At 42.8% G+C, this 67,917-nt stretch overlaps 2 protein-coding genes across 4 annotated transcripts; one reads left to right on the top strand and one right to left on the bottom strand.

Moving 5' to 3' along the window:
- Positions 1-10,799: 10,799 nt before the first annotated feature.
- Positions 10,800-26,806, bottom strand: LOC308187760 (uncharacterized protein; the record flags this gene model as incomplete). The annotated part of the gene is made up of 5 exons (XM_080576066.1): positions 10,800-19,469; positions 22,130-22,354; positions 25,277-25,427; positions 25,784-26,529; positions 26,757-26,806. 5 exons carry the CDS (start codon positions 26,804-26,806, stop codon positions 19,337-19,339), a joined length of 1,305 nt encoding a protein of 434 aa, XP_080432192.1. The 3' UTR covers positions 10,800-19,336.
- Positions 26,599-57,123, top strand: IRS2 (insulin receptor substrate 2). Of its 3 annotated transcripts, none has more exons than XM_080605139.1 (2): positions 26,599-30,363; positions 54,715-57,123. In XM_080605139.1, the coding sequence occupies exons 1-2, from the start codon at positions 26,847-26,849 to the stop codon at positions 54,717-54,719; spliced, it is 3,522 nt and encodes a 1,173-aa protein (XP_080461265.1). In that variant the 5' UTR covers positions 26,599-26,846; the 3' UTR covers positions 54,720-57,123. The 3 variants fall into 3 exon arrangements, with proteins under 3 accessions (XP_080461265.1, XP_080461264.1, XP_080461263.1); XM_080605138.1 differs by lacking the exon at positions 54,715-57,123 and adding an exon at positions 31,726-34,410; XM_080605137.1 differs by lacking the exon at positions 54,715-57,123 and adding an exon at positions 31,016-34,410.
- Positions 57,124-67,917: the final 10,794 nt, after the last annotated feature.

The following is a 67,917-nucleotide window of genomic DNA, read 5'->3' as shown; positions in this document are numbered from 1 at the left end:
TTGTGCCTAGATGAATTATGGTTTTTGAGTGAAAACAGGGTGAAAGACAGCAGCCTTATTTAATTAGATATGGATTTATCCTGAAACAATAAGAAAATGTTCCTGTTTTTGCCATGCTTCCAAACAGAATTATGTGAAATACACTTTCTTTTCCTGTTTTGAATCAAAGTACATTCTGAGTTGCCAAACAGGAGAATCAGCATACAACTAATGTTATTCCAAAGTAGATTTCTGAGTGACATTTTGAATTATGTATTCCCACTATTGTGTCTAACCCCCTTCCAGTCTCTAATTGTGGGTCCCTTTTCATGCATGTTAAGTAGTTTTTCATCTTGACTGAATTCTAATTTTATCTGAACCTTTGCAAGTATGTATGCTAATTGCAGAAAAAAATATTTTGCATTCATTTTGAAACTAGAACATATTTTCAAAAAATATTTCCGTTTCATAAACGTGAAAATGCAACTACTCCCAGCTTTGTCACTCAAAAAGATTTTAAATATTATACTTTCAAATATATTTGAGATACACGTTAAATTTATCATTTATTTTCTGTAGTTTATAGCAGTGACAAGAAACACTTAAAGACAAGAAACACTTAAAACATACATATGTTTATATTTCTAACACAAGATACAGAATAAAGTACAAGACAGGTGAATATAAGGGTTTGGTTTTTTTTTTTTTAAAGGCAATATTCTGGAGTGACTTTAAGGAATCGTGCAAAAATAGTCAGAATTCCTTTTATTAATTTATTGGAGCTATCAAATATAATTCAATTTAATTTTATATATTTAAAATGATCCCACTCTACTTCTGATTACACACATAATAATAGGTATTATTTTAAAATGAAAAGAGCCGCAAAGAAGATAGCCTTCTAATTATTTCCTACCTGGTACTGAAACGGAAGGACAATGAAATACAAATGATCACTTGAAGATTTAAGTGCTTAGATATTAAATGATTGGAAGTATAAAGGAAGTAACTAATTTTAAAGTCGATTTGAAATGTAATTGCCCATTATGCCATCAGTGATCTAGGCATACTATGATTTACCAATGAAAAATTCAGCCTTGTATTAAGAAAGAGAAGGAATGTCATTAGTTGCTACACTTATTTGCATAGGTTTTCAGCAGAGATAAAATGACGCAAGCTGGATGCAGTGCATTGTTTTGAACAATTCACAAGTTGTTTAGCGTTATTACAGAGCTTTAACAGTAAAAAAATAAATAAATCTGTTGCCATATGCGTTATCTTTTGACTTAAGCAAATTTAGGTCCTGCTATTACCACGGTTCTTTCATAACTAAACTTCACCTGAAATTCTCTGGTGACTAGAAGTCATAGTGTTCATAACTATGAAAATACAGATACTCTAATGTCTTCCCAGTGAAATGTTTCACCATTTCATGAAATCAAACGCTTAACAGGAAAAATAAGGCTCTGGAACAATATTTTAATATATATAAGAGGGATTCATAACTTAAACTCTTTTATAAGTAAGAATGCCAGTGTAACACTGGTGACGATGTTACCTGAGTATTGTGATGAGGTTTTAGTGGTGGCAGAGGATCCTGACAAGAAGATGGAGGCAGGTTGTCTGTTTCCATATGTCTATACTGCCAGTTTCTATAGTTGGGAAAATTAACTCAAACATATATACTCAAGTAGACTGCATGTTATAAAAGTTTCCAAGCCACAGTATTGAGTACACAGTGATTAATAGATGAGAATGTGAATGCTGTTCAGACAGTTAAATAGTAATTATAACCTATTTAAACTTCTTCCTTGTGAACTAACAGGTACCTTTGAGCAAATTTTTTTATTTTATTTTTATTTTTTTTTAGATTTAACATATTTTTGACCAACCCTATTCAGGGCCAAAAGGACAAGCCTAACTCCTTAACTGGCTATTCCTGTCATGAAATTCTGATCTATCAGTTTTAAAGATTTACTTTTCTGGCACCAGATATGTGAGACAGTATTTTGAATTGTACAATTAACATAAAGTCAGCATAAAATCATAAAAGTCAGCCTGAACACCTTTTTTTTTCTTTTCTGAGTTATTCAACAGTTACGATCCTGGACCCATGACTGATTCAACTAACATTGCTTTCACTGGGTGATATAATAACAAGAAGCTATATGATTTATGATTGTGCAACCTCATAAATATTCCAAGATTTAGAATATTTAGAATTCCAGAAATTTTTGGAAAAAATCTGAATTTCTAGAACTGTTGTACTAGAAACTGTGGGGCTTATAAACAGCAACTTGGATACATACAGTCTTTTAAAAAAGAATGTTCAAAGGAACTTTTAAGCATAGGCAGACCAGATTTCTTGAATACCAAGTCACTGATCAATCGTTATGTTGGGGTGGTGATCTGAGACTGCACTGTTCACAAAAGTGGTGATTTTGTCCTGACAATGCATTCACTTCTCCTCTGATCCAGCTGAAAAACAACCTTTTATTTTTGGTAAGACCAGTATTTACTGAGATCAACAAACTGATCACCTGTGTGCCAGCATGGGAGGGATGGCAGGCACATGTGGCCAAGGGTGAGAAAGAAGAACTTGACCCATCAGTGGCAGTGACTTTTCAAATTGGCTTAAACTGACTATGATACTGTGACTCTGATGTGGTGGCAGCACGTTTCCCTGACTGTGTGAGATTCAAACTGAGCTTTGATGCATCAGTGAGCCCTTCTCCTGAAAGTAATAGGACTTCTGCTAGCAGGGTCTGTTATTCTCCTTCATAGACTGCCAATCCACTGCACTGAATTGAAAGAAATTAATTGATTAATACTAAGCTGATAGGTTTAAGAAGTTTTTTTCTTTGTTTCTTTATTATTATTTTTTTTGTCTGCCTGCTTTTTAAGGAATGTTGCCAGTGATTTCTCTGAAGCAACACTTGGTAAAGACCCCTACCTAAAAAATTCCCCCTCTCTTAAGTGTGGAGAGAAGTAACGTGATGTTCCTGTCCAGGGAACTAAGGGACAACATTATGTCTGAATAGTAAAAAAGAGAGAAACCACCTGAAACTCAAATGTTAAATAGTTCAGCTCAGAAGTGGCCCCTGTCTAGACAACAGAGTAACCATGGAGGTCTACACAAATGTTTGTTTTTTTTTGTTTGTTTGTTTGTTTTCACAGCAGTGCTCATTTCCCTAGTGTTTCCCAGTCAAAACATGTTGTGTAATGGAAAGAAGGCACACTGTACTTAACATTGTATTGACTGATTTCTTGGGAGGAAGGTATTAATGTGAGCTGTTAGTGAAGACATAGCCTGTGTCTATGTTTCAGACTGCACAGCTCCACATCGCTATATTTACGATGATGGTAGAGTACCAGACCCACCTTCTGGCCTCGTATGGCCACGCAAAGCACCACATTGGTAGCTGTGTTTGCATAGCACTGCTTGGAAAAGGTAAGTGACATCAACCAACAGCGCAAAATGGCAGCAAATAAAAGAATGCTTTAAAACGAACACAGGGCAACTTAGAAAAGTATATTGCTCCTGTTGGCTGCTCTGCTTCTCGGAAAGAAATTTTCACTCCTTTGTCACCTGACAGAACAGGAACTATGCCTGCCCTTCAGCTGCCACAGTCTCACACTTGGTGTACTGCCGTAAATGTCCATCAGTTCCAGTTAAATGTAATGTGCTGGGCCGTGGGCTGGTGCGGCTGAGCAGCAAGCACCCTGGTTGTGCTGTAGGCATGGTAACCTCCCCAGAGAGCTGGAGCAGAGGGCTGGGGGCACTACCTTCTGAAATCACGCCAGCATGAATCACCACGTTTCCTGGTGGTACCCTACTTCAAGGCATGCTTAGGAAGTTGGCTTGCTGTTGCTCACAAGTAAAACAACCTTTTGCTCAACTCTCTTCCAGAGATTTAAGTTAGCATTAAAGAGCCTGTGGCTTGGTCTCCAGCATTTCATGTGGCAAACAAATGGTATGTGTGGTGACCTGGACAATCAAATTGCCTTCACATGGTAGGCGACTCATGCCTCCAGAGATCACATGTATTTTCTTACCCACTCTGTCTTTCTTTTTCTGGGCCTTACTAGGAAAATAGCTCTAATGAATCCTTCTTCTGAGAAGGTTGGCAGGTTTTCATAAGACCAGTGTTGTAAAAGGTCTATTTCTTGGTAAATTGCTGAAAAATAAGAGGCAGAACAAAATTAAAACTGACATTTTCTGAAGGCTTTCATCTAGTTCCTCTTCATTGGCAATTTAATCCATCCTGTTCATATATTACCTTTCCCATTAGGATGTTCTCCCTGAGTTGCCAATTTACTCATAATTTTAGACTACGAATCCATTTTGGCTTGTCTAAAGATACAGTTAGAGCCAAATAGTATACCTGTTAAGCTTGGCAAAATATTCCCTCTTTGTTTCAATGGGTGTCAACACTTAGGCCAAGATTATTCAAACTGGTTTATCTGCACCAGTGTAGGTACAACCTGAAACCCTAAAGCAAAGGTGGAGAGTGGATCTTGCACACCAGCTGTGTAATGGGATTTAGGACCTCTGCACAGTCATGTCATGTCCATTTGGTCCTGTTCTTGCCACTAAATATTTAGAGGGATGACAAGTGAACTGTAATATTACAAAAAGTTATCACCTGTAGCTATTTGGTCCTTCACCTTTCATTTTCTCTCTGACCAAGATGATAACCTGCTCAGGAGAATGGCAGTACAGAACACCCAGACGCTTTGCAGCAGAGTCAAGTATCTTAGTGTCAGTTTTTGATACAGGTGAGCTTAAAATAAACTGTCAGGTTTGGGACTTGACATGGTAACATGTGGAGTTGTATTTGATCCACTTAACTCTTGTCTGGGAGGTGGTTTTCTGTCTGAGCAGTTGTAGCACAGGTCATGACACTGCTTTTAATGGACTTTGTTTTGCAAACAGCAGCACACTGATAATGTTTTAATCTCCTAGATCCTCAGTATCCTTTCAGGAGAGGCACCTCTCTGTTTTCACCCATTCTCCTTTAATCTTTCTTAGGTAAAACTGGCTTGGTTAACATATCCTGCCAATGCATGGCTATGGATGATATTAATTTCTGACACCACAGACAGACTTGGAAGAGGAGACATGTTAACAAACTAAGGTCTTTAACTGGGGAGCAAGGGTGACCAACCTTGGGCAAGATGGAACAATTCCCAGCTACAGTTCTCCTTTCCCACCTTTACTGCGGGGATTGCTAAATTCTGAATGATGTTGCTAATGGCTATGAATTAAAGACCAGGTATCAGTGCTGGGTTATTTTGACAGGTCAAAAACCTTTGTTTGCATGGCTGCTTCCCAAAAGGTCTAGCCCTTTTTGCAGTGGAGATAGTAAACTTGAAAGAGAGGAGAAAGCTAGACCAAAATAGATGACTGTGAGCAGGAAGCATTACAGCCATGCCAGCTTAAGCCATTCCTGCTCCTGAGTCAGAGTCCTGTGTGAGCATGAGTCAAATCCCTTAATTGTTGCAGCACAACCACAGAAGATTTCTAGCTATAGCACCTTACTAAGGCTGCTAAGCAAAGCCTAATACAGGGGGAAAAATATCTGTATTTAAAAATTAAACAGTTGACAGCATTGAACTTTTTTAAACTGGAGTCAAACCACTTTAACATCTTGAAAAACTGCAAACTTCGTACAGCTACTTACTGAGGAAAAATATCTGAAGATATATGTTTAAAAACAGTCACCTTCCTATATGTAACTTTTTTAAAACTTTCCCATGCTTCATGCTGCTGGAACATTCTTAAAGTTCTTTAAAAAAATGCATCCAAATATGCCTGGATGCTGGCTTGTCACTATGATAGCATTCATTTCAGACATACACACACAGAGAGAAAGAGAATTGCATGTATAAAATCCGCTTGAACTAGTAGGATGAGTAGAAAACCGAAAACGAGTGGTGTGAAAAAAAAAAAACGGACAGAAGGAATGTAGTGATTTTAGTAGGCATGCACTGACTGTCTATTTTCTGTAAAGTATGAAGGGGTAATCAGGCATTTTTTGGTGACTTGAGGTCACCTAAACTTGAGTGAGTTTTTCATATTCTCATGATTCTGTTTTCCATATGCAAAACCGAGAGTTCTTGAAATGTGTGTAAACAAGTGTTATGTACAAAGACGGTCCAGCCATAGATGTAATGAATCCAAATAGATTTAGCCTTAGCTCAGTTCAGTGTTATTTTCCAAGCTCCTCTCTTCACATGCAAGAGTCATGCATTTAGAGCAGGCTGCCTGAGGTCATAGACAGGATTTAACGAGTGCAAGCCTGCTTAAGGAGGCCGATTTGAACTGAGTGGATACAGAGCCTTATTTATGACACAAACATAATCTGAATGAAATTGGTTTATGTCTTGTTCATGTTTAAGAGTACTGTGCTACCCTTATGCAATATTTGCATTGGAAAATAAGAGATTTGCATGGGAGTGAATCACTAAAATTATTCACAAGGCATTACAGGGCTTTACAGTGGATCTTTCATAAGTGAATCAGGGATAGATACTGTGGCACTGATTTCAAAATAAAATTTGTGTGCTCTCTGTGAACTTTTGTTAATTTCTTTTAGTAAAAAGACTATCACATTGAACCGAAAATACAAATTCTCTTATCTTTTGCATAATAACTTTTGCACCAGAAAGCTTGCAACCTATCTGCCTACATCACAGTGTCAGTGCAAGCGCTGAACATGAAGAAATGATTTAAGCAGAATGAGAAAGCAACGTTTGGAGCACATAAGGTCATCCCTTGAATAGTAGGATTTTCTGCTAGCAGCTGGCACTGCTGAATCTGACCAGTGACTAGAAGGCATTGTGCCAGGAGCTAGGACTTAAAAAGATCTTCAGTCTGGGGAGCACAAAATTGAAATGGAGAGGAGCTGATCAGCTTTTTTCTAGTTTTAAGGATAGGTCAGGGAGGTGAGTGAGGCAATGCTTGATGGGGTTGGCACTTCTGGGTTTGTCTGTGGGGGAAAGCTGCTCTGAGGTAAATTTAATTAGCTTTGAAGCCACCGTAGTCACTGTAGTGCCTGTCTGTGTTTTGTACCTTTCTGGTATAGGAGGGTGTTTATCATTTTTAACCTGTCAGTAATATATTCAAGATAAATCAGAAAAATCATTCTTACAGTGTCATAGGAGCATATACATGAAAGTTTCCACTGGTTAAAAATCAGAGCCAAATCCACACCAGGAAGGATTTGCCAGAATAGCCTTCCCAGTGAGCTCTCTTAAGACAGGGATAGTCTGTATAAGCAAGTAAAATGCTTTCCCTATGTAACATACACGGGCAAAAGTACAAAATAGTCTGTCCCACTTTCGTGCCGTAATAAGTGGGTTTCCCCTTAGGCTTCCATTGGTATAAGAAGGATGCAAGAGAAAGCACCTCACTGGTCATCTGTATGACTGCCAAGGTTACTTGTTACGCCAGCCTCTGTCTGTTTAAAATATTACAGCTCATTTTATACTGTCACTATCAAGACTAGTCCTACATACAGCTACCACCAGCCACACGACTGTAATGTTGTGTCCATAGGGTGGCTACTGATCATATTCTAGTGCACAGTTAGCACACAGAAGAAAATAGGTAACCCATGGTTTTGCAGAGATACCCTAATGGAGAGGGGCCTATTGATTTGGACTTTTCTCCACCACTAAAAAGATTAACTCATTTATTTTTTTCAACCTCAGAGAAACCAACGTGCGTCAGCTCTCCTGTGGTAAAACCACAGTCAAGATAAGGTGCTTTAATTTTGTACCGAGGTCAATTTTCCAAGGTCAATCCCAGGCAAGAGGACAGGGCTGACCTTGCTGAATGAACCTTGTGGCAAAATTAAAGTATCCAGCATTTGGCTGTATTTCCAGTTTAGCGTATCTATCAGTGATTTAAATGCAAAAATATCATATCTTTTTATTAGCAAAGACTTAGTCTTTAAAATCTGCTTTTCCATTCCCTCAGAAGCAATTCTGTAGCTCATCCTCCGCATAATGCAGAGCACAAGGTTTATCAAAAGGACCTAAATTCTACATGCAATTGAAATTCTCTGTGGACATCTGTATCTACGATAAGTCCTCTGAAACAGGGAGCAGTGTGTCCAGAGGGTTTCGTTATCCTCGGTGATGCAATTTGCGTTTGGAATAGTCATGTCTACACAGTGCTCTGGAATAGCTGTGTCTCCACTGCTGTTACAACACTGCTGCTTTGCATTCTTGGAAGATTCCACAGTTTATTGCTTTGCCCTTCTGTTTTTTTCCATGCTGCTCATTGTGAAAGATCCCACCAGAAGGCAATGGAGTATTTCCCACGATTTCTCTCATTTCATCGCAATGCTAGAAGTGAGCTGCATTTGCATTTTGCTTGCATTTGTTGGGCACTGGGCAAGAAGCGCTGAAGACCACTAGGATGTTCCTGGTGCTATTTGTATATCTTTAGGGACAGGGACACGTGCATAGCTGAAACTGAGCAGAGACATCTGACTAAACTAATGCATGAAATGGTGAGGCTCAATAGTGATGCAGAGCAGGGACAGCCAGCTATTTCAACAGGGTTTGAGGATATTAACTTTCAAGAGCCTTAAATGGAGAAATTGCCCTACAACTCTAAGAGTGGAACATGTCATAAGAATTTCTCTTGGCACAGTGAAATATAATCATCCATTTTCATCTGAAGTCTCACCATTCTCATTTGGTAATCATTTCTGTGGAGATAAATCCACAAGAAAAAAAATGGTCAGGATTACTGTGAAGGAGTTATGTGCAACAACTAAGAAATTATCTGGCTTATATGAGTTGGCAATGCACAGGCATTTATTGATGAATGTCAACATTTGGAATTAGCTAATTATGTTTAGGACATTAATATGACCACTATGGCTATTCTCACTTCAGATCATACCTAACAGAAGGCAGGATTTTTCTATAATGTCGCTAAGACAGATGATCACCGCAGGAGACTTGCTAATATTAGAACGATGTGATGGATATGTCCAAGAAACCTACATTTTTAGAAGCACTGGGCTACTTAATGCCTTTTTTTTTTCTTTTTTTTTTTTTTTTCCCCTTTAAGGGCAAATATAGAAATTGGAAGTGCTGTGATTATTCTTGTCTATCTGATAGACTTAGCATACCCATAGTCCCATCTTTCCCCCGTTTATGAAGCCTTTCACTGGATGCTGAACTAAAGAAAGGCTCAATTATTTGAAACCTACTGTAGACTGTGCATTAACAACACTGAAAAACTTGATCTTGGATTGGCCATGTTTGCTTCACATGAGAACTATTTCCTTTATGTTATGCAGATTTTTTTTTAGAGCAAAGTGAACAGGAAAACACCGAGACATTCTGAATAGTAGAAAAAGTAGTGACAGTGCACTTCTCCATCTGGTCAGGAAGGCAACAGCCAGAGATGCCCTACAATTCAAATATGAAATGAAAGCAGAGTTTTGAATAAAATGCATACCCTCTTGGGGAAGAAGTCAGGACATTTGTATATAGAAAGGGTTTTAATATATCACATAGGAATTTTATTGAGTTCTGCAAAGCTTTTTATGTCGTAGAGCTGTGGTATGAAAATCATTTCAGAAGTTGTAAGGTAGTTAGGGCAAGAGAAAAGGGAGAAATATTCCATGGAACTATAGAAAGAACCTATCTCTGTGAGTAGATAAGTGATCTTATGGTATCTCACACTATGCACAATTTATTTGTTGCTTTGCAATGTGGAATGTGAAAGGACAAACTTGTACCTGCAAACTGGTGTAAAAAGCTGCCATCTCAGATATCTACAGGTTGCCCAGGACCGTGCCCAGGCAGCTTTCGAAGATCTTCAAGGAGGGAGACCCCACAGCCTCTCTGGGCAACCTGTTCCAGTGCTCCATCAGAAGTGCTGCCTGGTGTTCAGAGGGAGCATCCAGTGTACCAGGTTGTGCCCCTTGCCTCTTGTCCTGGCACTGCGCACCTTTTGAAAAAGCCTGGCTCTGTCTCCTCTGTACCCTTCCTTCAGGTATTTACAGATATTGATGGGATTCTACCTGAGCCTCTTCTTCTCCAGGCCGAACAGTCCTACCTATCTTGGCCTTTCCTCACAGGAGAGGTGCTCTAGTGCCTTTATCATATTGTTGGACCTTCACTGGACTCTTTCCAGTATGTCCATGCATTGCTTTTACTGGGGAGCCCAGAACTGGACCTAGTACTGCAGGTGCGGCCTCGCCAACACTGAGTAGAGGGGGAGGATCACCTCTTTTGACTTGAAGGCAACACTTTGGCTATTGCAGCCCGGGAAGCTGTTGACTTTTTTTTGCGATGAGGGCACATAGCTAGCTGATGTTATCCAAAAGGATCCCAAGTTGATCCTTTTCAGCAGAGCTGCTTTCCAGCTGGGTGGCCTCCAGCATGTCCTGGTGCCTGGGGTTGTTCCTCCCCAGGTGCAGGACTCTGCCCTTCCCCTTGTTGAACTTTGTGAGGTTCCTTCAGCTCACTGCGGTAGGTGCATTGTTAGAGAAAGGCTGACCGACACAGAAAGTGGTGGTTAGCCTTTGAAAAAAAAGTGCATTTAGACAGTGCTCTGTCTCTTGCAAAGACTGTTTCTGAAGTCCACAGCCACTTTTCTTCTCCTCTCTCCTCTTAACCATGCTAAATTTAACTTTCTTCCACTTCTCCATCTTTTTATCACTGTTGAGTTGTATACATAAAATCAGTGAACATGCCATCCCTTGATTTCCTTTCCTTCTTGCATAGATTGGACAGGTGTTCATCCAGTGCGGGCATCTGTGGCCACAGTTGCTGCAATGCATGGGTGGGAAAGATGAAAAGGAACAGGTTGTCATTGCCCAAGAAATATCCTCTGTGCCAAGAATAATAAAATATTGCTCGTTCCTTAATTGCTCAATATCCATTCCAAAATAGAGTATTATCTTTGCCGGAAGATTTCTTTTCTAATACCTGTAGGTCAGTATAGTCATCTGCTAAATAAACAGGATTCTGTATTCACCAAAGGTAAAAATTACTTAAAATCTCTGTAGTTATTAAAATGTTTGTGTAGTCAAGAGTTGGGTGGTTTACTTTATGATAACTCAGTCCAAAGCTGAAGCATAATGAAAACGAGACAGGAAATTTATTCCGTCATTTTTTTCTGTCATGTACCTGCTGTTAGAACAAACTTACATTCTACTCATTAGGCCATGCAAGAGTTGCCACATTGGATATGTATGAATCTGAAGTAAACAGTGGAATGGGATATAAAACAACAATGATGAAGAGCTGTTCGGCAGATTTCATCTGAGGGTTGTTTTACATTTACAAGAAGTGGGACCAAGGGGATGCTCACCTCCCTGGTCCTGCTGGCTACACTATTTCTGATACAAGCCAGGATGCCGTTGGCCTTCTTGGCCACCTGGGCACACTGCCAGCTCGTGTTCAATAGTGATGTTAGAAACTGGCCATTCAAGGAGGATGACATTACTATGGAGGCTGTATACACTACAAAGTCAGAGATGGATGGGCGTCTAGCCGTCCATCAGGAGACACAAATAAAAGTGCTGCTTTTAATTTGTGGTGAAAGCTACCCACAGTCAATTTAGTTAGGAATATGTCATTTGGGTCAAAAAACCAGAAACGACCAGACACCATTATGCACATAGCAGCTGTTTGAATGATCCTACCTACAAAAGGTAGGACATCAAGCAAGCCGTTCTCAGCAAAAGAGGCAGCGTGACCATAACCAGGTGAGCACATGAAGGCTGCAACGTAAGTACAGCCGATACTGAGAATCAGGAATCAGCTGCTAGCTACATAAATGGAAGAATTCTGTACTTTATAATTGCACCAACAAACTCTATTAGTCTACACTACTTCGATAGGTGAGGAGCCCTTGGCATTATGCCATGTGCTTCAGAGGAATTCAAGCATTTGACATGGTTGCATAATTTGTAGCAAACGATATGTGTCTCATGGCTTGTTTCCTTCAAGTCCTTGGTTATCAGAGAGACACTCACATCAAGAACCTCTGATGTGCACGATGAAGTCTTTGGGGCATATGCCTGAAGGCCTGCATGCCAGGATTTCCTATCCACAGTGACATGTAGTGAAGAAAAAAGTTTGGGCTGGTTGACAGGTTTTGTTGGTGTAGCTTGCATAAATAGAGAGGAACTGGTCAACACTGCAAATGCCTCACACATAAACTATTTTGTTTGATGGTTTCTCAGTCCCTTAGAGAAGACACGTACTTAACATCAACAACAGGAAAGATATTTTCTAACATTGGATTTTCACTTACATAGAGTTTATTTGTAATGTATTTGTATTTCTAGAGGTCTCCTACCTGATGACCCAATAACTTTGTTCAAATTACAGGGTTAATAACTATATTGATGATTATCAAAAGTATCTTGGAGAACCCAAGAGTGAATTTAAAAAACTTGAGATACAAAAGCCAGTTTCTTTCAAGGATTTCCTGTCTCTTTCATCACTAGAGCAGAATTGTCAAATGCAAAAGAAATTCTTCGCCCACTAGCCAAAGCCTTTTGAAGTGATCTGTGTGCCCAACTCACAATTGCACACTCTCAGAATGCTGAAATCTTTTGCCAAATGGATTGATAGGCTAGACAAGAGTTGTTTGAAATCAGCTTCAATACCTCCTATCCCTTCAGATAGCTCTCTTACAGATTATTCACGTCACTATGGTTTCTTTGTAGAAGAAAAGAAATCCACTTTTTACTTTAAATTTTAAACACATTTTAGAACCTAAAAAACTGTAAAAAATCAAAGCGTAGTAAAAGTAATATTTAAGTAAAGCAAATAAAAATTGAATGAATTTAATTGTTATTTGAAATAGAGAATGCTTTCTTAATTTGTTCAGTATTTTTTTTTAAATACAGTAACTTTAAAGATCAGTAGTATGTATTTATAATCATTACTTAAGTGCAAAGCTGTTTAGTTAAGAACTTTAAGTTCTTTCATAAAATTTAACTAAAATAATAAAAAACTCACAATCCTAGTCCACTTTGTAATTTTTGTAAAGAAAAACAATGGTTTTAAGTAATTTTTGGTAGCTTGAATATGCACAGGTGCAGTTGCTTGTTCCAATTTTCCTCGTGATTATATAACAATATTTTTTTTTCAGTGAGGAAAAAAAAAACAAAACTGCAGTATGGATGATCAAATGTATATGTGTGCAGTTCAAAGAACGAAATCAGAACTAATCATCCTGGTCCCCTTTTATTTTTTTTATTTTTTTTGGGGGGGGGGGGGCAGGGGGAGAAGGCACTTTAAGGCATGATTCATTCCATTCTAATGTAAGCATCCAAAATAGGTCAGATTAATTGAGCTCTAAAATGTCTGTTTTTCTCTATGGACAGAGACGTGGTCACCCTAGGGAATGACTAGTTTAGGTGTGGTTATTTAGTTATCAAGTAAGGTGAGATGATTTCCACCCCATGTAACTGGTGTAATCAAGAACAAATATCTATAAAGAAAGAAATGTTGCCTCTACAAAAAGGTTTCTAATATAATAATATGTGCTAAAGCTCTTGTTCCACATTCCCTACAGTGCCCTAGATATTGTAAAACTTGTAACTTGAAATTTTTGTCTCAAAGAAAAACATGTTGTAATACTGCATTATCCTTCATTCTGACTTACAAAAGCAATTGGACACTAAACCTGAAACTAGCACTTGCCAAGAAGTACATGGCAGTGATCTGATTAAAGATGTGCACACAGAATTCAGTGTTGATTCATATGTGTACGATAATTACTACACAGAACAGCACAGTAGTGTGTGTATATATATATGCATGTACATGTATGTATTTACAATAGAATGGTTGAAAGGCAATTATAGGTAACAACTGTAGTTAAGGAAGCAACTGAAAGCCAGCAGACCCATAAATTAATAAATGTCATACATTAATAAATGCAGTATAGCATTATGCGAACTACATCTACGCAAATGTAGGGATAAAGATAAGAACGTCTGTGCTTCATGTAGGACTATTCAGGACAAAAGAAATCCTAGTGATGACACAGTTCCATTGCTAGCTGTGAAAAAGAAAGACACATTCAGTGAATATTTCTGATTTGTACTTAGAAATGAAAATAGAATCTGTATGGCTGAAATGACATCTATTCTGACATTCCTTTAAGTGGATGGTAAAGAGCATCTATTAACTTTTTGAATTGGCAGGCCTGGATAACTTGATTTAAAGCTTTTAAAAGGAATCTTGTATTGGTGCTTTCTGGCAAAAAGTCTTGGCATACTGGAGAAGTCCAAGGGGCCTAGAATATCTAATGCTATGCAGATATTTCAAAAGTGTAAACAGGGTAAATGTAGATGAGTTAACTTGACCTTGGTTCCGTGTGGAAGAATGGAACAGCTGATATGGGACTCTATCCATAAGGAAACAAGACATGGTAACATAATCACTGCCAGTCAGCATGAATTTATGCAAAACAGGTTAAGTTAAACAAATGGAATAGTATTTTTATGAGGTCAGAATTTTGATTATTTGATTTGTTTAATAAAGGTAAATATGTTGACAAAATAATGGCTTTCAGACTCATGTGAAGCATTGATATTGAATAACATCCTGATTAAAATATTAACATCTGAGCAAAATCAAGAAGATATTTATTAAATGAGATTAAACTGTATAACTTGGACATTCAACATGTAATTTTTAACTAAAACCTACCAAGTATCACCAGTGCAGGGACCAAAAGAGAAATGATGAGGAGAGATTACAAGCAGGAAGTAATATGAGATGACTTTCCAGCTAAGCAGAAACAATATGGATACTAATATTGCCAATTAAAGGCCATATATTTTGGGAGGAGGACATACAGATTGCACTTGCAGGTCTGAGGAGTGTAATGTCTTTGAAAAAAATGGGAGGGCAATGGTTGATAGTCGACTTTTTAGTGTAAAATGACATGGAGTTGGCTAATGTGATTACTCCGGAAGGGGTCAGAGATGTTCTTCTAATGGGACGATGGTCAGACCAAATTAAGCTCTCCGTAGAGAAAGGCAGAAACAATGAAAGCTACCACTCAACAGCCACATTTTACTCTGCTTTGAAATATGTGAACGGAGCAGTTTATTTGGGATACACTGCAAACACAGTGGAAGAAGAAACGGTTAACAGGGCTTATGTACATCTGCATTAGCAAGTCACCGAACAGGAGGGAGTATTTCTTTGCTGTGTTTGGGGAAAGGAGACTTTGGCTACATTATTTGTAAATAAGATTGCACAGCTTTGCTGCCTTTTATGGTGGCTTTTTTTTTTTTGCTTGCTTGCTTGTCTGTTTTAAAGCTTTTTGATATTTAGTAAGCATAAAGCAAGTCTCAGAGGGAATCAATAAGCTCTAGACAGTGCTGAAAGTTTTGAGATATTTAATGGGAGACATGACAATTTCCTGTTCATTTTCCTGTCTCCTGGTCCCCAGAGTTTTGCTGCATGGAGGTGGGACAGTCCCCTGGTCCCTTCCGGGGCAGTCATTGTTGTCATGAGAAGACAGAGCCACCTGTCCACCCTGTCTCCCTTTTCCAGGAGCATCAGAGAAATGCTTTCTCTACTTTCTGCCTTCCTGGAACACTTTGAAAGGGAAAGATGTTAAAGAATCACTCTAAGTCTCACCCCACTTTTTGGTTTGGAAAGGAGAAAGCACATAACAAAGCAGTTTGATGCTAACTTGTGAAGATATGTCACACATTTGCCAGAATGCATGCAGCTGGTCGAGCACCCTCATCTCAATATTGTCCAGTCTCCACAGTCAGGGTTTCAGATGGAAACCAGAGAGCAGGAAAAGTGGCCGCTCAATATTTAGGTCTCATTTCTATATGGAGCCAAACCTGAAGTCCCAGCTTGGGATGCTGAAGGTCCCTGGGATTTGCCAATCTGGTAGTATTAGGTAGGCTACTGTAGGGAAGCAAAAGTGAAGCTGAGGAGAAATAAGTGGGGAGATGCATATCTGTCGGTATTCCTCAGTGCCAGTGGATAAAATAGTAGCGATGTCTGGTAATGTGATGGGGAATCAGAATGGTGCATTGGGTGATGTTAAGAGCCCTCATGCTGCTCTGCAACAGGAACATATACCCCATATGCCTGAGGGTGAAAAGTCACTCACTGCATTATGTTTCTGCAGCCTTTCCTCTCTGACCTGACACGTGATCCTGTATCTGATCAGTAAAATAAGGGGGTTTTCAATCAGTTGCGTCTAGCACATCAATTCATGGAGCAGAGGAGTGTGCAGCAAATCTGTGTGAGATGTGGGCCAAATGGAGACAGGGGTCAGGCAAGAGCAAATGTAGAAATCCCATGGTTAATGCATGAGACAGACTGGGAACAGAGAGGCAAGTATGGGACAGGACTAATATCAGGGCTGGGAGGCAGCAGGAGTCAAAAATCACCTGATCTAATAATCACCAACATTCCTATGATTCCATAGGCATGAAGATCAGTATAGACAAAAATGGACACAAATGGACAGGTTACCTCTGAATAAAGCACCAATGAACCTATGGCTGGAATACCATGCCTGCCCCTCAGCATCTTCACCACTGTACTAAAGACACTTCTGGCTTCTGTTTTTAATCCCCTCCTCTAAACAGCCTGTAATTCTGCCCTTTCTAAAACAATGACCCAACAGTTGGTGCCTTCCTTCTTTCTCTATCATCAACAGTTTGTGAGAAGGGAGAGGGAAAAAACGAAATGTCTTCATTTTGCTCCTCTCTGGCTTCCCTTGCTGGCTAAGCATCTGTCCCACAGCTGTTGCACAGCACTCAGAGAGCAATGAACAACTTTAAAGTACAGATGTCTTCCAGTTTTCTGATTTTCAGCAAAATTGTTAGGGTTTGGCCTCGTAATGCCTAAAATGTTTCCTGAAGTTTTCAGTTTTGTTTCTGATAAATTCCGAACCGGTCACCTTGTATCCATCCATGCAGGCAAGCAAACAAATGTACGTATTTCTCTTAGCCATCTAAAGGGTAGGGAGCACGTGTAAGTTAGTTCTCCAGAGTCCCTTTACAGCCAGCAGAGAGAGACATTTATTTTCTGATGGAAATATGTCATGCCCATTTCAGGCTGTCAGTTTGTGATCATTAATACCAGAGCCGTACACAAATGGACACAAGCAATATAAAGCATATCTTGAACGTTTCTTTTAACATACGTTGAATGCGTTTGTTAAATGAGCAGAGCAGAGTATTGAGTCCACAATGGCGTGAGGGTGTCAAGCTACTTATAGAATCACTGAAGATGCCCAGCCTGGCATAGAGATGAGTGCTGAGAGTGGATGGTATCTGATTAGGCATAAACTTCCTGGTACAAAGTCAGTGTCATAACTCTTTGCAAAATAAGATAAATTAGTAGTTGCAATTGTACAACCAATACCTACATTACGTAGCTATATATTATATCCTCCAATATTAACAGGAATATAAATCCAGACTCGCTATACTGTGAATATACTCACTGTAAGGCTTCAGATCTACCAGTAGAATGGATGAATGACTCTCCATCACTTTTTGAGGAAGTCTAGAGGTTAAAATGCATTAGCTATCCAACTTTTAGATAGCTGAGATGAATTTGACCTCACCAGACATTCAGGAGGATTCAGTCCAGCTGAGCTTATAGCATCTCTTCACTTATGGATATAACATAATGGCCACTTAAGGTCTGCATAGGAAGACTTAAATATTATGCTGTAGTTCAATGACAAGTTGTTTGTGCCATGGAGGACATCAGATCACCGAACCCCCAACAGTTTGCTTTAAAACCCATGTTGCTATAACAGATACAACTTGAATTATGAATATCTATTTATAACTGACTCGTGAGACCTAAGGAGAAAGTATAAAATTTGTTCAAGAAAACCAATGTGCTTGTTGAAAGAAAAGAGGTCGTGTGGACTGTGATGGTTTTCAACAGCTGTAACATCACTTGTGGACATGCAGAGCAGAGCTGCTTCGTTTATGTAAAGTACCCCCAGACTGTACAGCACTAAAAAGTGTGAGCTCCTGAGCCTATTCATAAAAAGGGACAGAAATTAATTTACTGGAGCTAATTAACTTGAGACAAAATATTGTCAGTCCTGTTGGCTTGTTTTCAAAAAGAAGGGAACCTCATCAATTGTGTGTTCCTGAGTCCTACTGAAACAATTAAAAGGGAATGCTTTAAGATTTTTTAAAATTACTGAGTCCAACTGGAGGCAAGATATTTCTTTAAAGTAATATGTAAATTTGATGTGTGTGTGCAGCGTAGTTACAAAGTTGAACCTGCACATGGAAAGAGCAAATCGAAATTAATTATTATTATTATTAAAGACAGCGTTCAGAAGTGAGAAACTCGACAATCTGCTTTTTCCTAACTGAAAGTAAAAAAGTAACTAAAATCAACATGTCATTAAATTGGGTTGCAAAACTATTTCAGTATTATCCGTCTAAAGGATTAGTAATGTAAGGATGTCTGAGCGTGAATGTTTTGGGGATTGCGATTTTCAACTTGCTGGTATTTCTTTAAATGTAGCCAAGGCAGGAGAGTGGCAGACAACTGTTGTTTTTAAACTTGATAATCCTGCAAGAGTATCTAGATCACTTACCCACAGGCATTTTTCAGCAAATGTTCAATTAACAACTTGACAGCCATCCACTGACTTTAAAACTATCTGATCTTTTCACAATCGATACCTCGCGTCTGTGTAATTTATACCACTGCGATGCAGTTAGATGTTTAGCACATTTGCTGTTCTGACGCGTTTCTAAACAAAGAAAAAAGGTCCCGTCGTTACCAAGAGGGACACCACCCCAGGGCAGCGTTACAGAGGAAACTAGGGGGCAGATACATCAGCTGGGAAAGGTAAAACAAAGGCCAAGCTGCAGCACCATCCAAGGACCTTCGGTCAGGTCCGAGTCAGTTGGGACAAAAGAAGTTTTTGTTAGCAAACAAACCCAGAACGCTTTGTACCAGAAATGAAAGGCCCTTTCAGCTCGCTGGAAGGGGTGAGAAAAAGATACCTGGGAGGCTGTGTTTCCGAGGCTTCTGCCAGGTCCTTATACAGCTCCAGCTGTAGGAAGAGTTTTCTTTGCTGGGGTCGCTAGGAGGTGGTGCACCGGGTCTTGGCTGAATGATCCACGTCCATGACAGCTGCTTTTTAGAGACTGCAACATCTGGCTTTGGAGTTATTCACCTTTAAAAAATCTACTTCCGTAGCCTTGAAAGATTTCACAAAGTCAGCAATTCCTTAGCCAAAAAATGATTACAGTTCCCATCGTGTCACAGAAATAAGTGAATTTCTAAACTCAGATGTATCTTGAACTTCCTATATGCAGCTTACCTCTCCTTATTAGATGATCTGAATAGACGGAAGAGTAATCAAATGGACATTTCCCATTCCCTGTGGGTTTGGGGGAAAATATTCCAAACCTCCTTTACTGATGTAAGACACTTGGAAGAAAATAACACAGCGAGGAATAGAACTGAAAGACAAAAACAGAAAAAAACGGAAGCATGTAGGAATGCAGTGGGGCACCCAGAAATATTCTCTTATTGTATGATTAAATACAAGAGATGAAATTAAAAACATGTTCATTTGCTGTGATTACCTCATACTCTCCTGTTATTAATGCTGTCTAACGTTCCTTTGCAAAATCAGCAGTTTAACTGAAAGCACATTCTTTACTTGTATTTGATTTTGCGGTCTCCCACTTCACTAATGAAAATATAATGTTCACATGAATATTTTATTATCATAAAGTGACCATTTTGTTCTGTGTCCATGAGCACTCAACAGACCACGCATGACATCTTTTTTTTTTTTTTTTGGAAATTACTTGACACCAATTACTGTAGCAACTTATTATTATTTAGACATATAAATTGCGCCCAAGCATGGCAGTGCTTGCTGCTACAAGGATCTTGGAGATACCCACTCCTCTTTGTCCTGCCCCACCATCCAGCCATCCATGACAGAGTCTGTAACAGCGGCTGGGGTATTCAAGCCATCAAGCCCACTGACTGGGAGAAGGTTTTATTCAACCTCTAGTGTAGGCACAGGAAACTGCATACATTTCTAGTGTCAATAGTTTCGTACTTGTTTTGTTCGGGTGCTTAATCTTTCTGAAATTAATATCTGCCTCTCCACTGCATAGCTGAGAAAATATGGGAAAAAAGTGATTGAAAAAGATATTCCACCTCTTCCTTCAGCACACGTGCTGCCTTTTGTGCTTTCTTCATGCATCTGAGCACACCAAAATTTGTAAGGTTGGCACTTTTCAGTTCTTCTTTAAACCCTGAGCATGCCTGCAGCGTCCATCAGTTAGGCAACTGGCAGGCTGAAGCTTCTCCTTGTCAGCCATACCGTTTATGGGGCTGCAGAATCGCCTTTCCCATTTGACTCCCCACGTCGGCAATCTTCCTCAATTCATTGTATACATACAATATATACATTAAACAAAACAGAAGGAGGCCCACCATTAATTACTCATCTACACAATGTCTAACACAATGGGAGCCTGGGGCTCCAGTGAGTTTCCCAGAGCTGTCTAAATAATGCAGATAGATGATAACACTCCTTGAAAGCAGCCAGTCCATTCCGAGGGCAAGCCTTCCTCATTTTATTCACATAAAACTTCCACTGAAGGGGTACACTGAAAGAAGCAGGCAAGATTTTGTAGTGACAAAATGTCTCTGCAAATGTCTCTTTATCTCCCTGGCGCTCGTGTGTGCACAAATTAAGCCAGCAAATGCTCTGCATGAGTAAGAATTGCATCGATAGCATATTCCAAACAGTAAGGGTAAGGGGACAATTCATAATCACAATAACTCATAGTTTTATGCTCTTTATTTTGCACCATCAAATAAGTAGGCAGAAAAAGAAAAAACATACAAAAAAGAGAGAAGGCTGTTTTTTCCCTTTTAGCAGTAATAAACTTGGGGCTATTTATAAGGTGTATATATCATAGAAATCCAATAAAACAGGACTGGGAGTAAACATGAGATCATCTAGACTATCCCACTGCCCTGAGTCAGGACAACTGTACTTGTGTCACTCCCGATAAATATTTGCGTAGCTTAAAATGCTCCAGTGATGGGGACTCTATAAAAATCCCTTGACAATCTACCCCAGGACTGCATTACCCCTGCTGCTAGGAAAATTATCCTCGTGTTAAGATAAATGACTGAGGAAGTTAGGCTCCCTTCTGAAGTTAAAAGCAAATCAACAAAAAAAAAAAAAAAGAGGAAAAAAGAGTTACTACCTAAAGCAGATGCAAAGGCCATCTGAAACAAAGACAAATAGCCAACTGAATTGTAGGGCAGAGGGGAAAGCTGAATGCCTGGGATTGTTTTGCTGGGGAACAGCCTCCCGAAGCTGTAGGAAACAAACAGACAGAGGCCGGAGTAACCTGCCTTGGGAAGGAAGCAAATGAACGGATTTTCAAACAGAAGCTACCTAGAAAGAAAGAGTTTGAAAAAGCAGACCAGAAACCAAACCAAACCGAACCAAACAAAAACTATTCTGCTGGAGTCCCATTGTGTTTGAGTGAATTTTCTGTAAATAGTGCATGAAGGAAATATTGAATTCTATGATCAGGCTCTTCTCGAACAGAAATACCTTGAAAGACCCTAGATCCTGGCTATCCCTGCAGCTCAGGAGAGTACACAGAAAATCTCTTGGGAAAAAAAAAAAAAAAAAAAAAAGGAAAAGAAAAAAAAAAGGGCACTGTTTCCAATGAATTTTAGATATGTGTATGTTCTTCTCCTGTGCAAGAGTGGTATAGGCTTCAACTACTGTTTGCAAATATTTGCTTCTATTGCTTCACGAATGTTCTTCCTAAAACATGATCGGTGATATTCTATCAAGCTTTTTTCTTAAATAATAATAATAATAATAACAAAACAGCATTGTTTAGACTCCAGGTAGCTCCAGAAGGCAGGCAGGCAGCATTCCCCCCCCCGGAGCATCTCCTCCACCGGCGGGGTGCCCGCCCCGCAGCCCCGCCGCAGCCAGCGGGGGGCAGCACGCACCCACGGCGGGCCCCGGCCCCCCCCCCCCCGGTCCCGGGACACCGCCGGGAGCCCCCCCGGGACCCGCCGGTGAAGCGGTGGGTGCTCCCTGAGAGGCCTTTTTTGGGTGCACCTGTCGCGGGAAGAAGAACGGTCTCCGTGCTCGCAGCACCGGGACCTCGCTCGCTGCTTGCTCGGAAACACGGCTGCTCCGGACTTTCCGCTGGCAAGACGAGCGTTGAGATGGGAGAGATCTACGCGCGGGAGAACACCCAACGCTGCACTTGTCGAAAAGTAATAAACTGGAAATAAGGCGTGCTCCGGATTCCCCTCCGTTTTCTTTTTTTCCCCTCCCATGCTAGAATGGACGAGCAAACATTTACGTTGTTTCAGTGTGTATTTAATACAATTAACACAAGTCTCGGTATTACTGAATATGCACAAAGTTGTGTAACCGTAAGCCCGATTTATTTAACCTGGAATTGTCTGGAAATCTGCTGGCACAATATTCACTCAGACGAGTAATCCATGCTCAAGAAAGAACCATTTTCAGACCGTACGGTTGCTGACTCTCTCCGCCTCATGTGCAAAGCCACCCGTAACCGTTTTCATAGGAAAAAGAAACAAGAAAAAAAAAAATTGGCAGCCCCAATCTCAGGGGGTGGATCCCTCAGAGCTGCTCTTGCTACAGAGGCGTAACACGCCGGTAGCTGCTGCTAGTGAATGCGTAGCATCAACAAACAGATGTATAAAACTGCCCGGAGAGATGGCCTCTCCTCCTGGCCAAGTAACACAGGCTTCACAACTGGGTAGTAGCTCGGTCATGGTACATTAGCCCTCAAAGGAGCTGAGAAAGGTTAGAGAGAAAGACGTTGATGGGAGTTCATGTCCTCTCACAGTAAGGTTATGAAATGTATAACCAGAATGACACTGTATCAGAAGTATGCAAACAAATGTACAAGGGAATAAACTGACTTCACCTGTTTATGTAGAAGTTCAAGGACATCAAAATATAAATCACTCTATTTTGTTGGAACAGATAACTGTACTCCAGATAGCACAAGAAAGTGTTGCTGACGCACATAATCTTTCTCTACACTTTTCCCATGGCTTGACTACCATCAGCTTTGTGATCCTGGCAACAGGTAGGAGGCAAGAGCCAAGCCAAACATCGAGCACATCCCTTTCAACTCTTGCTCCTTATCCTCAAACGGAAAGATATTTCAAAATGAGATTTAGACTAAGAACAAACAAAAATGAAGCACAGGACAAATTCTGGAATTCAACCGACTCCTGCATCCTGCTTCTCAGAAGGTTTTGAGTAACCTGGCTGCGATCTGGAGCAATATTTAAATATACCTACATATTCATAGCGCCCGGTGCTCACAAAAAATGGATCCTGCATGTGCTGGGCTTGTAGAATCAAGCTTCCCCACGTACCTAAAAACAGCTGCACATCCCTAGAGGTAATACTTTTATCTGACCAGGTGCAGGCAACATTTAACTACTGTTCCAGCAAACAGCCTGCCCAAGCAAAATTCACTCACAGCTTGCGAAGTTCATTGCCTGCAAATCACAGTGTTGCTGGCCACTGTTTATCATCTGTCCATATAGTTTAGTAACCAAAACACAGTCTAAACACATTTATAAATAAATTAAATGATCACCTGTCTTCTTTTGACATATAAGGACCCCAGATACTCAAGGAGTGGAAGCATGACATCAGTAGGGCTGCGTGCTGGCAAAACTGTATTTGGTATATCTAAAGACAGCTTCATAAGTAAGGTTGGTGTAGTCCTTTCTTGGCATGTCCCTGCCAGTTGAGGGTGGAAGGAGTAACATGTTATGACTGACATAACTGTGAGCAAATGCCCCTAACACAGATAGTCCATTTTGATAAGTCTGACCATTACCTAACACAGCTTATTTTTCTTGGAGGAAAAAAAAAGAGATGGCTGGAACACGGTATGCTGGCAAAAGCACAGTTTAGCAGGCATGAAAGTTGTTAATATGAGCACTGTTTTGTTGGTCTACTTCATATATTGGCAAAGCATTCCCAGAAGAGACTTCAAGCTAGAAGATAAATGTGTTGAAACAGAGATGGGGCAGGGTGATATGACAGAAGAAAAGGAATGGGAGAGGTAAAAGAAAATTGTTTTTTCTTTCATCATGATGGAATTATTCTTTGGAGATGATTTAAGCAAACATCCTCTGGCAAATCTACTGCAGTTACTGAAGATGCCGCTGTCCCTATTTGCCCACCCCTGTGTTCTTCCTGAGATGGCTCAGTGGAACAAGAGAACAAGTGCTATGCTTCAGCCACCCAGATTCATAGCCTGCCTCATTGAAAGCCCGCAGAAATTAAAGCTAGTATGCTACACGACACATGGAAATAGCTGAAGTATAAGACATGCCAGCCTGTAGGAACAGTGAACTGTGGCCGAGAGGTGGGATGGAGCAGTGGTGCTAGTCCGTTTGTTTCAATTAAATGCCCCTGTAATTACACTGAAATGACTGGGAAAATTTTCCAGAAGGGGATACAGTTTTGAAAAACAATTCAGAGGAGTTCAAACTCTGAATGAGGAAGACCACCTATGTAAACTAGAGTCATTCATTCAAGAGGGTTGGTCATGCAACAATAGTTGTGTTTTTGTTGTTGTTGTTGTTTACCTGAAGTTTATGCACACCTGAGAACCACTTCCTGTGCTTTGTACCAGTTATACACGAAAAACAAAAGAAAACCAACCAAACAAAATAGGGGAAAAAAAGCTTGTTATGCATCAGCCACTGCTAAAATTAAATGATACAGATACTCTTTATATCAATGTCAATATAGAAATCAATCCTGAATGCTAGTCTATCTCAATGCCTGTCATACAAATTGTTTGCTTAGTTCTGCAGCTAGTCATTACATCAAAACGTTTATTGAACGCGTTGTAATGACTTACATATATGTAAATACCATTTAGACAAATGAATATTCATCTTCTTTAGCATGTCAGATGTAAGAATGCGTGCGTAAGGTCACCGAGTGTATTTCATAAACGTCTGGAAAAATCTTTCCAAATTTGCAAGGGGTTTCCAGACAAATGACTCCTGACAGTGTTTACGGGCCCAGATTGCTCGGAGCGGCAAGAAATGGTTCACCTAACTCCCCTGAAGCCTGCAGCTGACAGCCTGTCGGTAGCACAGCCACTACGCCTGCTTTTCCATACGAAACCTTCCGCGTTGAGGTCTGCTGTGCCATCACGACGCGTCATCTAAATTTACAATTCCCTACCTCTTCCATGCATTTTCCAGACACAGGAGCCGGCGCCCGTTGCCAGGACAGCAAACAGGGTCAGGACGGCTTGCTTTCGGCTGGGGCGCGGGGAGGCGGCGAGGACCTTGCCCAGGGTGACCCGGTGAATCAGCAGCGCACGGCGGGCGCCCTGGGGAGAGAGGTCAGGGCCTCACACCTCCACCGCCTGCCTTTCTCCCCCTGCTTCCCCTTCCCCAAGAAACAACCCAAACCCCGCCACCTCCCAGCCAAGACCCAGCGTCTCCCGGTGAGGCGGCGGGGGAGGCCCTCCTTCAGCAGCCGCTTCATGGCAGCCTCCCAGCATGACGAACCACCACGGTGGTCTTCCCCAGCCTCTCCCCCTCCTTCCCTCAGCTGCTCATTTCCAAAGGAGGCTGCGGGCGGCCCCGCATCGCTTTCTCTCCCCCTTCATCCCCTTTATTCTTTCTTTTTTTTTTTATATTTGCGCGACCGCAGCCTCACTTTTCTCCCCCCTGGGGTGCGTACAAGAGGCAGGGGCACCCCCACCCGGGGAACGGGGGTGCTCGGCGTGAGCCCCGCGGCGTAAAAACGGATTTATCGCATTAAACAGTCCCCGCTCCAGGCGGCGTTTCCCCGCCGCACGCAGATAACGGCGGACGAGGGAAGGAGAAACGGGGGGGGGGGGGGGGGGGGGGGCGTGAGGTGGGCGCCGCTCTGCGTGCGTGCGTGGGGAGGGCTGACGCACACACACGCGTGTGAGTGTGTGAGCGCGTGCGGAGCCAGGAGGAGGGGCGGTGGGCACACGCACACGCCCGGAAGCTCGGCTCCGGGGGCCCGCGGCGGGCGGGGCGCCGCCACCTGACGGCAGCCCCCCGGGACGGCGAAGGGGTGCGGAGGGGCGGCCGGCGAGCCCACGGCCACCGTGCCCCTCGCCCCGCCGCCGCCGCCGGCTCCTCCGCCGCGCTCCCCGCGTCCCGCCAACGGTCGCAACGGTCCCTGAGGCGGGCACGCTCCGGGGGCGGGGCGCGGCCGGGTCCCGCCGCCGCGGGCGGCGCCTGAGGGGAGCCGGGGGCCGTGGGCGGGAAGGGGCCCGCCGCCGGGGGCGGGGGGAGGCGAGGCGCCGGGCGGCCAATGGCAGCGCGCCGCCTCTCCGCTTAGCGCCCGCCCCGCCGCGCGATTGGCCGCGGCGGCCGCCGCTCGCGCGGCGCGGCGGCCAATGCGGGGCGGCGGCGGCGGCGGCGGGGTCCCGCCCCGTCTCGGTGTGTGAGCGCCTCGGTAACTCGGCGGTCACGTGTTGTTTTGCTCTTTAGTTGGGGCACTCGGTGCGCGATGCGTTACTCACTGCCACGCTCCCGCCGGCGCAGGCAGCAGCGGCAGTGCGAGCAGCACCGGCAGCAGCCCGGCGCGGTGGGAAGCGCTCGCAGCGGCAGCGGCAGCAGCAGCAGCAGGAGGAGCGCCGCCGCCGCCGGCAGCCCAGCCGGGGAAGCCGGGGCAGCACCAGCCGCCGCTGCCGCCTCCTAGCGCGGTGTCCCCGCTGCGGGCGCCCATCCCGGCCCGGCGCAGGCAGCGAGCCGCCTCGGGGCCGGGGATGGCGAGCCCCGCCGTGCTGGGTCCGCCGGGCTCCCCGCCCGGCCCCAACCTGAACAACAACAACAACAACAACCAGGGCGTGAGGAAGTGCGGCTACCTGCGCAAGCAGAAGCACGGCCACAAGCGCTTCTTCGTGCTGCGGGGCCCGGGCGGCGGGGAGGAGGCGGGGGGCGCCCGGCTGGAGTACTACGAGAGCGAGAAGAAATGGAGGAACAAGTCCGGGGCGCCCAAGCGGGTGATCGCCCTGGACTCGTGCCTCAACATCAACAAGCGCGCCGACGCCAAGCACAAGTACCTCATCGCCCTCTACACCAAGGACGAGTACTTCGCCGTGGCGGCCGAGAACGAGCAGGAGCAGGAGGGCTGGTACCGGGCGCTCACCGACCTGCTCAACGAGGGCAAGGCGGCCGGGCAGGGCTCGCCGCGCCGCCACCTCCCGTCGCCCTTCGCCGCCTCCTGCAGCGCCGCCGCCGCCTCCTCCCTGGCGGCCGCCGGCGAGGAGCTCAACTACGGGCTGGTCACGCCGGCCGCCGCCGCCTACCGGGAGGTCTGGCAGGTGACGCTGAAGCCCAAGGGCTTGGGGCAGAGCAAGAACCTCACCGGCGTGCACCGGCTGTGCCTCTCGGCCCGCACCATCGGCTTCGTGCGCCTCAACTGCGAGCTGCCGTCGGTCACGCTGCAGCTGATGAACATCCGCCGCTGCGGCCACTCGGACAGCTTCTTCTTCATCGAGGTGGGGCGCTCGGCCGCCACCGGGCCCGGCGAGCTGTGGATGCAGGCGGACGACTCGGTGGTGGCGCAGAACATCCACGAGACCATCCTGGAGGCCATGAAGGCGCTCAAGGAGCTGTCCGAGTTCCGGCCCCGCAGCAAGAGCCAGTCCTCGTCCTCCTCCTCCTCCGGCGGGGCGGGCGGCGGCGGCGGGGCCGGCGGCTCCTCGGCCACCCACCCCATCACGGTGCCCGGCCGCCGGCACCACCACCTGGTCAACCTGCCCCCCAGCCAGACGGGGCTGCTGCGCCGCTCCCGCACCGACAGCCTGGCCGCCGGCCCCAAGTGCGCGCCGTGCCGGGTGCGGACGGCCAGCGAGGGCGACGGCTGCCGGGTGGGCTCCGCCGCCGGCAGCCCCATGAGCCCCGGCCCCGTGCGGACCCCGCTCAGCCGCTCGCACACGCTGAGCGGCGGCGGCGGAGCCCGGCCGGCGGGGAAGCTGCTGCCGGTGCTGGCCGGGGGCGGGCTGCAGGGCAGCCGCTCCATGTCCATGCCCGCCTCGCACTCGCCCCCCTCCGCCACCAGCCCCGTCAGCCTGTCCTCCAGCAGCGGGCTGGGCTCCGAGCCGCCGCACCCGCACCACCCGCAGCGCCCGTCCAGCGGCAGCGCCTCCGTCTCCGGCTCGCCCAGCGACGCGGGCTTCATGTCCTTCGACGAGTACGGCTCCAGCCCCGGCGGCGACCCGCGGCCCTTCTCCTCCTCCTCCACCGCCAGCAACCGCAGCAACACGCCCGAGTCGGTGGCCGAGACCCCCCCGGCGCGGGACCCCGGCGGCGGCACCGACCTCTACGGCTACATGGCGATGGAGCGGCCCCCGAGCGGCCGCCTCTGCTACCGGCCCTGCCCCGACCCGGCGGCCGACCGGGGCCACCGCAAGCGGACCTACTCGCTGACCACCCCGTGCCGGCAGAGGCCCCCCCCGCCGCAGCTCTCCTCCGCCTCCCTCGACGAGTACACGCTGATGCGCGCCACCTTCGCCGGCAGCGCCGGCCGCCTCTTCCCCTCCTTCCCTGCCGCGGCGTCCCCCAAAGTGACCTACACCCCCTACCCCGAGGACTACGGGGACATCGAGATCGGCTCGCACCGCAGCTCCGGCAGCAGCAGCACCAACCTGGGGCCGCCGGCAGGGGGGGGAGGAGGAGGAGGAGGCGGCGGCGGCGGTGGGGGAGACGATGATGGCTACATGCCCATGACCCCCGGCGTGGCCGCGGCCCTCGGGCGGGGGGGCCGGGGAGGCGATGACTACATGCCCATGAGCCCCACCAGCGTGTCCGCCCCCAAGCAGATCCTGCAGCCCCGGCCCGGGGTGGGCGGCGGGTCCCCCGGGAACGGGAGCAGCTACAAGACCAGCTCGCCCGGGGAGAGCTCCCCTGACGACAGCGGCTACATGAGGATGTGGTGTGGCTCCAAGCTGTCCGTGGAGAGCTCGGACGGGAGACTGAGCAACGGTGACTACATCAATATGTCCCCTCGGGACCCACACCATGGGCCCCAGGCTCCCTCCCTCACCCCCCCAGACTTCTTCTTCGCCCCTGCGGGGCACGGGGCCGGCGAGCCCCCCAAACCCGGCTGCTATTCGTACAGCTCCTTACCCCGCTCCTACAAGAGTCAGGGCCTGGCTAAGGACAGCGACCAGTACGTCTTCATGAACTCCCCGGGGAGGATGATCCCGGAGGAGGCGGTGTGCGGCACGGGTCCCTCCCCGGCCGGCACCTTCGCCCCCTCCAGCCACACGGTGCCTTCGCCCCTGCGGCACAGCCGGACCGAGAGCTTCCTGAGCCAGCGGTGCCAGCGGGCGGTCCGGCCCAGCCGCCTCTCTCTGGAGACCTTGCGGACGATGCTGCCCAGCATGAACGAGCACCCCCTGCCTCCCGAGCCCAAGAGCCCCGGGGAATACATAAACATCGACTTCGGGGATGCCGCCGTCTATTCGCCCCCCTCGCTGCCTGCCGACAGCCCAGCCTCCTCCCTGGGCTCGGGCACGGGGCAGAGGCGCTCCCCCCTCTCTGACTACATGAACATTGACTTCGGTTCGCAGTCGCCCTCGCAGTCGGGCACGGTCTCGGTGGGCTCCTTGGAAGCGCTCTCACCGGGCTCTTCCTCCAGCACCAGCCAGCCCGACGGGCGCTACCTGAAAGCGGCTGTGGGGGTGACTTGTTTGTCCAGCCCGTCCGACGGCGGGGATTACACCGAGATGACCTTTGGCATGGCCACCACCCCGCCCCAACCCATCGTTCAGAAGCCAGAAAGTGCCCGGGTCACCAGCCCCACGGCTGGGGTGAAGAGGCTCACCCTCTCTGGGGTGGAGGCTTTCATTCTTGCCAGCCCGCCCCCGGACCCCAACCGCGGGGCCAAGGTCATCCGGGCCGACCCCCAGGGGCGCAGGAGGCACAGTTCGGAAACTTTCTCCTCCACCACCACTGTGACCCCCGTGTCCCCCTCCTTTGCACACAACCCCAAAAGGCACAACTCGGCCTCGGTGGAGAACGTGTCCCTCAGGAAAAGCGAAGGCCTGGAGGAGGAGCAGGGCAGCAGCCCCATGTGCCGGGAGACCTCGGCTGGCTTCCAGAACGGCCTCAACTACATCGCCATCGACGTGGTGGACGGGACCCTGGCAAACTGTGACAAAGCCAGGTCGAAAGCCAGGCACGTCCTGAAAGGAGGTATCAACGGAGTGGAGACGAGCGCCTATGCCAGCATAGACTTTCTGTCTCACAACCTGAAAGAAGCAAGTGCTGTGAAAGGTGAGTAGCGACGTCTGACGGTGCCTGCCACGTGTGTGGCTTTGCTTAAATGTGTTTGTTCCTCACGGGTGGACCCTGTTTTGTCACGGAGGGCACTCCCCCGGGGCCTCCTGCCTTCAAAATCTCTCTTCCCAAACCCATCCTGAAATCAATGGTCCTGGAGGAACTGGCTTTCTCTTTGTATGAGGAAGAAGTTTAATTGGGGGATATTCCTTCATGTTTAAGTTCTGCTGTGCTGTTACGAGTGTGTACTCCTGGGTACCTCAATAGAAGCTGATGTTTACACTGTTACCATGGTTGGGTTATACTTCAGAGTTTTCTTATGTAAGGTTTTCAGAAAGTGTTTGGAATCTGTGACCAAAATAGTTTATGTTAATGCAGCTTCTACACACCGTTTAAAAATGTAAAACGATTGAGTTAAAAACCAGAACTGTTGCAGTGAGACCATCAGATTACAAAAAAAAAAAAAGAAAAAAAAAAATCCTTGGCACTCTAGCTGGGAAGGTCAATCGCAACAAAACGAGGAGGGTTATTTTAATATCTTGATTTTGAAATCTCTTATCTCTTGCAAAAGTTTAACAGTAAATCATGGTGAGCGTGGAATGTGAAATGTTTTTTTTTTTTTTCTTAAAAAAAAAAAAAACCTTTCCAGAAGACGCCGTACGCCTGAGCTGTTCCATGTCGCGTTGCACATTTTGCTCCGAGGCCGACCCTACGGTGGTGGCGTGCAGCCGGGCCCCGCTGGGAATCACCGGCTGGGTGGCGGGCTTGGGAGTGGGTCGAAAAAACGCTGGCTGCTCGAAGACAAAAGCAAGCCTAAGAAACCCGAAACTGGGGGCCGAGGGAGAATTTCTGTTTTAATTATGTAGCTGTTCCTTTGTTGAGGTGCTGGTTTTCCTGCTTTTTGCTTTTTTTTTTTTTTCTTTAGGAAAGAACAAAGAGCACCCCCCCCCCCCCCCTCAAATAGCAACCCGCCTCCTCTTAACAAGCGAGAATTCGCACACAAGTGAGCGCGAGTTGGGGAGGGCCCAGAGCAGCCAATCTGTCAAGGATTAAAAGTTAATGATGAGGCACCGTAGGGATCCTCTTTGCTGTTGCATTTATGCAAGACATGGTACTTTAAACCTGTATGCATATATAGCTGTAATAGATGTTTATGGGTCCAGCGGGGTGAAATGACATACCGTGCAGAAGCAGTTGCTTGGAGGTAAATAGGTATTGCTTCTGCATTCATAGTGCTGACAGAGGTCGTCAATCATACTCAGAAAGTGACAGCTTGTAGAGCTACACTCACGTTTTTTGCCTTCTGTTTTCTAACTAGCTAGCTGATTTTGAAGAAGAAAATATTTTCTCTTTTGATAGGAAGTACAGGAAGATGGAAAAGATGAGAGATCCGCCGCTGGCAGAGCGAGCTTTGAACCTAATTAAGACGAGAGGATTGTTGAATGAAATGGCAAAGTTTTAAAGGATGAACGCTTACTCTGAATGACTCGGAGGGTTGGGGGCAGAGCGTTCGTTCCTTGTCAGTTGCTTTTATTTTTGCTGGAGTCATTTTCGGGATTCGTGTGTCTTGACCTGAAGCGGTGTGGATGCTGCTGGTGGCGTTGCCATCTAAAAGGCCAGCTTTGGGACCGCAGCCCAGGACGCTGGCAAACGACCGTGCGTGTTTATTTGCAAAAAACCTGATTTTTCGCCGATACAAGGGGTTTGTCTTAAGCCACCTACGGCCCCAACTGCAAGCCGGGGGGTGCTGGGAAGGAGAGATTTCCACAACAGTCTCCAAACTGCTGACCCCAAAGCAGAGGGGGAGCAGGGGGAGGGGAGCGGGAGCCAGTGACAGAGAAAACCTGGCGTGGATGGCGGCGTTTCCATCACCCAGGCGGAAAGCAGGAGCAGAGCAGCCGATCAGTCAGATAAGCTGGGGGAATTGACTGCTGTCCTTCTGACAAAGTAAACAAAAGGGTAATGCAATAAACGCAGCCACGTTAATTTGGTACACGGTGTACAGTGCAGAGGGATTAATTGTGTATTTATCCACGGGTGGTTATAGACTTGCATTAATATGTAATCTGCATGTGTATTTATTTCCCCCGTTTCCTTTAAGCTTACAAATGTCGACCGCATCCAGAAGCGTTCTGGGTAAACTCGTCGAGGTTTAATCTCCACGTAGGAGGCAAAGCTCTCCTTCCCATCCTTCTGTTTCCCTGAAAAATGTGTCCGCCTGCTGCGCATCGGTGCAGTCTCGCTCTGCTCGGGGGTTGCTGTAGCCAATATCAGGCCAGGGCGGTAAGAAAAAACTTGCACAAGCATCCCTCAGCAGCGGTCTGGGTTATATGTCAAATGCAGGGTTTCATGCCAGTTGCGTTTGTGGCAGACTGACTGGGAGAGTCATAGCATGGGAAAGTAGGAATATATCACAAAGAATCTGAGGAGCGTACGTAGGATGGACTTCTGCAAATTTCTGAGTTTCTCTTTTGGTTTTTGTTAGGACTACAAACTGAAGTTTGTTTACAGAGCTGCTTCTGCCACTGTTAAAAAGATGATTTAGTGTTGTGCCAGTGTATTTAAATATCAAAAGTTGTGGCTTGGGAAATTACTAAGACTTTCGTATTCTGCAGAGAAATACATAGACAATTTAAAGAAAACCGTATTTGAGCATAAGGAAGAGTAAACTTACTTTAACACAGAAGTAATTCTGATAGATTTGAGAGAAACTAATTTAGTAAATTAATGGTTTGTACAAGAGATTGCTTATATTGCATATAGTCAGCATTGTTTACTTAGCTCTTTGCACTTTTTTCAGATGTTGTTTTTGAATATATTATCAAAGTGGGAAGCTTTACTTCTTCAAAACTAGAGGGAGCTTTCTAGGGAGTTGTTTTTTTTTTTTAAAACAACGGAGGATCCATATATGTTTAGTAGTTGGAACAGGGGAGCATCTCAGATACAGGATATACGAACAATCTCGTTGTAATTCAGTGTAAAATACATTTAAAAAAATGAAAAAAAATCAATTTGAATGCTTCCTAGAGGTCTGTAGCAATCAACATGTTTTCATGTGGATAAGTATTTGAATGGAAATTATCTGTACCATTTGGAGGTGGTTGATTTTCACGTGTAGCTTGTCTCCTCTGCCAGTACCTGACCTCTGCTGTAGCAGTGCTGTGCTTCTGGGATTCTCTCCTGTCGCGACAAGAGCAAGCTCCTGCCACCACAATTGCAGTCAAAACAGAAAAATCAAAAGGTTGCTCGAAATTATCAGCTCGTTTAGTTTTACTGTACTCTGAAAGTGTGCAAATGCTTAAGAATCCGAGAAACGCTTGCCTTTGTCCAACATGTAAATAAAATAATACTGTTACTGGTCAGTTAAAACTCTTGTTACATGCTGATAATTAGCTAGCCTTTGTTCTTAAATGATGATCGCTTTTTTGCTTTAAAAAAGTATGAACTGTGTATGGTTTTCATTATTTATGGAGACGTTTATGGTTATTTTCTCATATAGTGTAAATTATTTATTCCACTGTATTTATGACAGGTCACACCCAACAATGAGCTGAGTTTTTATGGAGGATCTTAGCTCCATTGAAGTCAAGTGGGAGCTTTGTCTCGATTTTGGTGGGGTTAAGATTTTACCCTTTGTGTGTAATCCTGGAATTCCTAAGTAAAATTCCCATTAAATTTAGTGGGTGTGTAATAGGGAATTTTGCTTGACTGAAAACACCGTACTTGGGTGTGTTATCTTTAATTCTGTTTTCTATTAACAAAATGCTCTGTAACTTTTAAATGCTTCTAGTAGTTCGTCTAATTTTCCAAAACTGAACAGATATTATGTATAATGATGCAAAAAACCTGAGGGTGGTTTCCTCCTGTGTTAGTTTCCTTTGTCTTGATTTATTTAAAATAGTCATCATCTGTAATGCATCTACTTAAGATCGTAATAAGGTGATTTTTGATAATAATGAACCTCCCCCTTGTCAATTAGCTCTTACTTTTGTGAGGGTTTTATGATTGCGCCTAAACAATAAAAAGCCTATCTTAAGAAATCTCTTCCTGTGTCTTTCTAATGGCATTTCAGATTATTTAATACATAACCCTTGTTTCCTTTTTCTTTTAGAATACTTTGCACAATGAATTATTAAGATCTTTTCCCTTCTACTGTGCCAAATGCCATAAAGTTTTGGTTCTCAGAGCGACATGAGAATGTTTAATTGTCTCGTTTCCAAAACTTGCATTCATGTCTAAATGACTCCTTAAAAGAATTGAAAGAACTATATGCTGTGTTAGAAATCTGTACGTGTTTTAAGATCTTCTTTGAATAAAGTAGTTGTAAGCATAGTATTTTCTCTTACTGACAACTTCCTTGAGAACATTGTAATTAACACCCGAAAGAACTGAACTACTCTTAATAGCTTACGTAGTTGGATTTCACCTCTTGAACTAAGAATTAAAAATCTGAGGTTGTCTTTTACTGCCTCTATGAATGCACTTCTTGTCTCTCAAATTGCATTTTTACAGGTGACCACACCAAAATGGCTAGGTCTGAACCGAGCAGAGCCATTCATTGAACAAAATGTAAACTGAGTTTATCTAAGATGAAATGAAGCCTTTGATATTTTAAATGATGTTGATTATACGGACGTCAGCTTTTTACAAGCAGACAGAATATTAAAACTTGTAACACGTTTTAGACTTCTATTTTGCTTTATACTCTAAATTATGTTTAGCTATACTGTTCGTATAAAGAATGTCATGGTTGCTTTGAGTCATTTAAGATAAATTGTTATAGACAGAGTTGAATGGTGGGTTTGTTCTAAAATGAACCGGTACAGTCATTGCTCAAGGCAGAGGAAATGCTTAGGTTGATGATTGCTTCTGATTACTTGATTTCTTTCAAGATAGCTACAGAGACTAACGTTCACTTGTGAGTAAAATGGATGAAGGAATGTTTGAGCAGAGGGAGCATTAGGACATGTTTTATATGGTGGTGTTTGTTTCTTTTTTTTGTTTTGTTTTTGTAATAAGGGGAGAATAACATGGGTTTCTTTACACTCACTTTACTATTAGTTTTAAATAGCGATAATTATGCCGGGATGCTGAAGTGGTTTAAAAGTTTAAACACAGCAAGCATCCACAGAAAAATTGTGCTGTCCTTGGTGTACGTAATGTAACTTTCCTCCCTATTCAGTGGCAGCATAGATACATTCAGGTATTTTCTGTTTTTTTCTGGTTATATCAGATTTTCTCTAAAGCACTGAGGAAGCATCAATAATACGCTTCTTTTTGAAGTACTGAACATATAAATAAATGGCTGTATCTTTTTTTTTCCCCCTAATTTGTTGAGATGTTGTATGGACTACAGTGGTTGTCCACTTGTTCTCTTTGTGTCTAGGTGTCAAAGTGTGTGCAATAACAGTATAGCGTGAGCAGCTTATTTGATGAATTGGCGTGTGCAAATCTGTGGGTTTCACAACTCTGTTTTTTTGTTGTTTCTTATAGTGTTTGCTTAGAAGTGAGCTGTGTGCGCATGGAAATCAGTAGCATCCATTCACTTTTAAAAGATGGTGCGCTGACCCCAGAGTTCAGTCGTGTTTTGCTTGTGTGCGCATTGTCTGGTACGCAGTTATTTTTAAAGTTTTTGTGTGTATGTATGTAGGGGGTCAAGAGTGGCAGCCTTGAAAAGCCAAGTTCAGCTGAGTAGTTCCTTGCTGCCAACTGCTGAAAAGACTGGTTTTCCTCCTGGAGCCTGTCCAAAGGGCAACTTTTGTTGTTTTTTTTTTTTTGCTTTCGCACTGGTATTTGTCTCTGCTGCCTGACCGTGTGCATCTCCCAGTAGTGCTCTAGGCACTTGCTACAATCAGCAGGAGTAAACAGAGCCACCAAGGCTCCTCCCACCTACTTTAAATTCCTACTAGAAAGCAGCATGAATTTTCCCCTCAGCTTGACTGCATCCCTGTCAGAAACCTGGGTGACTGGTTTAGGCGATACGTGCAGTTTACACGCTCATTTACACAGGACGAGTCCCTTAGTTGCAAGGCTGTGTTTGTGTTTGAGGTTTAGGCATTGTTGGCATGACTGAAAACTTAGAAAAAGCAACGTAAGGATTACTCGCACCTTTACGGAGGATAACTTAAAAAATACACTTTGAGTGTAGGGTGCTAACAGATTAACCTGTGAGGCCCACTTGGGGAGAGCAGTGGTGTGCTTTCTCCCCTGTGTTGGACACGAAGCAGTAATGCTCCTGAAGTCATTACCGTGACTGCTCCGGTAAGTGCCTCTGCATGGAGAAGTGCTGCTGCCTGGCCACTGCGATGGAAAATGGACCACCGGCACCAGTCAGAGCAAAACTAGCAGAATTTAGAATAAATAGCTTGGTCTAATCGTGAGAGTTGGAAAATTATTAATAAAGACCAGAGACAATGCTCTAAGTTGTTACCTATCCAGTTTTTCTTATTTTCAAATTTTGCATTTTTTTCAAAACAAATTTTTTTTTTTATCAGTGATGGCAGCCCAAAATTGTTTATAGGTGTATCAAAAATATTAAAAAAAAAAAAAAAGTGTTTTTTGCACACAGTGAAGGGCAATGCAGGATGTAAAGAAGCCCATCAGAAGCTGAAAGCAGAGAAGTAATTTCTGAAATATGTGTCTCTGGTACTAGGGTGGTTTGTTTGCTGTCAAATCCAGATTTGCTTGTCTCAGTTAACGTAAAAAATAGTTCAGAGTGCATTATTAGCTTAGTAAACCAATCGCAAAAATAGTTAACAGGAAGAAAAAACAAGCCCCAGACTGAAGCCCCTGGCTCTGATCGTACCGTCCACGTTGCGGAAGAGCGACGTAATAGCTTGATTCCATAGATTAGGAATGATTCAGTGTTTTGTTTACATTTTGTCAATCTCTTCAGCATCCTAGAGGAGAACACTTCCTTCCTGGCAGATGGCAGCCCCAGGGCCATGCACCTGCCACGACAGGCGCTGCGCTAGTAATCTACCCCGGCATCGCTGCTGACAAAAGGCTAATGATGGGAGGCTGTCTGCCTGACAGCCTCAACAAAACAGGATCGCGTTTGTCCTTCAGCCAGGGTCTGGAAGATCTGAGGAAGGACGGTCAGGACGGTATGCGCGAGAATTACCGTGGAATTTAATTTGGGCTTCTTCGGAAGCGCTTGCGGTGGGTGAGAGGCGCTTCTGAGATAATTACGTTGCAGAAAGTGAAGGGTGCCTCGAAGAAGGGATTTTCCGTTTCCCTGCCAGAGCGACATCCAATTTCCTACCTCGTAGCTCTGTGCGGATGGCAGGAGCACGTGCATGATTTACCTGTCAGCCATCCCCAGGGGAGTCTGAAGTACTGGCGAGGGGCTCAGTCCCACGCTGCCCGGTGGGTCCGAGGCTGCGTTAAAAGGGACATCTCTTTATCTGCACGTGGTTGGAGTGCTTGGTGGTTGCGTAACGCGTTCATTCTCCAGGCGTCTGATTTGTAGTATTCCAGGTTTCTATTACATCACTAGGCCGGGGGAGGGGTCTTACTTTGTCTTTCGTAATTTTTTCTTCTGCGTTCCTGCTCGTTTGCTTCTCTTGTTTGAAATGCGTGTGGGTGACGTTTCTAGCGGATGCTACCCAAGGCGAGGGTGTCTTTGAAGTAGGCCAGGATGTTCTTTGCTAAATTTAAAAACTACCCAAATATTGCCCAGAGTTTGTAGAGTATTAAGCGGGATTACATGACGCACGGATTAGACATTGTTGAGCAGCTTGTTTTTGTTTGAAGGGGTCAGAAATGGAGGCACTGGGGCTTTAGTGTAATGCCAAACCGGTGAACTTGCTGGTACCAGAAACGGCAGAAGTTTCTCAGAACCAGCAGGACACAGCAGCAAGTCTTCGAAGCTTTTCCAAGTGATGCTCTAAAAAAAGCTGCTGTGCTGATGAGTGCAAGGTACGAAACTCACTGTTCAGTTTGGTCTTGATTTCAAAGCTGTTTCTCAGACAACTTGAAGTAGATGAAGAATAATGCTGTGAGACTTGAGGCAGGGGACTTTGCTTCTCTGAAGTCAAAGACAAATCAATACATCTTTGCAGTAGCAGTTGGAAAATCATGTCAATGAAATTAGAGCTAGACAGTTTTAGTTTTGCCTGTTGCCCTGTGTCCTCCCTGTCAGTATATTATTTTAAAAACAAGTGTTTATGATGGTCCTTTATGTCCAGTTTAACCCTTCATTAAATTGGGTAACATTTCCGAATTCTCATTCTGTACATTAGTTTGACAGACTTTTCTTTTGGATCTAGGCTTTTGCTCACAGCAAAGATGATTGAACAAGATGTTCCTATGAACATTTTTTGAGGGGAGAGGTAGGCTTAGCTCTTCCATGGGACGCAGGCTGCAGAAGGCGACTTGAAGAGTAGCTCAAGGACAAGAAAACAGTAATAAAGGTGGCTTGGTCTGCCTTCAGGGATGGAAGTAACTGGCACTATGGGAAGTTTTTCTCAGTGACTGATAGTGCTATGTTTTAGCATTATTGTAAAGAAGAAGAGGTTGACATGGGGATGCAAATCTATTTTCTGTTTAGTTAGCACCAAACTCCTTTACATCACCAAGCTGACTGCTTCAACTACTGTGCTCTCTCCAGTGCTTGAATTACTAAGAGGTTGCAATGAGATTTTCTTTGGTTTTCTTTTTACCAGTTTCTCTGATACTGACTTTCTTTCCAAAACTCCTGTGATTGTTTTTGGTTTACTTTAAAAGGCAGACCAAATCTCAGATGAAGCCTCTAACCAAAATTTTCCCTGATATCAGAAAAATACTTCTTTGCAAGGGGGTTATGAGATTTGGATCTGGAAGGTAGAGGTAAAATTCAACTGTAAAGTAGTTGTGCTCAATTGTGTTGTAGTATCATTGGCTTTTACAACACAAACATTTGGAAATGTTTGTAGGAGGCTGGGCTTGCATCTTTCGCAACAGGTTTCAGTCCTGAGCAATTATTTCTGCCAAAATTAATGGAGTATTAACTATTATAGTATAATAATGTTGTCTGTTTAACATAAGAAGAAAAGTTATGCTCCTATTGTAGTGATCTTGTACAAAAAGTATTGATAAAATTTGATAAATACTTAAGTTTGTGAATTTTGAGGAGTCACTTTATAATATTATTTACAGCTAATGAGTCTTTACTATGAAACTGTAAACATATTTAGACTTAGAATCAAACTTGTTAAACAACACAAGGGAACGTAGTTCATTCAATGCTGGTCACAGAATTAGCGCTCATGACTTTAACAATAGTTACAGAGAAGTGGGTATCCAGAGAGGGGTATTAGGAATAAACATACGTGATCCTGAGGCACATAATAATTCAGGGAGTTGGCTATAAACTTAAAATGGGAGTACTTACCACTTTATAATGCTCATAGTGCAGCAGTTCCTCTCAAACAGATATCAGACAGATTCTTGTGTGTACAAAGGTGCTGCTGCTTTCTTTTGGAGATCTACAAAAACATATCATTGCACACCATTGCACTTCTCTGTTTAAATCTTTAAATGTTAAATGAAAGTCCTACCAAGGTAAACTTTTAACAATAGCCGGTGTATTCTAAATAAATAGTAGATTGCGTGGGTTCTAAATAAACAAATTGGTAGTAATCAATTGTTAAATGTTAGCCAAAAGGATTATTTCCAAATATAAATGCACCTATGTATGTCAGTACTGTAAGTGATTTTTAGACCAGGTCCTCTTTAATTTTTTTCACATTAGTACAAACGTTTTAAGTGACAGTAAACTAAAAGCTGTGTGAGAACTGATAACATTAGAAAACAAACTTTTTTGTTGTTGTTGTTTTTTAAACAAATAAATGGCAGAACGTGGTGGTAGTGAAACAGCTGTGTGTTTTGTTTTTGTTCCTGATCTTTACTAGAACTAGAATTTGGCCCTGAAGAAATAAATTGATGGACTGTTATTTTTAATAGCTGTATACTCGCCTATGCTAGGGAGCGTAAACAACAGCCTTAGATCTTGCAGCTTGAATGGGCCTGGTTAAACTGGTGTGCTTTAATGCAGGAGGAGCTGCCCTGTGCTGTGAATGAGCTGTGTAAGTTGTTTAGGTAGAATGCTGCTGTTTGATGCAGTGGTTTCAGAAAGTCACTTAGAGAGTGGTCTGCAAGTGAAATTATTCCCCAAGTCTGCTGCATCTGTCAAGAACATGGCGAGTTTTGACTTGCCTTACTGGCCACGTGGATGCTCCCTATATTAAAAGAAAATACTGTAACATCATACTCTGCGCACTCCTGGGTAAATGTCTTTCTTTTTCTTTGTACTCATAAATTGGCTCGTGTAGGTTTACAAGGTGATAACACTTCAACCATAATACTTTAAAAACACTTCCAGAGGTATTTACATGACACTTTTTGTCTTTAGACTCAGCCTTGTATTCTGCTTATTCTTACTTTGCCAATGGATATACTTACACTGTTTTTTTACTAATAATTTCCTTACAATTATAGTGTAGCTTGCTCTGTTTCCTTAAATTAAGCATAGGTGGGACTTTAAGAGCTGTATGTAGGACTCGGGCTCCCAGCAGATGGGAGGCATGGGACTGAGCATGAGTAGATGGAGAAAGGCTGGTCCTTCAACTGTTCTCTACTTGCTGAGTTTAGAAAGGAAAATAGTAAGCTCTTTTGAGGATTGGTGTGTAGGAGACAGGTTTAGACTCTCCATCCCAAGTGGAACGAAGTATATACGTATTGTCGTGAGGTATCTTAACTCAAGATGCGAGCATTAAGAAACGTTTCCTTGTTTAGGATTTCATGCTAGTCTATTTTGGATCCCATCCCCTTTATCAAGCACTGATTTTTGGCTTGTTTTTCTGAGGTGTTTTTCCCAAGCACTTTATAGAGGGCTACCTGAGCAGACAACTCTTCTTCTTTCCACTTCGTAGGCAAACTCCTAGGGAGCTCTGCTGAGGGTGGTAGAGCAGTAGGCAAATAAATCCTTTATGAAAACTGTTAAATTCTTCTTTGCAATCCTTTATTTTTTTTAACCACGTGAAACCATAGCTTCGCTGAATGTTCAAGTGGTTTTATGATGAAGTGGCTTTATCTTACTCAAATTAGTGTAGCTGTGGGTGTGTGTACTTGAGCAAGGTCTTCATTTTGCTTCTGTAGTCTAAGAAACAGCTCACATTTTGGTATGTGTCAAAAAGATATTTACTCGTTATTTGCATCATATACAAGCAAAGCTAATTCTTACCAGGAAGCAGGAAATACAGTATATTTGATACATGGAAAACTGTTGTCTCATAGGTTTCTCACAAAGAAACAGCACAGTGCTAAAAAGAACTACATTCGGTAATTGTCAGTTAATCCAGGAGCAGGAAACACATGTCCAAATCCTGTGATTTAGTTGAGGAAAAGCACTGGAAATACACAGTACCCAGAACAGTACAGGATATAGCACTGTGGGCTATGACTGTAACTCAGAATGAACGGCATTGCCATGTGTCTTTTAAGTCTGAATTCCCATTTCTTCATTTGATCAGATGTTATTGGAGTTTTTCTTGTGTATTTGGAGCATGTGTATTGGTCCTGAAGTATACGGTGGCACCTATTTTTAACCATATCCTCTGCTTCTATAATGTGGTAACTTTTGATCTTATTTTGACATAGGTTTCCAAGATCATCTGTAGCAGCTATCAGATATTAATGGGAAAGCTTGCAACCATTTCTCTTCTTTCTCCTGAATTGTCTTAGATCCCTTTTTATCCCATTTGTAGCCACGTAATATCTTTCTGGAATCACAATAATTAACTACATCAGTTAAATCTTTTCAATGTACTTTAATTCAAAATAGCTGCTGGAAATAAGGACCTTCAATACAGTATAAGCTACCAGCTCTGAAGTAGTCCATGGACTGCAATTTCTAAAGCTCCGGTGTCGAGGAACCCCTCATTTACAGGCTGTTCATGTTGGGTTTGTTTTATATGTGTTTTACGGAGATGTTTTTCTCACCTAAGTGGTTTTGTCCAAGTCTTGTATCTGCTGTTTGGGAAAGTGTGTTCCTGTGGTCTCCCATCACAAGTATCAATTGAATCTGTTTTTTTTACTTAGAGACATTTTGATGACTGTTGGGAAGGCTGAGGCACCGAACTGGAAAACACTGGCAGAGTTGTGCCTTTTATTAGTGCCTCACGTTGGTTGGTTTGTTTTTCCTGCTTGTGAACAGACATCTTGTGACTGCTGTGGACAAGTTTGTTTGATTGTTTAGCATTGGCTGGGTAAGATATTTGCAAGGCGAGGGAGCATATTCCAGAGGAGGCAATTAAGCCATGTTTTCCTAACAAGTTTTGTGGGATTTAGCTGTGCTGGGCTCTTGTTTTGGTCAGATGGACAAAAGAGTGTAATTAATAGGGAGAAATATCTTTTTCTGAGGCCACAGGATGACCATAGGACTTCATATCCTTCACAACAGCGGTAGGAACTGGAGGCGCTGGCACAGGTTGCCCAGAGAAGCTGTGGATGCCCCATCCCTGGAGGTGCTCAAGGCCAGGCTGGATGGGGCTTTGGGCAACCTGGTCTGGTGGGAGGTGTCCCTGCCCATGGCAGGGAGGTGGAACTGGGTGGTCTTTAAGGTCCCTTCCAACCCAAACCATTCTGTGATTGAAATCATTCCTTGACTCTAATTCTGTGGTAAAATCTTAGGGGACCTTAGTACAGGTGTTCTGAATGAAGCTGCTCAGTTCCACCAGTGTTGTAAGTTTACAGTGTGTCTTCAGTAGGTCCTTCGTGTCAGTATTACTCTTTTAGGTTTCTCTATATATGGTGCTTTCTTTCATCTAGCCAGTGTTTTTTCTCTGTATGTAGATCTAAGAGGTTTTGGCCCAATCTGTAGACACCTTGTTTGCACCTTAACAGGATCCTAATGAAACAGTCCTCTAAATATGAGGATCTAACTTGTATAGGTAGTCACTGGAAAGATATAGGTGCCTGCAGAGTATTGAAGAGGCAGGTCAAAGCCAGTCTTCGTGGCTGATACAAGCCTTTTGTTTTCCCTAACTATAGAGGGAGCCTACACACTTAGCATAGAGATGGGACATCTATTAGAAAGCTGCGGTTTGGTGAGGTCAAATGTGCTGTGTTAAAGGCTATTTTAAACAAAATGACTAGAAAACAAGACTGGTATTCATATATGTATCAGCTGGTATAGTGAAGCATTCCTGCCTGGCCTGGCCTGTTCTCTCCATGATAGTTTATGGTGTATTGTGCATGGTCAGTAAATGTGAAATTGAAAGGCATTTGCATATTCTCTAACTGTGCAGCTGCTGCAATGTTCACTGAACACTTTTCAGTGTATTTCCTGATCTCAGTTACAATACATGAAATATGCAACGATATCACCTCCTTGAAACTTGGAAGCAAACTTGTTCTTTAAAGCTACAGACGTGCCAGGGAAAATACTTGCATTTTGCAAAGTATTTCTTCTGCAATTCCTTTTCTGTTTTTCACAGAGTATTTCTACAGCATCTTAGTTTTTATGAGGTCTCATCTACTGCACAGCATCCTAGCTGTAGTTCTGAATGTGACATCCTCACGTGTTCACAACACCTGCTTGAGATGTCCTAAACAGCTTCAGAAAGTTGGGATGGTGGCAGTAAATACCTGCAGCTCTTTCTGTACTGGAAATTCCCACTGAAGTCTAGGGGAATTCTCTGCTAGACACTGGTGGGACTAGAGCCAAACTCTCAGGTGTTGCGTCTGAAGTGAGAAAGATGTTGTTTTTTTTAATCTGATTGCTTTATTGAAAGAGTCCTAGCAATTTCAAAAAGATTCCAGTCTCGGTTATATCAGATATACTGTTCTAAGTAGAATGTATTTTTTAAAATGCTATCTGAGGTACTGTTGAACATTTTTAAGGAAATTAAGCATCAACGGTTGCTTATAAACATATTTACACAGCAACAAATCAGGTGAGCCATTAAACAAAAGAAGGCAAAGATGCGTGTGTGAGAGCACCTGTGAGATGAGGAAAAAAACAGAACTCTTGAAACAGTCAAGTACAGCTTTGTTTGTACAAATGTGTACTGAGAGCTTTTGTAATCACAAGAGAGTGCATCGTGCTCTGGAGTTAGCAATATTGGACATGATTTATACCAATTTTTTGTCTTCATTTTAAGTCTGAAGTTTGGAGAAGAGTGCTCTGAAAGCACACTGTGCTTTGAGGGCATAGTATTTCTTGTGTTTAAACAAATGTTCTTTTCTTGAGGGAAGTAACGTTTTGTACTGCAGGTCTCACTGCAGAAAAACAGCCAAATACATGCTGTTTTCTAAGCTGAGATTCATCACCTGTCTCATTCCTACTTGTTCCTTAGGGCAGATGAAACTTGGCATTTTGCATTCACCTTCTTTAGCTACCCTTCTCCAAAGTGAAGCTTCTGCATCTGTTTGGTCTTGCTGAGCTAATGAATGTGCACTTGCTTCACTTTATATCTGCAGGAAACTCCTAGGAAAGATTCAAGGCGCATGCAGTAGAGCTGGGAACAATCTCATTTATTCAGTATAATCTGTGTTTTGGGGGTGAGAACGTAAAATATGAGTAAGAGGAGGATATTATTCTATATACTTGCTGCTATCGTGAGTTATTTTATGACTAACTTCCAGTTTTTAAACTGGTGTTCTCGGAAGATAAATTTTAAACAAGAATCGCTTCTCTAAACAGTTTGCTGAGCTCTTTGCCTCTGCTTTTGAACAGAGTAGCAGTTAGCCTCCAGGTGCGATATGTGGATGGTATTTATGAGGCTCATGTGACAAAGATACATCCTCTCCCTTCACCTTGTAACGTAATACTCACTTCCGTATGCAATACGATCCATATCAGCCTCAGAAATAAATGCTAATTCATCTAGAGATTAACTTCAGAACAACGCATTGTAAAGGAAGTTACAGGTTCCCCTGTTTGTTTTAAATGTTTGTTTTATAAGTGAACATGAAAGTGACTTATTTTTTCTAACATTTCTCAGAAATGTGGTTTTCTGAGGGAGAATACAGTCTAGTTTGTAAAGAAATCTAGAGGATGAAGGTATTGAAACCAATGGGGACTGGCAACCCATGAAATCTGTGACTTTAAGATAGTAACCACTCTGCCATGGGTGGGTGTTGGTTGCAAGCCTACAGTCCAAACATGTTAATGAGAGCTCGGCTTGTTGCCATTAACGAAGTAGCTCGGACTACCTACCTTCTATAAACGTTCTCCTGAAATATGATCATAGCCCCTGTGTGTACTTGAGAAAAGGGTGAGATGCTTTGATCATTCTCTGTGGGGGTATTATGAAGTATTTGCTTAAATTGGATTGTTCTAGTTCTGGGCAGGATCTGTCTCCCAAATCCCATGTCCCTTGTCAACAACAACAACAACTACAACCAAAAAAAAATGGTTTGCATCATCTGCCAACCCCCATCCTGCCTCTTGATACCCATCTGGGGGAAAACCCAGCTATGGGGGCAGAGAGGGAGTCCCTGAGCAGTGCAGTGGGTTCCCTGGTTGGTAGTCAGCTTTCTCGCAGCTCAGGACTTGAGGGCTGTCAGGGGATCTCCCCTGCCTTGTTTCAGGTGTAGGCACAGACATTTCTGAGTATCTTAAATTGTGGCTGCTTTTTGTCAACGTAAATCTGAGACTGAGTTTATAAATTTTAATTTTGTGTTGTGTAGACTATGCTTAACAGGTGCCGCAGTGGTAAGGAGTGTAGCTGAACACAGTAAGATGCACAGATTATAAAATAGCAACCGTAATATCGTAATGCACAGAAATAGATCTAAAAAAGTTATTGACCAGCAATAAACTAAGCTTGTGCTTCAGACAGCCAGAAATCATTTTCCTGCAGAAATATTTCAGAGGCTTGAAAAATGTAAAGGCTCATTCACAGGAATATGTATTTTCCTCACGTCCGTGTTGTCGTGTCCCTGATAGCATATTGAATCTGGCCATCACTGGTGGCTGGCTGCCACAAGCAAAGTACTGAGATCTGTTGCAAGTGCAGTTTACCTTTTCACTACATTTCGTTTGTGTCTTTTTCTCACAAATTTAGTCGTTAGAATCCTTTTCACAGTACTCCAAGTACTTTTTTTGAGAGTTTTCTTTTCAGTTCCTCTTTTATATGTTGATAGCACAAATATTTCATTACTAACAGGAGCAATACATTCAATAAAAAGCCATAATCACACATCTATTCAGATAATTTCCTGTGATTAGTAGAGAAATATATCGTGCCTTCATGCATATGCAGTGCCTAGCACTATAGGCTCCATTAATAGAGGTTTCTAAGCACAACATAAATACAAACCCCACAAAGTTTGCAGAATAAAAAAAGCCTTTAAAATAAGGAGACTTTGGATAATGGAAATATGTTACTTTTTTTATCTGAACTTTTGTATATAGATGCTTGAATTATTGTTTAGGTAGAACTAATAAAGGAAAAAGGTTAAGTGCTTAACCTGGTTTGTGCTACTGTATTAACAACTCTGGGCTACTAGAGACATATTCTTAAAAGGAGTAATATTATATACATTAATAGCTGAATTGAATTATGTGGCTATTTAATGGTTCTCAGTAATGATATTTCAGAAGATAAGAAACTGAGAAAGCAAACTTCCTACTTTTTTTCAAAGCAGCATTCCGTAAAACAGTGGCTCATTCTTCTTTTAGTGTGAAGGAAGGATTCTACACTGGTTTCATGGGAAAAACAAACAAACTAACTAAAAAACCTCTTTAAACTCATAGACAAAAGAAATTACAAAAAAAAAAAAAAGGAAAAAATACCTTTGTGTAAACCTACGAGGAGAAGCATGGTTGAACACACAATAAGTTATAGGAGCTCTCTGTGTATCAAATATTGAGAACCCATTAGGAAATCATGTAAAAAGGGAATACTACTTCTGCTCCACTTTTTTTTTTTTTTGTCCTAAAGAGCATATAGTAGATGGGCAAAATAAAGTAGTGAGCTCAGCACTGGACATCTGTGGATACTTTTTTCTCTTCTCATAGGGAATCTCCCTTCCCTTCCTCTCCCCCAGTCTGTGTATGCTGTGTAATTTATTTTCAATCAAAGCGTTAGAAACTTGTTCAGGTAACGTGCAGCACAGCTTTTCTTCTCCTAAAAATCCTGAAGAAAGTGTTTATCAGCCATGTAGAACTTTTCATCCCAGTTTTGCAGGACTGTATAGAAATTCCGGGGCACTGTTTTTGAGCCTCTCCATTGTGCTCTCAGGTTGAGTGCAGGAAACGCCCATATGGGGGAATTGCAGTTCTACCTGTTTCATGTCTCAATATATGAAGTAAAGACACCGTGGGATGGTATATGGGACTCTTGATTGTACATGGGAACTAAAACTCCAGCTTTATTGGAGCCATTAAATTCACATGTGGCAGGTTGTGAACAAACGAAAGGATATCATTCTTCTCACACCCTGTAGTTGACGTGTGAAACTCCAGACTACAGGTACTGAAAGTTTCCATGAAGGGAGGCTAGGCGCAGGAGTTGTGTTGTATTGCTCATTTCAGTTCCTGTTTTTGGGGAGGTTCTGTCTATTTGCAAGGCAGGCAGTTGATTGTGAAAGATGAATAGAGCTTTGTCTTTTAAAACATGGCACTCTCTGGAAGATAAATGTCTTCCTCTAGGGTGGAGGAATGAATGCTCAAGTCTCCATACAGACTTTGTAAATCTGAAATCTCTTCATTCTAGGTGCCTAAGCCCTTTTGTCAATGATGAAGGAAGGGATCAATCTTTCAAAGAGTGCCTGGAAGAGGTATTTCTCTTCCCCTAGCCACAATGCTTAAGTGGCTAGAGCACTCACCCAGTACTGACCTGCATCCAGTACCTTTCTAGCTGAAAAAAAAGTCAATTCTTTTCCCCAGTGCCCTAGTCCCTAGCACATCTTAGCCATATATTCTTTGGTAGAGTGCTCTCATTCTTTCTTACTGAAGCTGTTTTCATGGAATAATTAGATATCTGTTCTAGTGGAAAGAGAGAGTGAACATGACTTCCCACAACTTACATGAGTCCTTATTCCTGTTTCCATGAATATTTAAATATTTAATATGAATAATTCGTCAATTTAATCACTGGAAAAGATTGCTTTTTCTCCCAAGCGAGAGAGAAAAGGCATGCTTTTCAACTCTTTGAGTGCACTCTACTATTGTATTGTTTAGTCACATGTACGGAGGTAACCCAGTGGCTTAGAAGAAGCCATCAGTCTTTGGTATTGGCCATTGGTGTCCAATGGCCAATAGACATTGGTAGACAACTAAGTCTACCAATATACTGATGGCATTTCAGTCTTCGTTGTGTGAGAATATCACGCTCTAGTTACAAGAGGTCTTCTTTCTTGTCATTGTTGCCCTTGCTAATGGCTACTGCTAAGGATTAGAGGGGGGACAAATATACCTTCAAATTGCAAGCTGAGCAAACTTTCAGCAGCTGTAAAGGTGTGTAAGATGATTTGGTCTGTGCTCCTGAGAGGAATACGAAGTTGTACACCTCACAGACTTGGAGATTTTTTGTTTCTGTTATTCATCTGAGCCTTGTGTGAAATAGGGCAGATGAGTTGTTGCTTAGAAGTGCCTGTTTCTTCCCCTTGACTATACAGAGTTTAGTCATTCTAGCTCCTCATAAGGTGAGTGGGTCAGAGATGTAGAGGTACACGCAAGGGATACCAGAATTGTGCTGAGATGAATATTACCTAATGTACGCTCTAAGGGGTAGACATGCAAATATACGTGGTTTTGTTGTGTCTCTGAAGATGGGGATGGCAGGTAGTTCGCTGTATTAGTCACCAATCCCTTCCTCCCTCGCCCTTCAACACTTGTAAAGCGAGCGCGTTGTTTTGCAAAGATTGTCTCTAATAAGAAACTTCCTGTCTCGCAATATATGCAAAGAGGTGTCGCTAGAATTTGCTCATTGCCATCAGTCTTTCCCGGGGAAGAGCTGCACTCTCTCATTGACATGACCAAAGGAGCTATAAAAAAAATCAAGCCAACAGGCTAATTGAGGCTACATTTCCAGTGTTCTGGTTTTGCATCCACATTGATAAAGGAATAGTTTGATGGTTTGTAAGGTGGGAGGCAATTACAGTTGCATGGTAATGGGCATCAACCAAGAAGATGAATCCTTTTTCCATGATGGCTAAATCCTATACTTGTGAACTGCAGAGTGGCTCTTTGGCTGCCCGCCACAGACTAATCTTTTCAGTAGTACATTTCCTATATAGTTGCCACATCTGCTTCTTTGTGTGTGTTTTTGTCCCTCTTACAAACTCCCAGTGGAAGGCCAAAAGGACTAGACATCTTTTTTTCTTTTTCGCCTGCTCAGAGAAAGAAGCTTGATTTTTTGCTTAATTTTATTTAACATTTTTAAACAGTTGTATAGCCAACTTGCAAGAGAGAGGATAATTGAACAAAGTTCAGATAGTACTATGTTGAGTTTTTTGTCTAATTTTTTTTACCCCTAATCATGGGATTAAATCACATCTATACAAACTTGTTTAATAGTATACAATGGCTGTAGCTCTGAAATTAAGAGATATGATTGCAAATGTATTAAATTAATCCTGGAAAAATGAGCATGTCTAGTTTCTTAATTTTAAATTTGAAGTGTCTATTTTATTATAATTTATATGGGAAATGTGTTTCTGGACCAGCACTTTAGCTATAAATTCATTATAATGGCATTTGTGAGTTTAATCCTTTATTTTCCACATAATTACATTTTAATGTTTTAGTTATTCATATTACAAAATCTATAAAAACCTTGACAAAATGATATGAAACACAAATTATATCAAATTCTGAAATCAACTAAGCGTAGCCCCCATTGTCATCTGCACTTCAAGTGTAGACTCAGCTGCTAGTGAAAAATTGCAGGTAAAATGTTTGTTATCCATGTAAATAGGTGGTATCAAATACAGATGCCTTTGATTTTATTAGTACCTTTGGATAAAAGTTGACACTCAGAATAAATTGTGGGGATTTGTCCATAGATCAGATGAACACATCAGCCTTCTGTGTGTATGCTAGGGGAAAGAAACAGTACTCGCAACTGCTGACATGTAGTATCTTTTTCCAGACAACCTAGTGCTTTGTTTCCTGCTTTAGAAGATAGTATCTTTCTCCATGTTTATCATAATGCAACTCAAAGTGTTACGATTTTTAACTATTTGACTAAAGAGAGAAGAATACTACAAAGCTCATGTCAATAGAGGTGACTGTGGCCACACCGTCCTTGCTTTACTACCTGAAAGAAATTCAGTAGTTTTCATAATCGGTCATGAATAATCTGTATTGACCCAATGCTCACTTTTCTAAACTCATACAACAAAAATGTATCCAAGTAACATCGTGTACTGTTCCTTAGCGGACTTACGTACCAAAAGGGGGTAGTTACTTGGGGCAGCATGTCTCCAAATGTTATCAACCATGACTTGTTAAAAAAAAAAATACTTACAATGTGGCTTTTTAATTTCATAATTTAACTTGTTTTTCACATCAAATCTGGAGACATTTCACTTTGGATTGCTATTATTCTTGGACTTTGTAAATTGCTAGAGCATACTACTTTATGTTTTCCTGTGAAGTGCTGTTAAGGCAAATGTTTAAGCTCCGATGGAAACGTTTTCTTGTGACAATGGCCAAGCTCTGCTTTATTTGGTAGGAGCATTCTCGCTGAATTCCCTGGAATTACTAGTGGAGACCCACAGCTAAACACAAAAGCTGTTCTGTTATCTTTAGCAGGGTTACCTCTGTGCTTTTTATTAAGTATATTGCTCCTTAAATTGCTTAATGAGAGTCAGAGCTAGGTCAGGATTTGGCTCCTGCCATGTATTTTGCAGGTGGGATCCAGGTCCTTGGGCCGTGCTGTCTAATGGCTTGGCCTGCAGCCTGCAAACGTCCCCGTTGTTAACCTTGGGAGTCGGTCATATCAATAGGATTGCTCTTCCAGGAAAAGTTAGTTAGCGGGATCAGAGCCTTAATTGATTTGGCAGGCAATGTGGGGAGGGGAGACAAAGGGACAAAGCCAGGGAGCCATTCGCCTGGAGTCAAGGCACAAGCCCGCAGCAGCGCTGGGGGCTCTCTGACCCGCGCTTTATCTGCTCTGACGGTCGCACTGCCACTTGAACAAATTGACTGGTGATGAATAACCAGCACCGTGTTGTGCCACGAGCCACACAAGTGGCAGTTTCTGTCTTTTGTGCTTGTTAGCAGAAGAGAATTATTTTTAGGGATTATGAAAATTTTTGCTAATTAGTTACTGACTTTGAAAATTAATAAAAAGATGAGATCTTCTTTAATCAATTAACCACTGTATTCTCTTGACAGTATATTTAGAAAATCTTTGAGCATTTGGTCATTTCTGAGCAATTTTTGTGTATTTTATTATCTGATTTATTCCCCAGGAAGCACTGGTGGAATCAGCTGACATGAGGTAGTTGTGGAAACCCAGCAGCTAGCGTGGAGGTTTTTTGTAACAAGACTCAAAACCAAGAGGGAACTTAAGCATTGAAACAGTGCTGCTCTTTGTATTGTGATTTGTGTGTACCCAGGGGGAATAAGGTTATCAAATAATATATTCATGTCCTTTGGGAATTCTGTTTAGTCCCAGGGTAAAGGTGATGTTCACTGGTTTGACTTGCAGTGATAGATTAATCTAAGAGCAGTGTTGACCTGGGACTTGAAATAAGTATAAGATATTAATGGCTGAAGTAAAATAAATAAATAATAGCAATAATAGTAGTGATATTGATGTAAATATCCGTGTAAAGCTCTGTGAACCAAGTTTGGGAGTGCTCTAACACAGACCACCCCACCTGCTCCAATTGAATTCTGGCTGGAAAGCACCTGTTGTATTGCAAGAGCAATCGAGAGCAATCGCAGATTTACTCAGTAGCTAACGATCAGTCCTTCCTGGTGGCCACCCTAGGCAGGCATACTTCTCAAAACATTTTTGCCTGTTGTCTTTGCACGTACAAAAGTTTCCTTCTCTGATTTCCCTATCTGAATAAATTATTTTTAAATTTATCTATTAAAAAAAAAAATATTGGACTTTAGCTATCACTCTGATGCAATGGTAACTTAAACTGAGCTGTTGTGTTAGTTTACATTTGAAGGAAAGCAATTGCACAGAATCAGTGCATATCTTTAAGCACTTACATGTATGCCTACATTTAAAGGTTTGACCAGAAATCTTAGAGGTTTTTTCCAGCCTAAATGATTCTGTGGTGTGCATGCATCCTGCTTCCCCGAATAAAAGTCAGAACAAAGAGGATTGCTAGGCAACTCTTCCTCAAACAAGGGATCTCTGCTCCCTCCTGAGAGCCACCCATACTGCCCTTGTTCTCCTTCATAGCCTTGCTGGAATAGATGATGACTGCCAGGCCAGTTGCTTTCTTTTGGTTCCCAACTCCAGATTCAAAGTTTACAAAACCCTCTAGGGTATGGTTTCATTTTATGGGATCTTCGGTATCCGTAGCAGCTGGATTTACAGCTCACAACCAGCAAAAATGACAAACCTTGCTGTTCTTCCAGGCTTTCCATGTCCTCCTTCCATCTCAGCTTCCCTTCTACTCCCTCAGCTCCTATTTCATCCAATGTATCTGAGTGCTACTTCTAATTCTGTCTTACTGGCAGTTTTGGGGCTTCCTTAATTGTACCGTAAGCCAATTCAGGTTATTAGCTTGGGGATGGGGAAAAAAAAGCTCTTCTTCTGAAGTTTGAATGGCTAGAATTGACTTAGTGTCAGATCAGAAAAGTGGTACCAAATAAATGGCAGTGGTTGCGGGCAATGAGATACTTTCTTTTTGGTCTTGGCAAGCTATTAATTCATCTCAGGCTGTGTCAGTAAACTAAATCCTAAGTAACATCCTAAGTAACTGATCATACAGCTGTTCCAATTGACTTCGACAGTACTTATTCCTTAAGTAAACCTTAGCTCTGAGCGATTCAATAGCAATTTAGTAATTCTCACATATGTGCCAAGATATGTCAACCTGTGTTTTTTGTATAGACTTGAAGAAAAGCCTTTGTATTGGTTTATTAGAAGCTCGTGTGTAGTGAAACTTGCACAGATAAGCACTTTGACATCCAGGGGTCATATATAATTCATAGTGGTCCCAAAGCAAATACTGACTGTATACATACAGTTGAAATTAAAGGGCTGTGGCTTTTCTAGGTAACAGTGTTAGTTCCCAGAGTGAAAATCCTAGACGCTTCAGCTTCTAAGAAAACTTTTGACATACGTCTTCAAACTAGAGTTTTCTTCTAACTTATAAACTTGGGTGCAGCAACATACAACAACAAAATTGCTTTAAACAACTAGATAAACTAGATAATATTAATAGTACTTAAGAGGAATGTAGTGTTGCAGCCTGGAATTGTATTGGGCTATACCTCTTAGCACCTTTCAAAATAAGGTGTCAGTGTTCTTTCATGTAAAATTTACAGTCTTGGTGTTTTGATTACTACTGTTTTTACATTGCTGTTTTATAAAAAATCATAGCAAATTGGAAAACTATCAATAAACAGCAAATTGAGGAAATTTGATTTTTAATGACCATGTTAACAAATGACCTTTAATGTTGTGAGTTAATCAATATATCTATTTATAGCGGTGGCATATCTTCTCCATTCATTCTTTGCAGTAAAAAAAGAGAGGAGTCAGCTGGGTTCTTTAAAATAGGATGGGTCACTTCATAATCAGTTTCTATGTTACTGCGTAATTCACCTTCGATATTTAAAGCAGTTCTGTAGACAGTAATCTGAAGAGGATTCCATCCATTTGCCAACATACTCATTTTTTTAATTGTGGAATAATATTAAATCAAATAACTAAATTAGAACGAGGGCCTTTCTTTGCTTACATTTTTGGAAGACTCTTTCCCTAAAGTTAGAACAGTCTCAAGAAACTCTTGTTTTTAATGTCTGGAACTGGACAGCTTTTGATAACAGCCAGACGGTTAAAACAACACTTGAATTTGTACCTACTTTATGCAATACCTTTTCTTACTATTGATACAAAACAGCGAGGGTCACAAATTGAGCTGGGGGGATTTCATGACATGTTTTCTAGCTGGTTCTGCCTCCTGTGTTTTGCTGGTTTGAGGAGCTGCAGCAGGGAAGTCCTACACAAGGAACATGGCGTGGGGTTGGAAAGAGCTCCTTTTGTTGCCTCCATAATGCTTTATGACGTATGCAGATAGAATAGCAGTTATTACGTACCTTTTTTTCCATGAAACACTCTTCTGAATAATCTCTATATGGTATTTTTTGTGTTGTATTAATCATCAATATGATTTTTGTTGCAGCTGTTATTGACTCTCTTTCGTTTTTCTTTTCAGAGTGAAGGAGTTAGTTTTATCACCATGACCTCAAACAACAGAGTACAACATTCAAAGAAGCTGCTCAGCATACATGGTTTTTTGTTTTGTTTTGTTTTGTTGTTGTTGTTTGTTTTTTAACTGAAGCTGCTTAAGGTTTACTTTTTGTTGTTGTCATTGTTGGTCCGGACGGTTACTTAACTTTCAAACTGTTGTGGACTAAACCGTACAGCGAATCAGCGAGGAAGGGAAAGCAACCTGCCCAACTCAACGTCCTGTCAATGGCATCTACACTATCATTTTGCTGCTGTTTTGGCAGGAGTTGGAGATGTTCTTTAGACAGTAGGAACTTTTCTGCCGGCCTCTTTAACTAACGGCCAATGCCTTCATTTCCTTTTTCTGCAAAGACAAACTGTGTTTATCCTTTGGCATATTAGGGGATTCTGTGGCACCTGCTGAAGCAGTCAGATCTGGTATTTACTGGCATAATTTCAAGCCTATCACAGTACTACCTACCTCAGTTCAAAGTAAAGCCGGATTTGCGGTGTTTGGTGTACGACAGGACCTCCTTTATCTCTATGCTGAGTCTCTCTCAAGAGCGGTCGCCAGCCTTACTGAACTTGTAACGCATACAGCTGCTGCCTGCTTCTCCATCGCCAGCTGCAGAGCTTGCTTCTCAGACGGAGCCTGGTGAGGGCACTGGAAAGTCTAAGACGGGATGAAACTCTGTGCATCGGACTTGGACGGAGGATTTAGAGTAGTTGAAAAATAAAAATGTGTAACTGAAGTGACATAAGTTAAAAACATCAAACTATTGGGGGTATCTCTCTTTACCTTCGACACACTTGTTTAATCCTCTCTATGTAGGTGTTGATGTAGGTACTTCAGATTGCAAAAGCCTTTTCTCCTATCTACAAGCTCACTTTTGTCAGTTTAACCCTGTTCTTAGCTGCGTTTCTTGTAACCAAAAATCTACGTAGGCATGCTAGGAATGCAGGGATGATAGTGGGTATCGGACAGGTTCAAGCGCTAATATTAACACAGTATTATTTTGCCATCTAGGAAGTCCTAATATTTGCCTTCTACCAGAAAAACATCATTGCAGCTACAGGCATTATTACAGGGAAAGAAGAAACATTGCAGTCGCTTATCCAGAGTTATTTTCAAGACTACTTGTGCATCACGTTTCAAGTAGTCTGAAAATACAAGTGATGTGGCGGCTATGGTCACACGTCATATACAGCTGATGCTCCAGACTAGCAGAATGTCATGCCACCTTGTTTCTCCTTTGATAAACTTGTTGAAGAGTTCATATACGTTTTAATGGTACCTCCCCAGTGCCTGCTCTGATAGACATGTAAGTATTACTAAGTTATTTGAGTTATGTGAGACTTATTTTTTTGAAAATCATTGTGCTAGGTGGGACCTGTACATCACTATTAACAACGCATTATCATTTTGGATTTTTTTTCTGAGGAAGACGAGAGTCAATGTCTTACAAATGAATGACAATGTGGTCTTCCTGCTTACATGCTGAATTTTTAGAACTGAGGATTGTATTACAAGACAAAGATGAATGTAAACTAATTCCTTCCCTACCCCTTGAAACACTTTATTTTTCAGTGTAATTTTGGGGGTCTTAAATCACAGCAATGCATAGGTTAATACAATATTAGATCTAAAATCAATTTAAATATCTAATCTATCTGAGGTTTTTTTTCAATAATAATAATACTATAAATGGTTCGAAAACATTCTAAAATGCTGCTTGTTCAATTCTGGAACCGAAAAAGCAAATACCGTTGTTGACATTTTCTGTCTGAACCTCCCCATAGCACTGAGCGTGGTACCTGCTGAATACAATATTTTGAACTTCTATTTTGAAGGAGCCCTCTGTACTGATTAGGAAATCATGCCACTAAAATAAATGGCTAAAATGCATACAGCAACTTCAAAACAAAAACTTGACAATATAGTCAATTCTTCTCTATCCTGTATATTTCGCAAAGGCATATGCAATACTTACATTCTTAATTTAGTTTACAGAATGGAACCAAAATGTATAAATGTTATGTTTGCTAAAAATTCACAATGTATATTGGGTCTTTGTACATTTTGCCTGACTTACCTTAAATTTAAAATATTTTTTGCTATATAACCTTAACAGTTATTAAGCAGTGTTTTCTTTTTGGGTACGTATTGTTTCTGGATATCAAGATGTTAAATATATTTCTTGCTATTGTGATATGACAAGAGACTTAACTTATCTTGCTGTGTCTTCCAATGTACACGCTGTATATAAGGATAAATGTGATGCTGCTGGAGACCAGAATAAATGGAACTAGAGTAGTGTATTGTATTTAGTCTGTATTGATCATGGATGCTCTCCTTAATAGCCATATGCAATAAAATACATTATTTATGAAAGGAGTAAAGTATTTGTGTGCCTTTTTTCTCTAGGAGTGGTGTGTTGTGTTTTTTTTTGGGGGGGGGGGGAGGTTGTTTATAGAATAACCATTTCTTCTCTTTTAAAGTGAAAAACATTCTCTGAATAATTCTTACTGCTCTGTGCATACTTACTTTCTTTTAACACATACAACATGCAAAAAATCATGAAATCATTTTAAATCTTTTTTTTCTTGGTAATAAATCTGTGTTACAAAGGCAAAGTTTATATTTTTTTAATGGCAGTTTAGAAAGCTCTCATCCCAACAGATGACTTAAGCAAGTCTCTCTGGCAGTTTATTTAGAGGGAACACGCTTGCCCTATACATACGATATAGTCACTTACACCGGTACAAGGTGAATAGGAGGAGCCTAATGCGCTGTGGAGGTTTCTTCATCTTCTGGCTTCTGTGCAGGGGCTTTGGGGCACAGTCAGGGATGCCATGGGGTCACTGTAGCCAAATTTGCTCTTGGTCAGTAGTAGGGTTCATTAACCTATGATTCTTTTTCAGCGTTCCTTGCATTCACGTAAATGCCCGGTGGTGTGATGCTCACTGACTGACGACAAGGATTGTGGTGACAAGGGGACGACAGTACACTGATAAAAAGCCTGATCTCTCTTTCACAGCTGAGATCTCCTTCACTTAAACTGAGGAGTGTCTGAATGACACACCTTTGTTGATCACACAGAGAAGACATCATCTCCCACTGCACCACATTTAAAGTCAATTGGAATGAAATTCAGTCAGAAAGTTATGTATGTTATATATATGCTACATTATATATGGAAACATCTACCACTAAATGGGCTGGTATTTTCATGGTTACCTTGCGTTTGGGGCATATTTGGAGGACCATATTAATACAACCTTGTTTTAAAAGGACAAAAACCCTGGCTCGCTGTGGCAAACTCAGGTTCTCTCTCTGAAAGTGTCTCGAATGGAAAGAGCAATGCTGTCTGTTGCTGCGGTAAAATCATCATGTGGCTGCTGGAGCATCCATATAAGTCACAGAATGCAGACATAAATCACTGATAATGTGTGTGCTGCCCGAGAGAGAACATTTAGTTCCTTGTTATCTGTCACGACTGCCTCTGCTGTAGGCTTAGCTAGAGGAGACAGAATAGGGGGACCTTGTGGATCTTACAGTACCTACACCCTTCAAGAGAAAGAGCAATTGCTTTAGTCTACAACATAGCTCTGGAGAAACACAGCTATCCAAAACTATCTTCTTCTCTGCTGGACAGTACTATGAAAGGCATCGCCTTGCAACAGCCTTTAAATAACAAACACACATCGCACAAGTTGCCTTCTTCAACGTATGTCTCTACTGTTCCACTTTTTTTCCTGTTCACGGGAAAGAAGGAAGGGTTCAGGTCTTAGCTGTATGAATTCTGTACTCATTTGTGATTATTCTGAGTGCGGAAATGCAGTTCAGCCTCTGCTCTTTGATGAGCCATTGCCGAATAGCACAAAGTGAATAGACTTGGCCAAAGATGCAAGCCTTCCTGCTCTCTGGGATGCAAACAACCTACCAGATCTTTCAGTGTATTAGCACTTCTTCAGTCATTCCCACACAGCTTTCCATCTTGAGGATCTTCAGTTAGCTCTTGCACAGACACCAAGATACACTGTAAGAACCACCTTTGCACCTGACTTTTTCTGGGTGACAGGAGTCTCTGAAAGGGTATGCAAACAGAAGTTATGCTTAATGAATGGGTGATTGGTTTTCTAGGAACCCTAAATATTTAACTTACAGTTGATGATAGGTATTTCTTATTTAAGGGTACAATTTGTGACATTTAGTTGGAACTGACTTCTGAAAACAGGCTTCTTTGAAGTATCCCAACAGCCTACCAAAATAATAGGGACAGAAAATATCACCATCCACTTCTGAAAATACAGATCCCTGTTGTTTTGTTGTTGTTATTACATGTTTAATCTATATATCAGACTAAACATGTTTTATACTGTTTAAAACAGGGATGGGATAACTGGCCTGTGGGATGGATATGACACATAACGTTGCTACATATGAGCTATGGCCTCATCATTTTTTTCATATCATTAGGCAACACTGTCACATGTTGAATGTGTGGCTTTCAAAAGTTTTTGAAATGTTTACTTGATCCTGGGTATTTCTTCACAGGTTATCTTCACATCTTCTCTTCCCCCCTGCTGAAAGTGAGTAATGCAAATAATCATAAAATGCATCAGTAAGTGCTAAAGTGAATGTAGAAGGTATGTCTAGTAGATGATGAGCCCTACTGCCAAAATACTAGCTCTTACACAAGGTAGAAGAAATAAACATCAGGCTGTGTTTACATATTGTAAGTGGAGGAGGCAGAGGATGGAATTAGACACACCTTGAAACATCCATTAATGTGAATATCATTGGATCTAGATAAAGGAACAGGATTCTCCTACTTGTAATCATGCTCACTGCAGATGGACTGGTAAAATTAAACTCCCACATTTGACAGGAATTAACGTTAAAATACTATTCTGTGTCAACCTTTGAAATTTATGCTGCTGCTTCTAAAAGTAGTTTTCCTTCTCATTAAGAAGGGATCCTGTCTGAAAATGTGGGTGTATCCAACAGTACAGTTATTATTTCCCCATTCATTCGTTCGCCTGAGTAAACTTTATTATGGAGGTGAGTGTCCAGGATTACCACTTTACTTTCGACAACTCCAACATTAGAAATTTTGCCTAAGCAAGAAGGTCCAGACTTAGATCTTATTACATTGATTTTCTTAAAATGAAGGACTTACAGTGTACCCTTATTCAAGATAAAGGGATGAATTCGCTACATCTGAAATCATTATATTTTTGTTTGAAATGTCTGACCTAAAGCAGCAGAGTTACTATTAGTCTATTAGTCATGTCCCAATGCTCCTAGTTCCTTTAAAAAATTTCCTCTCACCCAGGCATAATGCCATTTTGTACAAAACTGTGCACTAAATGGCTGTGGAAAGGTCTCCCAGGTGTTCCCCGTGAGGGCTTCACAGGTACAGTCTAAATAGGCAGTGCTACAACACATGATGATACTAGCTGGCAGAACAGTTACTACTAGGAAAAAAAAAATGATCTGTAACATCGGCCTTTTACTGGCAATTGACCTGATTTAGAGACAGGTGTTGAAGAGAAAGGAACTGGTGAGGCTGGTTACTCTCAATACAAACTCAGATCATTTGCTCGAGAGTGCTCTTATCCAGCAGCAGATGAAACTCCTCATTCAACATCATAATTTTATCCAAAACAAAACAAAACAGAAACAACAACAACAAAAAACGGAGCAACACTGTGACTGACTTCTCTCAGAGTTGTGGGCAATATCTTTTCGTATCCGGAGACACCAATACTTCTAGGAAGATGTACCTTCCTGCCTGTTACAGAAGACTGACGATTCCCGTTTGCCAAGAGTATTGGGTTTACATGGCAAAGTTTTGGTAGCAGGGGGCTGCAGGGGTGGCCTCTGAGAAGAATCCAGAAGCTGCCCCCTGTCAGATAAGGTCCAGTTTCAGCTGTCTCCAAAGGGACCGGTCGCTGGCTAGAGCTGAGCCAATAAGCGATGTTTATTGTGCCTCTGTGAGAGCAGATTTAAGAAAGGGGGGAAAAAACTCCTATGCAACAGCAGCTGGGAGAGAGGACTGAGAAGCAGCCCTGCAGCCCCCAAGGTGAGTGCAGCAGGAGGGCAGGAGGTGCTCCAGGCAGGCAGCAGCAGTTCCCCTGCGGCCTGTGGAGAGGCCCCTGGTGGAGCAGGCTGTCCCCCTGCAGCCCATGGGTCCCACACGGAGCAGATCTCCACGCTGCAGCCCGTGGAGGAGCCCCCGGTGGAGCAGGTGGAGGTGGCCTGGAGGAGGCTGCGGCCCATGGAGAGCCCCCGCAGGAGCAGGCCCCGGGCCGGAGCTGCAGCCCGTGGAGAGGAGCCCACGCAGGAGCAGGGGTCTGGGGGGAGCTGCCGCCCGTGGGGGACCCGTGCTGGAGCAGTTTGCTCCTGGGGGATGGACCCCGTGGTACGGAGCCGTGTGGGAGCAGTGCTTGAAGAGCTGCTGCCTGTGGGCAGCCCCCACAGGCTCAGTTCGGGAAGGACGGCATCCCGTGGGAGGGATCCCACATGGAGCAGGGGCAGAGAGGGACCATGAAGGAGCAGCGGAGATGAAGTGTGAGGGACTGACCACAGCCCCCATTCCCCGTTTCCCTGCGCCACTCGGGGGAAGGAGGTGGAAGAGGGTGGTGGGAGGAAGGTGTTTTATTTATTTATTTATTTTATATTGTTTCACACTGCTCTAGCTTGTTAGTAATAGGTAATAAATTTTATTTATCTCCCTATGTTGAGTCTGTTTTGCCTGTGACGATAATTATTGAGTGATCTTCCTGTCCTTATCTCAACCCTTGAACCCTTTTCATATTTTCTCCCCCTTTTCCTTTGAGGACGGGGAGTGGCTATGGTGGAGCTATGGTGGAGCTCAGCTGCCCAGCTGAGTAAAACTGCCACACCAAGGATGCTCTGGGGCAGAGCAGGGCTCCCCATGCTCCTCAGGCATAAGGGTTGAAGCTGGTCAGCATGACAAAGCAGCCTGTTCTCATCAAACCTTTCCGACAAGTGTTGTCATCCTGCAAAAGGACCGGAAAATGTGAGATGGTGTATTACGTCGTTACTTCAGCTGCATGAACCTACATGAACCTGTCGTGGTTCAAATGAATGTGGATATACTTAAACAAACTACGGAGATAAAGGGAGGAAGGAGTAAGAGATACAGCAACTGTACCGCCATATTTACCATTTTACTTAATCTTACCCGTGATAGCTGTGAGGTGTTTACGCCTTCCCTGTGGAGCAGTGATTACCTCAAATTACCTTGCACTTGCCATGGGATCAGAGTTTTAACACTAAGGCTGGGAAATAAATTTGCACTGAGCTCACCCGTAGTAGGATCACCCGGGTCACCTACAACATACCCAATACCCACCCATTGTCCTTTTAGTGCTGCCAATTTTCAGGCTAAATATTACAAGCTGTTGCACAAAGATAAACCCCGGGGCCACGGTCTGGGTGACCGCAGATTAGGAATATGCCACCGTTGCTTTCATGGTGATTTACTGTACGTGAAGCTCTGACTCAGAGGTGAGAGGTTATTTACGTGTTTTTGATATTTTTTTTAAACCTTATGTCCTGTGAAGGATTTTCTATGTTTGTCTTGCCCTTAAGCAGTACTTCAAGTAGTGTAATTGTAGTCAGTTATTTATCACGTCTATCAAGTTGTTCTATATAAGTATCTTGATTCTTAAGTGGGATACAAGAACTTTTTTTTTTTTTTTTGCTAGAATGGCAAACCCCACAATGACTGTCCATTTTCTCAAGGCTAAACTGCTTTTAAATGACTTTTGTTGTTGTTGTTGTTCCTGTTCAATGTGTGAATGCAAGCAGAGAGGAATTTCCAGGGCCAGCCTGTGTCTTTAGCCAATGAATCAATAAAGCAATCCAATATTAATTTCAGATGCAGGTAACTGAATGTTTCTCTAAGGGTTTCAGAAGAGTAAAGGTTAAAATTTCATCTTATTTATCTAAAGAACAAATATTGAAGTGTTTCTACTTTGAGGAGAGTCTTTCCTTAGCAATAGACTTGACAAAAGAGGAATAATGTTTTTCTTCTCTGCCTTCAATGCAGTGTGATTAATACGCCAGTGCTGGATTCTATATTATTTTTATCAAATAATGGCTCTACTGTTTTGAAGGAAATACTTTTATAATATAAACATTTAATTACTTTATTGACTTTGTATTTCTGTGAAGGTAACAAACCCCATGATTTCCCTGTTCTAAAGTAAGAAAGACAATGAGATTTCTAATTGAGCAGCTATAGTCTAATGCCTTCAAAAACAGAAAAACTGCACTGCAAAGATATTCAGGACACCATAATTTTCAGTTTGCAAACCTGCAGTCTTCTTGGTTACCATACCAAGCACATTTCTTATGTGATATACCTGGAGGATCCATCGCTGGGTTATATCTGTGATCTTTGCTCTTCATTTACAGAAATACAGCTTAGGAGAAACATCCAGGAGGCATAGTTAGAAGAACCTCAGTTATGTTTGGACTTGCCTTTAGACTGTCCAGCCACTGTACTACTTGTTCTACTGCAAATCAGAAGCTCCAGCAATTCTGTTGTTTCACACTGCAGTGTTCCTCGATTTTATGTATAAAGTAGCTACGTACCTTCTCAGTGTGTGGGGTGTGTTGTTGCTCTGTGGGTAGAGTTCTTCCATGCTGTTCATCTAAACCCTCCAGTTCTTATCTTCTGCAGAAGCAGCATTGGATTTTTATCAGTGGATACTGTGCTAGGGGCCTAATTATACTTGATGCTACACAAGAAATCACAAGTTGTGTGTGCAGTCAAATATAGCTTGACAGATGTCAGTGTACAGATTACCATGGATTTGGGGAGGTTGTTTGCTTTTATTTTGCTGATGAGTAGGCAACTATTTCATTTGTCCTTTAGAACAGAAGCTCGACAAGGAGAATATCTACTGTCCTGTGAACGCAAACAGAAGTTTCAGACCAGCCTCTAACTTTTTCCAGTCGCTAGAGACTTCATCTTCCTCCCTCAGAACTGGGACTGCTGGTTGTGCGCCTGCCTCTATTAGTGCATGCATTTAAATCACTACATTAATCCCTGTGACTGAGATTTAGTGAGGGAGAGCGCTCTGCAAAGCTCTTTTTGAACCACTGTCTTAATGCATTAATCTGCAAGGTGGCTCTGGAACGTGACTGACTTGAGCAAGAGAAGAGGAAGACTTTCCATGTTCCCTTTCCCATTTGAGGATCTTCAGGAGCCTTTCAAGGGGAGAACTAAAACCTTCCAGATAAGAACGGAGCAGCGTGCATCGCTCTTCAAGAAACCCCATAGCCTTTACATAGGTGGGTGCAGGAGCAGTGTGCAAACAGATGCTGGCCTCCACAGCCACTGGGGCCTGGAGAGCTAATGGGATGCATCACCTGCTGGGCTCAGCTCAAGCTGCTCCCTCTCATCCGAGTGGCAGCAAGTGGGGAATGTCATGAAGCATCAGACTCAGCCTTGTCCGATTCCTTCTGCCTTTGTGCTCTCCCCATTGAAAGGACAAGAATGGCATCCTTGAGGTATTTCGGTGCATCCCTTTGAGGATGCTGCTGGAGGAAGTGGCCTCCTGCAGCCCCCACGGTCAGGAATGAGGGCCCACATGTGCCCCTGCAGCTGCTGGGCGAGCTGATCGCTTCCGTTCGCGTGCGTGGCACAGTGATTGCTCAGATTGCATCTGCCTCATGTGCAGCACTAAAGAGGCTTCATCAGCTGCTTTGATGCGCTTTCTGGGATCCCCTGCTTGATGTCGATGTATTCCTCCCTGGCAAGGAGCCAGCATTTTGTTTACCTCTTAGAAGAAGATTCATTAATGTGTTTTTCCTGTTCTAGTTTGTTTGTGTCATTTACCCTGAGCAGGCAATTTTGCTTTCCTCCTACTTTCCTCTTTTCTTTTCTTTCTTTCCTCTTTTCTTTTCTTTTCTTTTCTTTTCTTTTCTTTTCTTTTCTTTTCTTTTCTTTTCTTTTCTTTTCTTTTCTTTTCTTTTCTTTTCTTTTCTTTTCTTTTCTTTTCTTTTCTTTTCTTTTCTTTTCTTTTCTTTTCTTTTCTTTTCTTTTCTTTTCTTTTCTTTTCTTTTCTTTTCTTTTCTTTTCTTTTCTTTTCTTTTCTTTTCTTTTCTTTTCTTTTCTTTTCTTTTCTTTTCTTTTCTTTTCTTTTCTTTTCTTTTCTTTTCTTTTCTTGGAATTTGTATCCTCCCTTCCCTTCCCTTCCCTTCCCTTCCCTTCCCTTCCCTTCCCTTCCCTTCCCTTCCCTTCCCTTCCCTTCCCTTCCCTTCCCTTCCCTTCCCTTCCCTTCCCTTCCCTTCCCTTCCCTTCCCTTCCCTTCCCTTCCCTTCCCTTCCCTTCCCTTCCCTTCCCTTCCCTTCCCTTCCCTTCCCTTCCCTTCCCTTCCTTCCCTTCCCTTCCCTTCCCTTCCCTTCCCTTCCCTTCCCTTCCCTTCCCTTCCCTTCCCTTCCCTTCCCTTCCCTTCCCTTCCCTTCCCTTCCCTTCCCTTCCCTTCCCTTCCCTTCCCTTCCCTTCCCTTCCCTTCCCTTCCCTTCCCTTCCCTTCCCTTCCCTTCCCTTCCCTTCCCTTCCCTTCCCTTCCCTTCCATTTTGTCTTCTTTTATCTAGGACTGGGGGAGGTTTGTTTTCATCATTGATATATTGGTGAGTAAAGTAGTTGTTTGCAAAATGAATCACCATATACTGTTCGTGGTTTGAAGATTTCTTTCTCTCTTTCTCTCTTTTTCTCTCTCTTTCTTTCTTCTTTCTCTCTTTCTCTCTTCTTTCTCTCTTTCTCTTTCTCTCCTTCTCTCTCTCTCCCTCTTTCTCTCTTTCTCTTCTTCTCCCTCTCTCTCCTTCTTTCTCTCTTTCCCTCTTCCTTCTGTTTCCAAGCTAAGTTTTACTAGCAGCTATTTTTATGCAGCCCCATCAGTCAGTAGAATAGCTTTAACTAAGCTTTAGTAGAAAAGCTTTAGTAGAATAAGCTTTAGTAGAATAGCTTTAACTAATAGTTTTAACTAAGCATGCAATCAAGCCCAGTCATTGCTCCTTCAAGCTTTCTCTCCAGCCTTGTTTAAAAGGGTGTATTTACATGATAAATCCAACACTGCCCGCACTGATGACCCTGCAACAGGAGTACATGCAGTGTGACCATTAGTAAATGAAGCCTGGTATTTCTAAACTGTTAGGATACGAAAATTTAAAAGAAACAATTACTGAAGATCTTGATCTGCATTAATATTACACTGCTGCCAAAAGTGATGGTGCTATTTTAGCAAAGAAATAAGATTCAGATTTTTGACGGTGTAGATAAGGCCTGACAGGCTGATCAAATAAAGTGGTGAGAAAGTAATAATTTCACAACTTTCACTGCACTATCCTACAGAAGGTGTAACTTTTGTATTTTTAAATGACGAGATGACAACGAAGCTAGCTGAGTTCCTTCCCTTTGTGTTACATGCACCAAGCAATTTTTCAATCTCTCCGTGGCCAGTTTATGTATTGTAGAGGGGCTGTGAAATGAGATGCTAAAGAGCGATTCTGCGTTCAACTGTGCGTGGAGCTGCTCCGAGGGAGGGCAGTGATGGCTGGGGCAGCGTGGGCAGTGAGCAGCCACCTACCACTGCCCGGGCTTGGAGAGCCGGTCAGGTGGAGAGGAATCAGTGAGGCCAGATGCCCAGCAATGCCTCTCACGTGGTTATTTAAGAATAGGAGTTCATACAAAGCAAGAAGAGTAGCACACACTTTTCAGTTCTTCAGCCCCAGGCTTAATTAATTTTGTCCTACAAATTGTAATTTTGGAAGAAAATAATTTCAATCATTTAAGCAAAGAGGTTCAAGATCAGGTTGAGAGAAAGAATTAATGAATAAATTTTGCAAGAAAGATACTTCCAGTTCAGTGCCTCTCTGTCAGGGAATGGTGGTGATCAATTTCCTCTTCCCATAAAGCTAGAGCACTGGGACTTGAAAGATTTATGTTAAAAAAAAAATCTCATTTCAGGACAGAAAAAATGTGATTGATTGGTTCCCTCAAAGAAAGGAAGTCCTTGCCTAATTAACACCTGTATTTGCTCTCTTTTAATCAGGAGGCAATGCTGTGCACTGACCTTTCCTTACGTATTCTGTTTCCTCTTTTGCTAGACCAGGGAGCCAGGGTCAGCAATGCAGCAACATTTTCCACTGGCCCCGTTACCAAACCGAGGCTGATTTTAGAAGCAAAATTCTGCGTTCCCTGATCTGAAAAGAGATGCGTTCCAAAAAAAGTACAAAATCTCTTTGTCTTCCCGACTACCTATGTTTCAAGTTTAAAACCCGTTTCCTTGGTAACTGGGCTCGCTAGGCTGGTCTGCTCACATGATACGCGCAGAGGTCACCACGTATTGTCCAAAGGTTATCGAGCCGTTTAGCTGAAACGTAACGTATGAGATTTTCGTCCTTGTTTCAAAGGGAATAACAGGATAAATGACAAACTTTCTCTGCTGCTCGCCTTGTCCTACATAAAATATCCTGTAAAGTCTGGTGACGGGGGGTGGTGACAGTCACTCTTCCTCTTGGCTCTTCTCTCCACCACACTCCTTCCCGGATACCTCAGGAGCTCCGTCAGCCGTGGCACCCTTTTACCATCCTTCTTCTGTCTCCGAAGGGGGCTGTTACGAAAGACATTCAGACTTGGCTCTTCAGGGCCTATCTCTGCGCTGTCGTCACAGGGCTGAGTGGCGGGCGGCGATTTGGATTTTCCTGACTGTCAGCTTGAGTCCCCACACCCAGACAACGCGCATTCGCAGCGTCCTTGGTCGCCTGCCACCAGGCCCATCTGTTGGGCTGATTCTTTGCCCGTGTAAAAGTCAGTCAGACAGGGCTGTGGGTGCCAAGAAATTGTGAACTGAGAAGGGGAGCCTGCACGACGCTGCCGGCAGAGCGTCTCCGGTGAGGGCCTCCTCCTCTGTGGCCGCCGTCGCTGCCAGCTGCCTCCCTGCCGCAGGTTACAGCCGCTGGCGTTCGCACGCTGCGGAAAGGACACACGGAAGCAGAGAAGAGGAGGGGAGAGATTTCGGGGTAGCCTTGGCAACTTGCTAAGCAAGCTGTGCTGCTGCAGGTACTGGGCTCGCAGCACAACTAAGAGACGTGTGGAGCTTGTGGTGTATTTACACGTTACTCGGTAGGAAGGAAACGCAT

The sequence above is a fragment of the Anser brachyrhynchus genome (genome assembly GCF_964034855.1).
Source record: "Anser brachyrhynchus genome assembly, chromosome: 1".
In the NCBI taxonomy this organism is placed as follows: domain Eukaryota; kingdom Metazoa; phylum Chordata; class Aves; order Anseriformes; family Anatidae; genus Anser; species Anser brachyrhynchus.
Note: the sequence above shows the minus strand (reverse complement) of the source record. Positions and strands in the feature narration are given on the sequence as shown.

What these genes read in the sequence shown, in the direction of transcription:
- IRS2 (XM_080605137.1), top strand. Translation starts at nt 26,847, where the DNA reads ATGGCGAGCCCCGCCGTGCTGGGTCCGCCGGGCTCCCCGCCCGGCCCC. An exon ending in AGAAGCAAGTGCTGTGAAAG is followed by an intron (nt 30,364 to 31,015) that starts GTGAGTAGCGAC and finishes AAACCTTTCCAG; the next exon opens with AAGACGCCGTACGCCTGAGC.